The sequence below is a fragment of the Phalangium opilio genome, unplaced genomic scaffold (assembly GCF_054372755.1).
Source record: "Phalangium opilio isolate 3A_F unplaced genomic scaffold, DU_Popi_V2 ptg000362l_1, whole genome shotgun sequence".
NCBI lineage: Eukaryota > Metazoa > Arthropoda > Arachnida > Opiliones > Phalangiidae > Phalangium > Phalangium opilio.
Window position 1 is genome coordinate 775,671 of NW_028324231.1, and position 71,419 is coordinate 847,089.

At 38.3% G+C, this 71,419-nt stretch overlaps 3 protein-coding genes and 3 long non-coding RNA genes across 15 annotated transcripts; 2 read left to right on the top strand and 4 right to left on the bottom strand.

Moving 5' to 3' along the window:
• Positions 1–17,502: 17,502 nt before the first annotated feature.
• Positions 17,503–19,094, top strand: LOC149597349 (uncharacterized). Of its 3 annotated transcripts, none has more exons than XR_016379227.1 (4): positions 17,503–17,984; positions 18,041–18,469; positions 18,523–18,612; positions 18,693–19,094. It is a non-coding gene; the product is annotated as an uncharacterized LOC149597349 (long non-coding RNA). The 3 variants fall into 3 exon arrangements; XR_016379226.1 differs by having other exon boundaries at positions 17,503–17,859; positions 17,924–17,984; positions 18,041–18,612; XR_016379225.1 differs by having other exon boundaries at positions 18,041–18,612.
• Positions 19,095–20,947: 1,853 nt separating this feature from the next.
• LOC149597350 (RNA-binding protein fxr1-B-like) lies at positions 20,948–35,194 on the bottom strand. 4 transcript variants are annotated; one of them, XM_089861045.1, is made up of 9 exons: positions 35,055–35,194; positions 33,198–33,250; positions 32,949–33,048; positions 32,704–32,858; positions 32,565–32,630; positions 32,405–32,498; positions 32,205–32,315; positions 21,203–21,382; positions 20,948–21,055 (listed from the first exon to the last, which is right to left on the bottom strand). In XM_089861045.1, exons 1-9 carry the CDS (start codon positions 35,103–35,105, stop codon positions 20,999–21,001), a joined length of 867 nt encoding a protein of 288 aa, XP_089717171.1. In that variant the 5' UTR covers positions 35,106–35,194; the 3' UTR covers positions 20,948–20,998. The 4 variants fall into 4 exon arrangements, with proteins under 4 accessions (XP_089717171.1, XP_089717168.1, XP_089717169.1 ...); XM_089861042.1 differs by having other exon boundaries at positions 20,948–21,382; XM_089861043.1 differs by lacking the exons at positions 32,205–32,315; positions 32,405–32,498; positions 32,565–32,630; ... (2 more) ...; positions 33,198–33,250; positions 35,055–35,194 and adding exons at positions 22,189–22,296; positions 22,387–22,480; positions 22,548–22,613; ... (2 more) ...; positions 23,179–23,231; positions 25,036–25,918 and having other exon boundaries at positions 20,948–21,382.
• Positions 27,132–28,145, bottom strand: LOC149597351 (uncharacterized). The gene is made up of 2 exons (XM_089861046.1): positions 27,942–28,145; positions 27,132–27,746 (listed from the first exon to the last, which is right to left on the bottom strand). Exons 1-2 carry the CDS (start codon positions 28,047–28,049, stop codon positions 27,318–27,320), a joined length of 537 nt encoding a protein of 178 aa, XP_089717172.1. The 5' UTR covers positions 28,050–28,145; the 3' UTR covers positions 27,132–27,317.
• A 5-nt stretch (positions 35,195–35,199) lies between the features above and the next one.
• LOC149597352 (uncharacterized) lies at positions 35,200–40,535 on the top strand. Of its 4 annotated transcripts, none has more exons than XR_016379257.1 (3): positions 35,200–35,333; positions 39,761–39,845; positions 39,939–40,535. It is a non-coding gene; the product is annotated as an uncharacterized LOC149597352 (long non-coding RNA). The 4 variants fall into 4 exon arrangements; XR_016379258.1 differs by having other exon boundaries at positions 39,942–40,535; XR_016379260.1 differs by lacking the exon at positions 35,200–35,333 and adding an exon at positions 38,819–39,405 and having other exon boundaries at positions 39,942–40,535.
• Positions 40,536–47,775: 7,240 nt separating this feature from the next.
• LOC149597353 (uncharacterized) lies at positions 47,776–49,732 on the bottom strand. The gene is made up of 2 exons (XR_016379236.1): positions 49,219–49,732; positions 47,776–49,145 (listed from the first exon to the last, which is right to left on the bottom strand). It is a non-coding gene; the product is annotated as an uncharacterized LOC149597353 (long non-coding RNA).
• An 8,716-nt stretch (positions 49,733–58,448) lies between these two features.
• LOC149597354 (uncharacterized) lies at positions 58,449–61,725 on the bottom strand. Of its 2 annotated transcripts, none has more exons than XM_089861065.1 (10): positions 61,633–61,725; positions 61,374–61,502; positions 61,210–61,299; positions 61,025–61,138; positions 59,966–60,486; positions 59,788–59,902; positions 59,615–59,700; positions 59,356–59,530; positions 59,207–59,292; positions 58,449–59,129 (listed from the first exon to the last, which is right to left on the bottom strand). In XM_089861065.1, exons 2-10 carry the CDS (start codon positions 61,428–61,430, stop codon positions 58,607–58,609), a joined length of 1,767 nt encoding a protein of 588 aa, XP_089717191.1. In that variant the 5' UTR covers positions 61,431–61,502; positions 61,633–61,725; the 3' UTR covers positions 58,449–58,606. The 2 variants fall into 2 exon arrangements, with proteins under 2 accessions (XP_089717191.1, XP_089717190.1); XM_089861064.1 differs by having other exon boundaries at positions 59,207–59,295.
• Positions 61,726–71,419: the final 9,694 nt, after the last annotated feature.

The window sequence follows — 71,419 nt, forward strand, 5'->3', positions numbered from 1 at the left end:
TAGAGGGGCTATTCACTCATTAGGGTAAGGTATAGAGGGGCTATTCACTCATTAGGGTAAGGTATAGAGGGGCTATTCACTCATTAGGGTAAGGTATAGAGGGGCTATTCACTCATTAGGGCAAGCTATAGAGGGGCTATTCACTCATTAGGGCAAGCTATAGAGGGGATACTCACTAATTAGGGTAAGGTATAGAGGGGCTATTCACTCATTAGGGTAAGGTATAGAGGGGCTATTCACTCATTAGGGCAAGCTATATAGGGGCTATTCACTCATTAGGGTAAGCTATAGAGGGGATATTCACTAATTAGGGTAAGGTATAGAGGGGCTATTCACTCATTAGGGTAAGGTATAGAGGGGCTATTCACTCATTAGGGTAGGGTATAGAGGGGCTATTCACTCATTAGGGTAAGGTATAGAGGGGCTATTCACTCATTAGGGCAAGCTATAGAGGGGCTATTCACTCATTAGGGCAAGCTATAGAGGGGATACTCACTAATTAGGGTAAGGTATAGAGGGGCTATTCACTCATTAGGGCAAGCTATAGAGGGGCTATTCACTCATTAGGGCAAGCTATAGAGGGGATACTCACTCATTAGGGTAAGGTATAGAGGGGCTATTCACTCATTAGGGTAAGGTATAGAGGGGCTATTCACTCATTAGGGTAAGGTATAGAGGGGCTATTCACTCATTAGGGTAAGGTATAGAGGGGCTATTCACTCATTAGGGCAAGCTATAGAGGGGATACTCACTAATTAGGGTAAGGTATAGAGGGGCTATTCACTCATTAGGGCAAGCTATAGAGGGGCTATTCACTCATTAGGGCAAGCTATAGAGGGGCTATTCACTCATTAGGGTAAGGTATAGAGGGGCTATTCACTCATTAGGGTAAGGTATAGAGGGGCTATTCACTCATTAGGGTAAGGTATAGAGGGGCTATTCACTCATTAGGGCAAGCTATAGAGGGGCTATTCACTCATTAGGGCAAGCTATAGAGGGGCTATTCACTCATTAGGGTAAGGTATAGAGGGGCTATTCACTCATTAGGGCAAGCTATAGAGGGGCTATTCACTCATTAGGGTAAGGTATAGAGGGGCTATTCACTCATTAGGGTAAGGTATAGAGGGGCTATTCACTCATTAGGGTAAGGTATAGAGGGGCTATTCACTCATTAGGGCAAGCTATAGAGGGGCTATTCACTCATTAGGGCAAGCTATAGAGGGGCTATTCACTCATTAGGGTAAGGTATAGAGGGGATACTCACTCATTAGGGTAAGCTATAGAGGGGATATTCACTAATTAGGGTAAGGTATAGAGGGGCTATTCACTCATTAGGGCAAGCTATAGAGGGGCTATTCACTCATTAGGGTAAGGTATAGAGGGGCTATTCACTCATTAGGGTAAGGTATAGAGGGGCTATTCACTCATTAGGGTAAGCTATAGAGGGGCTATTCAATCATTAGGATAAGCTATAGAGGGGCTATTCACTCATTAGGGTAAGGTATAGAGGGGCTATTCACTCATTAGGGTAAGGTATAGAGGGGCTATTCACTCATTAGGGTAAGGTATAGAGGGGCTATTCACTCATTAGGGTAAGGTATAGAGGTGCTATTCACTCATTAGGGCAAGCTATAGAGGGGCTATTCACTCATTAGGGTAAGGTATAGAGGGGCTATTCACTCATTAGGGCAAGCTATAGAGGGGCTATTCACTCATTAGGACAAGCTATAGAGGGGATACTCACTCATTAGGGTAAGCTATAGAGGGGATATTCACTAATTAGGGTAAGGTATAGAGGGGATATTCACTCATTAGGGTAAGGTATAGAGGGGCTATTCACTCATTAGGATAAGCTATAGAGGGGCTATTCACTCATTAGGGCAAGCTATAGAGGGGATACTCACTCATTAGGGTAAGCTATAGAGGGGATATTCACTAATTAGGGTAAGGTATAGAGGGGCTATTCACTCATTAGGGTAAGGTATAGAGGGGCTATTCACTCATTAGGGTAAGGTATAGAGGGGCTATTCACTCATTAGGGTAAGGTATAGAGGGGCTATTCACTCATTAGGGTAAGGTATAGAGGGGCTATTCACTCATTAGGGTAAGGTATTGAGGGGCTATTCACTCATTAGGGTAAGGTATAGAGGGGCTATTCACTCATTAGGGTAAGGTATTGAGGGGCTATTCACTCATTAGGGTAAGGTATAGAGGGGCTATTCACTCATTAGGGTAAGGTATAGAGGGGCTATTCACTCATTAGGGCAAGCTATAGAGGGGCTATTCACTCATTAGGGCAAGCTATAGAGGGGCTATTCACTCATTAGGGTAAGGTATAGAGGGGATACTCACTCATTAGGGTAAGCTATAGAGGGGATATTCACTAATTAGGGTAAGGTATAGAGGGGCTATTCACTCATTAGGGCAAGCTATAGAGGGGCTATTCACTCATTAGGGTAAGGTATAGAGGGGCTATTCACTCATTAGGGTAAGGTATAGAGGGGCTATTCACTCATTAGGGTAAGCTATAGAGGGGCTATTCACTCATTAGGATAAGCTATAGAGGGGCTATTCACTCATTAGGGTAAGGTATAGAGGGGCTATTCACTCATTAGGGTAAGGTATAGAGGGGCTATTCACTCATTAGGGTAAGGTATAGAGGGGCTATTCACTCATTAGGGTAAGGTATAGAGGTGCTATTCACTCATTAGGGCAAGCTATAGAGGGGCTATTCACTCATTAGGGTAAGGTATAGAGGGGCTATTCACTCATTAGGGCAAGCTATAGAGGGGCTATTCACTCATTAGGGCAAGCTATAGAGGGGATACTCACTCATTAGGGTAAGCTATAGAGGGGATACTCACTCATTAGGGTAAGCTATAGAGGGGATATTCACTAATTAGGGTAAGGTATAGAGGGGCTATTCACTCATTAGGGTAAGGTATAGAGGGGCTATTCACTCATTAGGATAAGCTATAGAGGGGCTATTCACTCATTAGGGCAAGCTATAGAGGGGATACTCACTCATTAGGGTAAGCTATAGAGGGGATATTCACTAATTAGGGTAAGGTATAGAGGGGCTATTCACTCATTAGGGTAAGGTATAGAGGGGCTATTCACTCATTAGGGTAAGGTATAGAGGGGCTATTCACTCATTAGGGTAAGGTATTGAGGGGCTATTCACTCATTAGGGTAAGGTATAGAGGGGCTATTCACTCATTAGGGTAAGGTATTGAGGGGCTATTCACTCATTAGGGTAAGGTATAGAGGGGCTATTCACTCATTAGGGTAAGGTATAGAGGGGCTATTCACTCATTAGGGCAAGCTATAGAGGGGCTATTCACTCATTAGGGTAAGGTATAGAGGGGCTATTCACTCATTAGGATAAGCTATAGAGGGGCTATTCACTCATTAGGGCAAGCTATAGAGGGGATACTCACTCATTAGGGTAAGCTATAGAGGGGATATTCACTAATTAGGGTAAGGTATAGAGGGGCTATTCACTCATTAGGATAAGCTATAGAGGGGCTATTCACTCATTAGGGTAAGGTATAGAGGGGCTATTCACTCATTAGGGTAGGGTATAGAGGGGCTATTCACTCATTAGGGTAAGGTATAGAGGGGCTATTCACTCATTAGGGTAAGGTATAGAGGGGCTATTCACTCATTAGGGTAAGGTATAGAGGGGCTATTCACTCATTAGGGTAAGGTATAGAGGGGCTATTCACTCATTAGGGCAAGCTATAGAGGGGCTATTCACTCATTAGGGCAAGCTATAGAGGGGATACTCACTAATTAGGGTAAGGTATAGAGGGGCTATTCACTCATTAGGGTAAGGTATAGAGGGGCTATTCACTCATTAGGGCAAGCTATATAGGGGCTATTCACTCATTAGGGTAAGCTATAGAGGGGATATTCACTAATTAGGGTAAGGTATAGAGGGGCTATTCACTCATTAGGGTAAGGTATAGAGGGGCTATTCACTCATTAGGGTAGGGTATAGAGGGGCTATTCACTCATTAGGGTAAGGTATAGAGGGGCTATTCACTCATTAGGGCAAGCTATAGAGGGGCTATTCACTCATTAGGGCAAGCTATAGAGGGGATACTCACTAATTAGGGTAAGGTATAGAGGGGCTATTCACTCATTAGGGCAAGCTATAGAGGGGCTATTCACTCATTAGGGCAAGCTATAGAGGGGATACTCACTCATTAGGGTAAGGTATAGAGGGGCTATTCACTCATTAGGGTAAGGTATAGAGGGGCTATTCACTCATTAGGGTAAGGTATAGAGGGGCTATTCACTCATTAGGGTAAGGTATAGAGGGGCTATTCACTCATTAGGGCAAGCTATAGAGGGGATACTCACTAATTAGGGTAAGGTATAGAGGGGCTATTCACTCATTAGGGCAAGCTATAGAGGGGCTATTCACTCATTAGGGCAAGCTATAGAGGGGCTATTCACTCATTAGGGTAAGGTATAGAGGGGCTATTCACTCATTAGGGTAAGGTATAGAGGGGCTATTCACTCATTAGGGTAAGGTATAGAGGGGCTATTCACTCATTAGGGCAAGCTATAGAGGGGCTATTCACTCATTAGGGCAAGCTATAGAGGGGCTATTCACTCATTAGGGTAAGGTATAGAGGGGCTATTCACTCATTAGGGCAAGCTATAGAGGGGCTATTCACTCATTAGGGTAAGGTATAGAGGGGCTATTCACTCATTAGGGTAAGGTATAGAGGGGCTATTCACTCATTAGGGTAAGGTATAGAGGGGCTATTCACTCATTAGGGCAAGCTATAGAGGGGCTATTCACTCATTAGGGCAAGCTATAGAGGGGCTATTCACTCATTAGGGTAAGGTATAGAGGGGATACTCACTCATTAGGGTAAGCTATAGAGGGGATATTCACTAATTAGGGTAAGGTATAGAGGGGCTATTCACTCATTAGGGCAAGCTATAGAGGGGCTATTCACTCATTAGGGTAAGGTATAGAGGGGCTATTCACTCATTAGGGTAAGGTATAGAGGGGCTATTCACTCATTAGGGTAAGCTATAGAGGGGCTATTCAATCATTAGGATAAGCTATAGAGGGGCTATTCACTCATTAGGGTAAGGTATAGAGGGGCTATTCACTCATTAGGGTAAGGTATAGAGGGGCTATTCACTCATTAGGGTAAGGTATAGAGGGGCTATTCACTCATTAGGGTAAGGTATAGAGGTGCTATTCACTCATTAGGGCAAGCTATAGAGGGGCTATTCACTCATTAGGGTAAGGTATAGAGGGGCTATTCACTCATTAGGGCAAGCTATAGAGGGGCTATTCACTCATTAGGGCAAGCTATAGAGGGGATACTCACTCATTAGGGTAAGCTATAGAGGGGATATTCACTAATTAGGGTAAGGTATAGAGGGGATATTCACTCATTAGGGTAAGGTATAGAGGGGCTATTCACTCATTAGGATAAGCTATAGAGGGGCTATTCACTCATTAGGGCAAGCTATAGAGGGGATACTCACTCATTAGGGTAAGCTATAGAGGGGATATTCACTAATTAGGGTAAGGTATAGAGGGGCTATTCACTCATTAGGGTAAGGTATAGAGGGGCTATTCACTCATTAGGGTAAGGTATAGAGGGGCTATTCACTCATTAGGGTAAGGTATAGAGGGGCTATTCACTCATTAGGGTAAGGTATAGAGGGGCTATTCACTCATTAGGGTAAGGTATTGAGGGGCTATTCACTCATTAGGGTAAGGTATAGAGGGGCTATTCACTCATTAGGGTAAGGTATTGAGGGGCTATTCACTCATTAGGGTAAGGTATAGAGGGGCTATTCACTCATTAGGGTAAGGTATAGAGGGGCTATTCACTCATTAGGGCAAGCTATAGAGGGGCTATTCACTCATTAGGGCAAGCTATAGAGGGGCTATTCACTCATTAGGGTAAGGTATAGAGGGGATACTCACTCATTAGGGTAAGCTATAGAGGGGATATTCACTAATTAGGGTAAGGTATAGAGGGGCTATTCACTCATTAGGGCAAGCTATAGAGGGGCTATTCACTCATTAGGGTAAGGTATAGAGGGGCTATTCACTCATTAGGGTAAGGTATAGAGGGGCTATTCACTCATTAGGGTAAGCTATAGAGGGGCTATTCACTCATTAGGATAAGCTATAGAGGGGCTATTCACTCATTAGGGTAAGGTATAGAGGGGCTATTCACTCATTAGGGTAAGGTATAGAGGGGCTATTCACTCATTAGGGTAAGGTATAGAGGGGCTATTCACTCATTAGGGTAAGGTATAGAGGTGCTATTCACTCATTAGGGCAAGCTATAGAGGGGCTATTCACTCATTAGGGTAAGGTATAGAGGGGCTATTCACTCATTAGGGCAAGCTATAGAGGGGCTATTCACTCATTAGGGCAAGCTATAGAGGGGATACTCACTCATTAGGGTAAGCTATAGAGGGGATACTCACTCATTAGGGTAAGCTATAGAGGGGATATTCACTAATTAGGGTAAGGTATAGAGGGGCTATTCACTCATTAGGGTAAGGTATAGAGGGGCTATTCACTCATTAGGATAAGCTATAGAGGGGCTATTCACTCATTAGGGCAAGCTATAGAGGGGATACTCACTCATTAGGGTAAGCTATAGAGGGGATATTCACTAATTAGGGTAAGGTATAGAGGGGCTATTCACTCATTAGGGTAAGGTATAGAGGGGCTATTCACTCATTAGGGTAAGGTATAGAGGGGCTATTCACTCATTAGGGTAAGGTATTGAGGGGCTATTCACTCATTAGGGTAAGGTATAGAGGGGCTATTCACTCATTAGGGTAAGGTATTGAGGGGCTATTCACTCATTAGGGTAAGGTATAGAGGGGCTATTCACTCATTAGGGTAAGGTATAGAGGGGCTATTCACTCATTAGGGCAAGCTATAGAGGGGCTATTCACTCATTAGGGTAAGGTATAGAGGGGCTATTCACTCATTAGGATAAGCTATAGAGGGGCTATTCACTCATTAGGGCAAGCTATAGAGGGGATACTCACTCATTAGGGTAAGCTATAGAGGGGATATTCACTAATTAGGGTAAGGTATAGAGGGGCTATTCACTCATTAGGATAAGCTATAGAGGGGCTATTCACTCATTAGGGTAAGGTATAGAGGGGCTATTCACTCATTAGGGTAGGGTATAGAGGGGCTATTCACTCATTAGGGTAAGGTATAGAGGGGCTATTCACTCATTAGGGTAAGGTATAGAGGGGCTATTCACTCATTAGGGTAAGGTATAGAGGGGCTATTCACTCATTAGGGTAAGGTATAGAGGGGCTATTCACTCATTAGGGCAAGCTATAGAGGGGCTATTCACTCATTAGGGCAAGCTATAGAGGGGATACTCACTAATTAGGGTAAGGTATAGAGGGGCTATTCACTCATTAGGGTAAGGTATAGAGGGGCTATTCACTCATTAGGGCAAGCTATATAGGGGCTATTCACTCATTAGGGTAAGCTATAGAGGGGATATTCACTAATTAGGGTAAGGTATAGAGGGGCTATTCACTCATTAGGGTAAGGTATAGAGGGGCTATTCACTCATTAGGGTAGGGTATAGAGGGGCTATTCACTCATTAGGGTAAGGTATAGAGGGGCTATTCACTCATTAGGGCAAGCTATAGAGGGGCTATTCACTCATTAGGGCAAGCTATAGAGGGGATACTCACTAATTAAAGTAAGGTATAGAGGGGCTATTCACTCATTAGGGCAAGCTATAGAGGGGCTATTCACTCATTAGGGCAAGCTATAGAGGGGATACTCACTCATTAGGGTAAGGTATAGAGGGGCTATTCACTCATTAGGGTAAGGTATAGAGGGGCTATTCACTCATTAGGGTAAGGTATAGAGGGGCTATTCACTCATTAGGGTAAGGTATAGAGGGGCTATTCACTCATTAGGGCAAGCTATAGAGGGGATACTCACTAATTAGGGTAAGGTATAGAGGGGCTATTCACTCATTAGGGCAAGCTATAGAGGGGCTATTCACTCATTAGGGCAAGCTATAGAGGGGATACTCACTCATTAGGGTAAGGTATAGAGGGGCTATTCACTCATTAGGGTAAGGTATAGAGGGGCTATTCACTCATTAGGGTAAGGTATAGAGGGGCTATTCACTCATTAGGGTAAGGTATAGAGGGGCTATTCACTCATTAGGGCAAGCTATAGAGGGGCTATTCACTCATTAGGGTAAGGTATAGAGGGGCTATTCACTCATTAGGGTAAGGTATAGAGGGGCTATTCACTCATTAGGGCAAGCTATAGAGGGGCTATTCACTCATTAGGGTAAGGTATAGAGGGGCTATTCACTCATTAGGGCAAGCTATAGAGGGGCTATTCACTCATTAGGGTCATCTTTATTCCCAAGCCCGGGAAGGTTTCCTACCTCGAGGCGAAGGCATTTAGGCCCATATGCCTGACCTCCTTCTTCCTCAAAATCCTGGAGAAGCTGGTGGACAGGCACATTAGAGACGAGGTACTTTCGGTAACTCCTCTCTCTTCTTCACAATTTGCTTACCAAAAAGGTAAATCAACTGAGACGGCCCTTCACGGCCTCACGAATTGCCTGGACAGGGCATTCGAGTTTCAGGAAATTTCACTGGCCGTCTTCCTCGATATTGAGGGGGCCTTTGACAAGGTCTCTAGCTCGGTTATTACTGAAGCTGTTAAGAGATTTGGCATCAGCGACACTCTTGGCCGTTGGATCAAGTCCATGCTTACCGACCGCGAGGTGTCGGCGTCCCTCCTTGGGGACTCTCTAGGGGTGACTACCAGCCGGGGCTGCCCTCAGGGTGGAGTGCTCTCCCCCCTGTTGTGGTGCCTGGTGGTGGACGAACTCTTGGAGAGACTCGGGGGTGCTGGGGGCTGTAGCTGCTTCGGGTATGCGGACGATGTAGCAATAGTCTTTACCGGGAAGTTCCCGGATACTGTCACCACACTTATGAGATCTGCTCTCTCTAGCGTGGAGCAATGTTGTCAGGCGGTTAACCTTTCCGTTAATCCTGATAAAACTGTCCTTGTTCCGTTTACGAGGAAGAATACTAAGGATCTGTTCAATGATATCTCCTTCTTTGGCCAGGTCCTGACAAAGTCCTCCGAGGTAAAATACCTGGGGGTGACCTTTGACTGCAGACTCACATGGAAGCCGCATCTTGATCGGTGTATCAAGAAGGCCAAGATGCTTTTCTGGAGGACCAGGAGCTCAGTCGGCCAGACTTGGGGCCTCAACCCCAAGGCTGAACACTGGCTCTATACTGGGATCATCAGACCCATACTATCTTACGGGGCACTTGTCTGGTGGACAAGGGTCCGGCTGAAGACGGTGCAGGCTGCCCTGCGCAAGCTTCAAAGGCTTGCCTGCATTGGTGTTACAGGGGCCATGAGATCGACCCCAACTGCTTTCCTGGAGGTGCTTCTTGACATGCTACCTCTTCATCTTTTCATTGAGGAGGAGGCTGTCATGGGGGCCTACAGGCTCCACATTAATGGCTGTTGGGTTCCAAGACTTTGATATTACAGCCATACGAAGCTCTTTCGGGAGTACGCTGCACTTGAGCCGTCGTTAACGATGTGCTCTGACAAAACCGTTACCAGCTTTGATTTCACTAAGCCATTCAGCATCCACTTTCCCAGTCGGGCCGAGTGGACTAACCTGCTGCCTCTTGGCACTGGGGGTGAAACTATTTGGTTCACCGATGGTTCCAAGACTGATTCCGGCGCTGGCGCCGGCTATTACTGCCAAACTACAAGGGTCGGTTTTTCTGCTTGCCTGGGCACCTTTGCTAGTGTGTTCCAAGCGGAAATTGCCGCGATCTGTTATTGCGCAGACTACTGCATTAACAAAGGGTATAACGGACGGACTGTGAGGATCTATTCCGACAGTCAGGCCGCCCTGAATGCGCTGGACCAGTGTCAGATTACCTCTCAACTGGTGCGTAGCTGCCTTGATCTGCTAGCGCAACTGGCGTCCTGCAACAGGGTTCTGTTGTACTGGGTGCCAGGGCATAGCGGTTATTATGGCAATGAGCAAGCCGATAGATTTGCGAAAAGGGGCGCGGAGGCCAAGCTCTTGGGGCCGGAGCCGGCCGTCCCCATCCCCTACGGGCATGTCAAACGGAGCCTGCATGACAGGATGACTGTCATACAAAACCAGCTCTGGCATGACATGGATGGCCAGAGACAGACAAAACACTTAGTCAATGGTCCCTGCAGGTCTCGTGCTAGAGACCTAATTTCGCTCAGCAGATGGGATATTAGGCTGGCCACCGGTCTTCTGACCGGACACTGTCGGCTAAATAGGCACCTCCATCTGATGGGTCTTGCTGACGACCCCCTCTGCAGGTCGTGCCAGGAGAAGGAAGAAACATCCGCTCACGTACTTTGCGAGTGCGACTTCTTCGCCTCGCTTAGACTAGAACATTTTGATTCACACACTGTGGAGCCCTCGCGGGTCTCCTCTTTTACGGTGGAGCGAATTTTTCGCTACGCTGCGGCTACGGGCCTATTCAAGGCCTGATTATGAGGTTGCACAATATGCCTTTGGCATCGGTGCTAGGGCGTGAGCCCCGCCTCATCAACAATAACAATATATATATAAGGTATAGAGGGGCTATTCACTCATTAGGGTAAGGTATAGAGGGGCTATTCACTCATTAGGGCAAGCTATAGAGGGGCTATTCACTCATTAGGGTAAGGTATAGAGGGCTATTCACTCAGGGTAAGCTATAGAGGGGCTATTCACTCATTAGGGTAAGGTATAGAGGGGCTATTCACTCATTAGGGTAAGGTATAGAGGGGCTATTCACTCATTAGGATAAGCTATAGAGGGGCTATTCACTCATTAGGGTAAGGTATAGAGGGGCTATTCACTCATTAGGGTAAGGTATAGAGGGGCTATTCACTCATTAGGGTAAGGTATAGAGGGGCTATTCACTCATTAGGGCAAGCTATAGAGGGGCTATTCACTCATTAGGGTAAGGTATAGAGGGGCTATTCACTCATTAGGGCAAGCTATAGAGGGGCTATTCACTCATTAGGGCAAGCTATAGAGGGGATACTCACTCATTAGGGTAAGCTATAGAGGGGATATTCACTAATTAGTGTAAGGTATAGAGGGGCTATTCACTCATTAGGGCAAGCTATAGAGGGGCTATTCACTCATTAGGGTAAGGTATAGAGGGGCTATTCACTCATTAGGGTAAGGTATAGAGGGGCTATTCACTCATCAGGGTAAGGTATAGAGGGGCTATTCACTCATTAGGGTAAGGTATAGAGGGGCTATTCACTCATTAGGGCAAGCTATAGAGGGGCTATTCACTCTTTAGGGTAAGGTATAGAGGGGCTATTCACTCATTAGGGCAAGCTATAGAGGGGCTATTCACTCATTAGGGCAAGCTATAGAGGGGATACTCACTCATTAGGGTAAGGTATAGAGGGGATATTCACTCATTAGGGTAAGCTATAGAGGGGATACTCACTCATTAGGGTAAGCTATAGAGGGGATATTCACTAATTAGGGTAAGGTATAGAGGGGCTATTCACTCATTAGGGTAAGGTATAGAGGGGCTATTCACTCATTAGGGTAAGGTATAGAGGGGCTATTCACTCATTAGGGCAAGCTATAGAGGGGCTATTCACTCATTAGGGTAAGGTATAGAGGGGCTATTCACTCATTAGGGCAAGCTATAGAGGGGCTATTCACTCATTAGGGCAAGCTATAGAGGGGCTATTCACTCATTAGGGTAAGGTATAGAGGGGCTATTCACTCATTAGGGTAAGGTATAGAGGGGCTATTCACTCATTAGGGTAAGGTATAGAGGGGCTATACACTCATTAGGGTAAGGTATAGAGGGGCTATTCACTCATTAGGGTAAGGTATAGAGGGGCTATTCACTCATTAGGGCAAGCTATAGAGGGGCTATTCACTCATTAGGGTAAGGTATAGAGGGGCTATTCACTCATTAGGGCAAGCTATAGAGGGGCTATTCACTCATTAGGGCAAGCTATAGAGGGGCTATTCACTCATTAGGGTAAGGTATAGAGGGGCTATACACTCATTAGGGTAAGGTATAGAGGGGCTATTCACTCATTAGGGTAAGGTATAGAGGGGCTATTCACTCATTAGGGCAAGCTATAGAGGGGCTATTCACTCATTAGGGTAAGGTATAGAGGGGCTATTCACTCATTAGGGTAAGGTATAGAGGGGCTATTCACTCATTAGGGTAAGGTATAGAGGGGCTATTCACTCATTAGGGTAAGGTATAGAGGGGCTATTCACTCATTAGGGCAAGCTATAGAGGGGCTATTCACTCATTAGGGTAAGGTATAGAGGGGCTATTCACTCATTAGGGTAAGGTATAGAGGGGCTATTCACTCATTAGGGTAAGGTATAGAGGGGCTATTCACTCATTAGGGTAAGGTATAGAGGGGCTATTCACTCATTAGGGCAAGCTATAGAGGGGCTATTCACTCATTAGGGTAAGCTATAGAGGGGATATTCACTAATTAGGGTAAGGTATAGAGGGGCTATTCACTCATTAGGGTAAGGTATAGAGGGGCTATTCACTCATTAGGGTAAGGTATAGAGGGGCTATACACTCATTAGGGTAAGGTATAGAGGGGCTATTCACTCATTAGGGTAAGGTATAGAGGGGCTATTCACTCATTAGGGCAAGCTATAGAGGGGATACTCACTCATTAGGGTAAGGTATAGAGGGGCTATTCACTCATTAGGGCAAGCTATAGAGGGGCTATTCACTCATTAGGGCAAGCTATAGAGGGGATACTCACTCATTAGGGTAAGCTATAGAGGGGATATTCACTAATTAGGGTAAGGTATAGAGGGGCTATTCACTCATTAGGGTAAGGTATAGAGGGGCTATTCACTCATTAGGGCAAGCTATAGAGGGGCTATTCACTCATTAGGGTAAGGTATAGAGGGGCTATTCACTCATTAGGGTAAGGTATAGAGGGGCTATTCACTCATTAGGGTAAGGTATAGAGGGGCTATTCACTCATTAGGGCAAGCTATAGAGGGGCTATTCACTCATTAGGGTAAGGTATAGAGGGGCTATTCACTCATTAGGGCAAGCTATAGAGGGGCTATTCACTCATTAGGGCAAGCTATAGAGGGGCTATTCACTCATTAGGGCAAGCTATAGAGGGGCTATTCACTCATTAGGGTAAGGTATAGAGGGGCTATACACTCATTAGGGTAAGGTATAGAGGGGCTATTCACTCATTAGGGCAAGCTATAGAGGGGATACTCACTCATTAGGGTAAGGTATAGAGGGGCTATTCACTCATTAGGGTAAGGTATAGAGGGGCTATTCACTCATTAGGGCAAGCTATAGAGGGGCTATTCACTCATTAGGGTAAGGTATAGAGGGGCTATTCACTCATTAGGGTAAGGTATAGAGGGGCTATTCACTCATTAGGGTAAGGTATAGAGGGGCTATTCACTCATTAGGGCAAGCTATAGAGGGGCTATTCACTCATTAGGGTAAGGTATAGAGGGGCTATTCACTCATTAGGGTAAGGTATAGAGGGGCTATTCACTCATTAGGGCAAGCTATAGAGGGGCTATTCACTCATTAGGGCAAGCTATAGAGGGGCTATTCACTCATTAGGGTAAGGTATAGAGGGGCTATTCACTCATTAGGGTAAGGTATAGAGGGGCTATTCACTCATTAGGGCAAGCTATAGAGGGGCTATTCACTCATTAGGGTAAGGTATAGAGGGGCTATTCACTCATTAGGGTAAGGTATAGAGGGGCTATTCACTCATTAGGGCAAGCTATAGAGGGGCTATTCACTCATTAGGGTAAGGTATAGAGGGGCTATTCACTCATTAGGGTAAGGTATAGAGGGGCTATTCACTCATTAGGGTAAGGTATAGAGGGGCTATTCACTCATTAGGGCAAGCTATAGAGGGGCTATTCACTCATTAGGGTAAGGTATAGAGGGGCTATTCACTCATTAGGGCAAGCTATAGAGGGGCTATTCACTCATTAGGGCAAGCTATAGAGGGGATACTCACTCATTAGGGTAAGCTATAGAGGGGATATTCACTAATTAGGGTAAGGTATAGAGGGGCTATTCACTCATTAGGGTAAGGTATAGAGGGGCTATTCACTCATTAGGGTAAGGTATAGAGGGGCTATACACTCATTAGGGTAAGGTATAGAGGGGCTATTCACTCATTAGGGTAAGGTATAGAGGGGCTATTCACTCATTAGGGCAAGCTATAGAGGGGCTATTCACTCATTAGGGTAAGGTATAGAGGGGCTATTCACTCATTAGGGCAAGCTATAGAGGGGCTATTCACTCATTAGGGCAAGCTATAGAGGGGATACTCACTCATTAGGGTAAGCTATAGAGGGGATATTCACTAATTAGGGTAAGGTATAGAGGGGCTATTCACTCATTAGGGTAAGGTATAGAGGGGCTATTCACTCATTAGGATAAGCTATAGAGGGGCTATTCACTCATTAGGGCAAGCTATAGAGGGGATACTCACTCATTAGGGTAAGCTATAGAGGGGATATTCACTAATTAGGGTAAGGTATAGAGGGGCTATTCACTCATTAGGGTAAGGTATAGAGGGGCTATTCACTCATTAGGGTAAGGTATAGAGGGGCTATTCACTCATTAGGGTAAGGTATAGAGGGGCTATTCACTCATTAGGATAAGCTATAGAGGGGCTATTCACTCATTAGGGCAAGCTATAGAGGGGATACTCACTCATTAGGGTAAGCTATAGAGGGGATATTCACTAATTAGGGTAAGGTATAGAGGGGCTATTCACTCATTAGGGTAAGGTATAGAGGGGCTATTCACTCATTAGGGTAAGGTATAGAGGGGCTATACACTCATTAGGGTAAGGTATAGAGGGGCTATTCACTCATTAGGGTAAGGTATAGAGGGGCTATTCACTCATTAGGGCAAGCTATAGAGGGGATACTCACTCATTAGGGTAAGGTATAGAGGGGCTATTCACTCATTAGGGCAAGCTATAGAGGGGATACTCACTCATTAGGGTAAGCTATAGAGGGGCTATTCACTCATTAGGGTAAGGTATAGAGGGGCTATTCACTCATTAGGGTAAGGTATAGAGGGGCTATTCACTCATTAGGGCAAGCTATAGAGGGGCTATTCACTCATTAGGGTAAGGTATAGAGGGGCTATTCACTCATTAGGGTAAGCTATAGAGGGGATATTCACTCATTAGGGCAAGCTATAGAGGGGCTATTCACTCATTAGGGTAAGGTATAGAGGGGCTATTCACTCATTAGGGTAAGGTATAGAGGGGCTATTCACTCATTAGGGCAAGCTATAGAGGGGCTATTCACTCATTAGGGTAAGGTATAGAGGGGCTATTCACTCAGGGTAAGCTATAGAGGGGCTATTCACTCATTAGGGTAAGGTAAAGAGGGGCTATTCAATCATTAGGGTAGCGCATAGAGGGGCCATTCACTCAACTTTTCTGTACGCCTGTTAAGTACGGTACAATCAGGCTACTATTTCGAACTGAGCCCCTGGGTCAAGGGGGGCCCATACGCGCTTTTCGCGCGTCGAGTTTTCGATTTTCCAGACAACCAGCGCGTTGGTTTACAAAGCTAGCACGGAGGGGCTTATAAAATATCTTACGTATGTCTGTCAGCCATCCAGTCTTTTCAGAAACAGCGTTATAGTGCAAATGTTGTACAAATAATTTTTGTGCGAGTATTTTTTAATTATGAATTTTAGTTGATCGGTGTTTATAAGAGTAAAAATAAATATAAATATAGGCACAGTAAATTTCATAAAATCCATTTATTTCACAGACTGTTTAATTACTTTGGAAGTTGGAATAAAGTTTTATTTCAGGTGCCTGCACATGGTACAAAATAACAATAACTATTCTAGTATATTAATTAGTGCAAACTATTGATTATAATAATTATAATTGATTATTATTAATATTATAATTATTCTATCTCGTGAAACATGACAAGCTGAATCGACCGGTGCCCAAGCCGAAACCGAGGCTTACCGGATATTTTAATACCTGACAAATTATAGTCAAAACAAAATCACTGGCCGTTAGCTTCAAAGCCAAAAATAATATTAATGGTAGTCTTAAATAACTATTTAATTTATCTTGAGATTCTCGTGTATATTTACCCGGAACAACTTTTACCGACCAGGGCCGTGAGCCCGTGACTCACTCGCCCGACTCCCGAAGTATGTTGTCGGAGCCTCGGACTCTAGATCTCGCGGAGGATATTTGCCGTTTCGCGCCCAGTATCGGCCAGGAACCGTTAACCGTTTAGCGAAAGATTTCTCTCTCCCCACTTTCATCACACGTGACACTTCGCCCTCTCAATCCTCAAGCGGTACGCGTCGCCTTGTTTCGTATGTTTTGAGATATTTCTACCTCTCGCGCCTAGCTCCGAAAAACCGAGATTTTTTGGGTCTGTACGAGCCAACCTAATAGTGCAATTTTTTGCGCATATACAGACCTTGCCCCTGGGTCGTCTTTTTTAATTCCAGAGGAAATGTACGTTCCAAGGGCGAAAAGGGGAAGGTGTTCAGTAGTTCAAAATTAAGCGACTATTTTTTAAGCTCATAAAACCTTAGACAAATGGTCTACTAAGGAGGATTAGGGCAAGTTAAAATTGCTAACCTACGTTTTCCTTGAAATTCTGTGCAATTTCGTTGACACTGCAAAATTCCCAATGAATATGCACTCGATTTGGCGGGTATTTTCTTAAACCCATAGTACATTGGAAGGCGGAAGTCACCTGATTGAAAACGTCGCCATTTTTCCAATTTTTAATAAAATCTAAAGCATTGGTCCTAAGATAAGAAAACAGGCTAAAATAGTCCATCCCGCGCGGCCATGACTATATTAGCCTATAGAAAATCAAGGCCCGAAAAACAGGCGAAAATAGTCTACAAGTATAGGGTGCCTAATTTGGCCTTGAATTTCTTAAGCCCGAAAAACAGGCCAAAATAGTGCGGGCCGCGCGAACAATGCTATTCCAGCCCGAAAATTCCGACGCCTGAAAAACAGGCCAAAATAGCTTAGGAATAAGATGACGCTAATTTCGCCTGAAAAGTCAGAAGCCCGAAAAACAGGCCAAAATAGCTGGCTCGCGATTGGGCACTATTTTGGCCTGTTTTTCGGGCCTAAATAGCAGCGCCTCATCGGGCCAGCTATTTACGCCTGAAAAACAGGCCAAAATAGTGTCAGGCTATTTCGGCCCGAAAAACAGGCCAAAATAGCAACGGCCCGGACCGGGAGAAATCTTTCTTCTTGTTTTATATTTATATCGGGAATGCATAAAGCTAATTGGAATGATTGTGAGGTCGTTTTGACAACGTATCTAGGCGTATTTTGTAGGAAGGGCTAAATGTATGACGGATTTTTCCTGGCGAATAATCTATCTTACTGCCTGCACTGTAAAAAAAAATTGGATTTTGATGTGGTGTATTTGTACCCTTAAAGGTATTTTCTTAAAAAAACACCTTAAGGTGTTTATTCTAACCCTATAGGGTGTCAAAACAAGCCTCAGGGTTCTCTGTTGGTGTGTTTTTGTACCATTTGTAAATATTTTATGTTGTGGAGGGTGTTTATTTATACCTCAAAAGGAATTTTTTACTTGAAAGTCACGTGCGCACGCGCCATCGTGAAATAAATTCGCGCGCGTCGCGTGCCATATTTTTTTTAACCCTAAAAATTTCAAACTAGGCTTAGCGACACTCATTTAAGCGACTACGTCCATTTGAAAATTAGTTACGCTCACAAGTCCAACCAAGGTAATAATTATGTGTAATACATTAATATAAACTGTGTGAATTTTAAAAATGTTTCCTATTTCAGACTTGTTTGAATCAGGAGCCATAAAAACTAAAGTTCTGACTAACGGATCTCATCCTTTAAAGTAAGGCAAGCCTTTGGCCAGTTAATTTTAATTTATTCTCTATTTTCATTTTTCAGCCATCAGAAGGCAACTTTTCCGTTTACACTTAGCATTACAAAAAATCATTACTGATGGATTAGTTCATGAATCACAACTTAAGTGATGTGAAATTTTGAAACAGCTAAAACCCAGGTTGGTATGAATTTAGGTATTTTCCACGTAAGATGTGAATGAAAAGAATTGTGGTATTTGGTCAAAAATGATAAAGTTTTAGGTAAGTTGTAAGTACATCCATAAGACTTTTGGAGTCCCGTTTTCCCTGACAAATCCAGGTTTTCCCCATTTGCTCTGGCACCACCAAATAACTCCACAGGTTTTTTTTTTGAGTAATAGTTTCAGGATGTATTTTAGAGTGGAGTAATCTTCTAGCCTCACGAAGTTGCTTGAATTTTACTGAAAATTTCCCTCAGTTTTTAGTCAAAAATTTATTTCCCTGACATGTCCAGGTTTGTATGAACCTGATATGTAAAATTTCATGGAATGCTTACAAAAGATACAGTAAATAGCAGTCATAACATCATGCCTTTAAAATGGATTCTTGTTGTGTAATGTTCTAGAGTGTTGTAACAGGAAAGGATTAAATTTAAATGTGAGTTTGAAAATGTCTAAAAACGGCGGTTTGATATTTTAAGATAATTTTAAATCAGTTCTATAATATTTTCATTGCAGGGTTATATTAATCGTGATGACGTCAACTGAATAATCTTTGTTAAGTCAAAAAAGGTCGACCAACTATTCAAGCGCTTTATAATATCTGTTTCTGTGGTGGAAATTTTAGTACAAATGTAACAAAGTCATCTTTCTTTAATCAAATATTTTTTTTCTAAAAATATTGTTAAAAATCTTTGTTTTTGATTTGACTAGAGAAGATTAATTATGGTATAAATTAATTAAATTTTTATATAGGGGTGAGATATCATTAGTTTTTTAATATCTGGTTTCTTAAGAAATAGTTTCTGGTAAGTGTTTAGTTTTTCATAGTACTAAATATTTAGATTATCAGGTTTAAGCTTAATGTTCTAATAATTATATTGTAGTGTGAAATTAATTTATAGGCTTTAAAGTAGCTATTTGTTCAATAAAAAGTTATAATTTAATTTTTATTAATGAAGTATAAATAATTTAAAAATAAATCAAAGTGTTAAAGTATTTTAATCCGAATCTTAATTGACCCCGATAAAGTTAACTATACACTGAAGTTCTTTTAAAGAATTATCACAATAGATACCTCATGGCTATAAAACTATTTCGTCGAAAATAATCACATTTCCTTGCTCAAACTTTTAAACCCCTTTAATTGTAATAAAATGCACCTTAAAATGGAGAAAAATAATATTTTCGGACCCCCGAGTCAAATTTTTAAGGTACGGGAAAATACCTTTAATGGTCTGAAAACGCACCTATAAATGGAGAAAGGGCGCTTTTTGTACCCCTAATTCGAATTTTTGATATCCAAGAAAATACCTTTAATGGTCTGAAAACGCACCCCTAAATGGAGAAAGGGTGCTTTTTCGCACCCCTGAGCCAAATTTTTGATATCCAAGAAAATACCTTTAATGGTCTGAAAACGCACCCCTAAATGGAGAAAGGGCGCTTTTTCGCACCCCTAATTCAAATTGTTGTTGTCCGGAAAAGCACCATATATGGAGTCTATTTATACCCCAATCACTCAAGAAGGGTACATATTTATTCCCTTCTGTTGTTTCAAAGACAAATACTATGTTACTAATATGTACCTATTAAGGCGCGAAAAATTACCCAATGGTATAAAAAAACGCCCCTTATCTAGGGGTTCACATTAATACCCTATATGAAGGGTGCGAATTCATACCTTATATGGTACGTCTGGGGTGGGGGTCGAAAATACCTTTATAGGAGCGTTTCCGCCACATTTTTTTTTACAGTGTGTTGCACCTTGCGCGCGCTTACTCACTCGCCTTGGTATCAACCAATGATATAGAGTAATGGCAGTACTACGTATGCAAACGTCATACCCTTGTATCTCTTAGCTCAGTGTCATCCCCCTACTGGGAGCGTACAGTATCGCCTCTTACAAGAGCACGCCCAGAGGGAGGGATACATAGTCTACACCCCTCTCTACCGCCACTAGTCTATAACAGTTCTAGAATGACGTCTGAGTTACGAGGCGTGAGGGATTGTAAGCTCTCAAGTCCGGCCCACAATACCCGCGTAGAAATTAACGTGGGATGTATTTGAGACTCACAATTATTTATTCCAATTAGCTATATGAATTCCTGTTTATATATATATATATATATATAACAGTCTTTCGTCATAACTGGTCCGGATCATTTGTTACATCCCACTAATTTAGTTCCGGAATTATCTTTAAAATAATTTCAGTTTCAAGCTTTCTTTGGGAATATGTTTTTGACCGATTATGGTCTCATTATGTCATTTCGGGGGATGCATTCTTAAGAAGCTATTGAGATGTTGAATAATTTATATTATTAATCGTTTTATCGTCAACAGAGGTTATACCTCATTTTTGGGGAGGTAATAATTCGAACAAGACTTCGCGGGGAGTTTGATTTTTAATTGAGTTTGAACTATGGGTTGACGGTTTTGGGCTGGGTGGTATTTTTTTTTTTATTATTCGATAAATTTCGTAATTTTTTTAGGTGTGGCTATTTTCGATAATAATTTCGATTATTTCCAATTGTGTCAGTTTTTGGGGGGGGGGACCAACTTAATTGAATTAGTTTAATATTATTGTTATATTAATCTAGGGCCCCAATTTATAAGCCTGAAATTATCATTTGAAAGGTTGATAAACGATATTTTAAAGGGAGTATAGAACCTTTATATTTCAAGTAAAATCGATATAGACAGACATTTAATGAAATGTCATAAGCAGAAAATTTGAGAAGCATGACAATAATACGTGAAATTAGAGTCGAACCTTTCATTTTGATTCTATTTATTTATTATAAGGAAACGAATATCATCATTAATTATATCAGAATTTTTTTTTCATCATCAAAAAGGTCATCATCATTGGAGATGGAAGTCTGTAACAAAAATGTGGCTAAAAGTGAAATAAACGTCAAATAATGGAGATAAAACGCCTTTAAAACAAGTGCAAAAAATCGGACTGTACGGTGCGAAAAAACATAGTGTGCCCAACGAAAAAATAGTAGGCCAAACGTCAAATGTACCTCTCCAGAGATGAAGGAATAGAACGAGCAAGTGGTCTCATCCAAATCAATGCCAGTAATCCCCTCCAAGTCTCTCGCATTTTGAATATTCGTACCATGAGCTCCAATGGCCAAACCCATTAGATCATCTCGGACACTAGATTCTTCCAAATACCCTGAACCAACAGTTGAACTAGTACTCTGCACACGAAACCAGAACAAGAACAAGAAAAACGGAATCCATTGAAATTGAGTTGAAGAATAAAAAATAAATGAAGGCAAAAGAGGCTTACACACAATTAAAGGAGTGAAATAAAAGTATAAAAATAATTCACAGAAAACATCTATGAAGAGTGTATGTCACCAAATGGTTCATATATCATCCGATATCTCAAAAAGACCATTGTGTAAATCTTAATACCTCTTTCACCTTCACCACTACACCTAAACTAAAACCAAGACTGAAACTATAAGCCCCTAAACTTAGAAAGAGGTAAAAAACCACCTATCCTCTAAGCATTACAAAAGGCTGACAGTTTCAGCCTATAGTTAACACGTGCTCGACAATTTGTAAACAATTTTTGTAATTGCAAAAACTAATCCCATAACCATAAGAAACTTTTAGCATAGAACAAATTGTCGAGTGTTAAAATAGAATCTTAACTATATTAAACTGAAAATAGGATAAAAAATTGCGACGATAAGCCAAAACAAAAGCATAGGGATCATTTTTAGAAAGATCAAGTGTAAGTACAATAGGATTTTCACGGGCATTAATTGGTTTTTTCTAATAAATGTTAAGGAGTTTCTGAATATATATCTAAGAAGAGGTTGGATTGCGCCTCATTTCTAATTTAACAATAGGTTTGGGTGGAAAGGGCGGGATATTTTATTTCCTGACAATATGGGAGTGTCAGAGAGAGGTCGGTCTACAACGAAGGATTTTAGAGGATCTTTTGACAGGTACAACGTATGAACTGGGGACCAAGCCGAGGGCTGTGGCGCACCTCCAACTGTCGAGCAGCTTCTAGTAGTAGAACTCCATTCCGAAAGTGCATATCGCTAAGCAACGTTGCCCTTTTATTAACAACCTCAGACCTGGCCTGTGACGAAAACTGTAAAGAGAGATACGTCATAGGTCGTCACGCGTTTCTTTCACAGGACCGCGTGTTGTGGAATGAAAAACAAAAAAAAAACCAACTTACAATTATAATAAGGCAATTTTTTTCAGGATTGAATTTGCAAACTACTGCCGCAATGGCCTTTTTAAACTCCTCGTGCGTCGATTCTACTTTTAAGCTAAATTGAAGAGATTATTCGGTTATGCCAAAACACTTTTCAAATTGATTTTTTTTTGTCATCTTACTATTCTCTAAGATATTCCGGCACTTGCAATTCAAATTTGTGAAATGTATTCTTTGTTAAAGGAGGGCTATAACGCGTTACAAGCATTAACACACCCTACCAATTTATTAGGGTTTTAATTTAATTAACCAATCATACTTTGTATTTTTTGGCCTTAATCGTTTTCCAGGAACATTTTCTGTATACGTTGTTTCTCGTGCCAAATAGTCTACAACATACGACTCCCCATACGTCATTTTAACTAAAGTTCGCCACCAGCCACAAGCTTCTTGTTCATTGGCTCTAGAATACACCTAAAAAGAAGAGGATAAAATAACGTGATCTCCACTCTATTTCTCCGATCACGAATTTCACTAAATTCAACTCCAAAATGAGTGACGTACTTCCACTTCCTGCCCCTCAACAATTTCATTTTTGTCGCCTTCTTTAGGAGTGGGAGGTAGTCTAACTCTTCGGAACGGAAACTTTCTTTCAGGCTGCCAACTTAAAAACAAAATGGTGGTAATTGGACTAATAAAGGTTTAATAAATGTTTAAAGGAGACTGAAATAAAATTAAAATAATTTTTTATAAAATAAAAAACTATTTTAAGCAGTGTCATTTTTCGTGCGGAACAAAAGAAAAAGTTTTTACTCATTCTCAAAGGCCACGGAAACCTCTTCGTCATGTAGGTCCGTTATAAATGCCTAAAGAAAGATATACTTTAGGCATTAAATACTCAAGATTAGGTTTTCAGTTATAGGCTTAAAATGGATCAGTCTTTTTTAACATAGGTCCTTACTCTTCATGAGCACCAAACTTTCCAACGAATGCTTTTATGACCTTTCAACTCAATATTTTAAAGCTCTCTTTTAAACTTATTGTGGCTCAAAACTTAAGGAAGAAGATAATTCACATTTTCGGTGTAAAGATGCAACTTTTACACATTAAAACTTCACTAAATGTTTCATAATGTTCTAACTGACACCATAAGTTTATAAGATACGTTACATAAGTATGTCACTACCCATACTTCGTAATGTTAAAGGTTTAATGAGAGCTATTTCAAGAACGACGTGAGAATTGACTACACTCGGTTTTGCAGTCCATCCTCCTCTTTAGTCTGTACTAAGCCTATGACAGGGCCTCACTAGGCGTCGCTTTACGAGAATCTATGACGTTTCACCTACGTCACTTCATGACAAGCTCTCATTAACGAGTGACACACTTATGGAACATGTCTTATAAACTTACGCTGACACCTATAAGTTTTCTAACATCATACAACACTAAGAAAAATATAAATTTCAAGTAGAATTACGCAACTAAATTCTGAATACTAGTTAGGTATAATTTAAATAAGCAGTTATTAGATAATTTTCAAAACAGGTTTAACGTTGAAACATTGCCAGGTGGTGGTAAAACTAAAACTGCACTAACCATTCTAATGTTATCAAAGCTAGTACTCAAAGCTCTATAAAAGGCTTGAGCTAAAGTTTAGACTTAACTACTCAAGCTACAAATGAATCCAAACTCATTGTACACGATACTTGAAGCTCTACTAACTCATCATAAGCTATTTTCTATCATTTGTTAAACATCATGTAAAAACTATGTAGCTACACATTTCCACATTAAGGGCTTCTGCTTTTACATAATTTTATTTTTCCGCGGCGCTGCCGAATCGAGTCTCGAATTTGCGGGCTATTCCCAATTGCCACCGTGCGACAAGGCCTAAGCCTAATCAAAAGGGTTTCCAGGGCTGACACTAACTCATACGCTCAATTTTAGTTGAATAAGGGTGGAATTCATAAACGTCGGACGCAACGCAATTTAGTACAGGCGAAGGCAGGGCGTCGTGCGCCAAGTCCTGCCTTTGTCTGTACTAAATTGCGTTGCGTCCGACGTACGTTTATGAATTGACCCTTAAGTGACTAATTAATTTAAAAACAGTAAACAAAAAGTGACTAAATAAGGGCAAATTAAGCTATAAAAAGGACCACTTGAAATGAAATGTTTTCAGAGATGACCGATTTAGAAGATATTTTAAAGGTTGGTGTCGTAATTAAGCCCAATCTATGGCCTTGGATATTTCCAGTCAAAGGAAAGGTCACCTCAGAAAAGGTCTTCGGCGAAATTCAATTAGACCATTTTGGAGCACAGCTCAGAACGCAAAGTAAAGACGATTTTCGGGTTTTATCAACTATTTTTGCGCTTAAACCGTCTTACACTCAATTATATTACGTTTAACGTTGTAGTCGAGAAGATAAATAACACCGAAAGACTCAAAAATCCTTAAAAAGTGACAAATAGTAAGCAAGTTTTGGAAAAGTGACTTTTAGTGAAAAAAAGTGACTTAGTGTCAGCCTTAATTGGACCGTTTCCCGCGCGTTAAGCCTGAAAACGATGACGCGCGGGCAAAACCGATATTTTCCTTGGGATATTAGGATTTGACGTAAGGTTTTCTAAACCGGGAATCGTTCAAATCTTAATGAAAAAAATGTATTTTACCTTGTAGTAGGCTCCGTTTTCGCCGCAAACTTCGACAGAAAGATCCTCCATTTTGCTACTGCTCGGGATAATGGGAGAAACTCGTAGGATTGGCTCGCGTTTGTTCCTCTTGTTGATTACCGAACGTATAGATTAAAATTAAAAACTCACGAACTTGCCGACAAACCGAAAATCAGACAAACTAAGAGTAAACTATCGTAACAAAGGCTTTTTATTACGTTCCTGCTTTCGACAAAAAACAATAGTTTATCTTTTGTGTCCAAGAGCGGCCCTAGAATGGCAAGTATTTTTTAATTTTTTTGGGGGGACGATTTTGCACTTTTTTGAATAACGACGAGGAAATATACTCTCAGTATTTAAAAAAGTTAATCTGGTGGAAACCTTGTTTTATTTTTTAACTCACTTCCTTTTTTAAAAAAATGAGTCTCTACTCAGTACCATAAGTTAATTAAGCCTTAATTAAGGCTTAATTAACTTATGTCAGTACGCGTGGCAAAACAAAAAGCCAAAAGGAAAAATGAGCCAATCACCCATCGTTATTTTGTACCCTTTCAGGCTTTCCCTGGAATTTCCAGAGTGGCGCGAAACTTGAGTGGGGGTCCGGGGTAAACGACTAAATGTGGTACTGCTATAATAGTAGCAGTAGAGATACTGCTATAGGAGTAGCAGTTGAGAGGTTAAGCATTTCTTAACGCTTTAACTTTGACCTTTGACACTATAACATCTTCACATGAACAGAAGTATAAATTATCGTGGTAAATAATTTATATTAAATAATATTATATAAAACAATTATAATAAAATAAATAATATTCCATAAATTAATATAAAAAAATAGTCTTATAATTATGTTTAAGATATTTTGTATCTTAGATGGCGCGCTAAGCGTTTCGGAGGGGGGTGAAGAAATGTATGAAATGTTTAGTTAGATCTTTAAAATTGAGATGTTTCGAGATAAAATAGCGTAAACGTTGAAAACGTTCTCGTAGAGGTTACGGCTGTAATGTATTGCCTAAGAACCAGGTTAAAGTGTTTGTTGAGTAATAGGGTCTGTCAAGATCATAGGCCACGATCTAGGCGCTTTCCAATGACACCCTCTCGACTTAATGACCTTTTAAAGGGTTACAATACATTTTGCAGTCCTACCATTTGCGATAACCTAAGAAAAACGTAAAATTATTAATTGGATGCTACATAAATTATTATTTAGCAGGAAGTGTGAGATAAACTTGGAAATCATTGTTTTAGATTCTTGTATGGTAAGGTTATCCATTTTTTGCTCCTATTGAAATTTGAAAAGCGTGACGGGAAAATTGACAGGGAAAACAGTTTTCCCGTCTTTGGCGGTCTAGATAGTGCCGACACCTGCTGGCGTTGGCGTATTCTGCAACAAAACTAATATTTTCTTATTTACTTAAATTAATTTTAATTTGGAGGAAAAAAAAGTGTGTATTTATTTTAGTGTACATTGTTAGAAAATTAATCGTAGTTAACTTTATTTTAACTGTTAAGTTCATCTACGATCATATAACTCCATGCATTTCTTATATTAATTGTATGACAATTTATCATAGTTTGAGCAAACTAATTTTGAAGTTAACTATTTCTCTGTGGTATTTTCGGTTGAGGTAGAAGATGCTTCCGTTGTAGATGTAGTTCCTTCCGTTTCCGCTTTTTCGGTTGTAGTTGTTATTGCAGCCGTAGTTGTAGTTGTAGCAGCGGTTGTAGTTGTAGTTGCAGCGGCGGTTGTAGTTGTTGGTGCCTCAGTAGTCGTAGTGGTTGTGATAGTTGCTTTAGGCGTAACTTCCTCAACGATCCTACTACTTGTCGATGCTGGTACAGTCGGTATTTCAACTACCACGCTTCCTTCCGTAGTCCCTTCCGGTGTTGAAGTGGTCGTTTCGTTGGTCGCAGTTTCATTGCCTACGCGATCAAAAACCAATCAGTTAAACAAGAACCGGTTCTTGTAATATCTTTTAAGTTTACTGGCATCTGCATGGACAAGTGGTGGGATTAATTAAGATATTTATTACCTGATGGAATGTTGTAATAAATAATCTGGTAGATGATTGGTGGAGGAAGAATTCCTTGGTAAGGATTGTATCCAAAGCCGAAAGGGTTTTGATTATGAACTTGTTGGTAGTGACCTTGGGGTCCTCGGACGTTAGGTAGTCACTTGAGGCGTTACTTGCGGAATATGTCGTGGAAATTGATTGAAACCTACAGGACATAAGTATTAGTGACGTGAATATAAATGTTACTTGTCCTTTACTCGATCCAGCTTATTTACCAGTGAAAGGGAAACCAGCTCCATAAAGTTGATTAGGAAAGTTTCGCGGTAAATTTGGGAAACTTTGGAAAGTTGTCTGTGGTACTTGAGGAAGTTGGGGTAATCGTGGTATTACTTGTGGTACGGAGGCGGAGATCGACTTGGCTTGATTATGCCTCAAGGAATTGAATCCGTTGAATAAAAATGGGTTTAATTGTTGACTGGCTTGATGCTGTTCGAAACTGTTGAAGTAAAAGGAGTTGGGCAACTGAGAGGCGGCGATTCCGCTACCTTCTTGTTGAGTTGGCGGGGATGTTGGACCGGTAGTTCCCGGTACTTGAGTTACAGTTTCAACGTTAGCGGGGGCAGATGGTGCCGCGGAAGCCAAATTTACAGAGGGTGGAGTCACCAGTAGAGGATCGAGGTTAGGGTTAAATGGCCTCTGAAAACAAACGTCACGTGTGAAGGTGTATTTAACGATGCCAACTAAAGGCCCTCTCAGACGGTACAACTTTTTGACTCCTTCAGATGAGTCAAATTGATCACTGACCAATTTTTTTGACCCATCTATTTGAGTCAAGGGTTTCATTGTCTGAAACGGTATATTAGTTTGACTACAACATAAAAATCTTCTTACGAAAGTCGGTAATGGAGCCACTTCAGTCCTGTGAATGTTGAAATAACTGTATTGCGCTTGCGAATTTACTAGCACGAGAAACGTCGCTAAAACTATGAAACGCTCCATCCTAAAGTAATTATTTTTATGAAATATATTTAAATTAAAATTTAATTTAAGTGGGCAAATTTTTAATTAACCCCCAAAAGAAAAACCCCAAACCGGCGTCTGCCTAAAATCCCGGCGGGAATTTAACATAAAAAGCGCACACCCTTTCGGTGAAATCATCGAAAAAAAAGTAACCCTCCCTAGCTGGGGTCTTAAAATCAAAATCGACTTGAATGTCACGCGAAAGATTAGAAACTTAAGTTTTGGGATTTACACGGTTACTAGGTCAATTTTTCTTTAATTTTAAATTTTGTAAAAGAAAATTGAAACTCGTTTCTTTTTTCGTGATTTTTACGCCAATTTATAATATTTTTTTTTTTTGGAAAAGACGCAAGGTTTTGACATTTGGTCTCTTCGTGACGAATTTCTGTCCAAACTTTTCATGAAAAAGTTCCATTTCCATCTTTTATCTTTGTAAAACTATCAATTTACACGTTTTTTTATTTTTTAAACACGAATTACAACTATATAGTTTAATTTTTGTTATTATTATTATTTTATATTCAAATCATAATGATGGGGAAACGAGTTTTAATGGTGACTTTATGCCTATAGGCGATTGTAAATCTATTTCCCAGGTTACTTGACACCAAGTAAAAGGCTATGGGACCCTTTAAAGATATATATTAACACTCTCTCAGGTCGACTTTGTACCATTCCATATTGTCGTGAAATCACGTTCGTATGTTATTTTCTTGGTGTTTTTTTCTCGTGAATCATTTCTTATGGGTTTTAAACATTTACCGTTATTATTTTTCCTATATAATTTTTTTAATCCGGATCTATAAATTTATATCACAAACTACGCCATTTTCCTGGTATCTTAGAAATGAATTTTTAAAAACCCAATATTTCAACTTTTCAAGGTCTTAAATATTAATTTCTTTTCTTTTTTTTAAGTTGGCGACGGTAACAGGTGCAGATTTAAGGAAATAATTCATTTAAGGTCTTAATAGAGTTAATTACAATGACGTAGTGTGGGTGTAAATCAATCATAATTATTAACTGGGCCCTATGTGTAAGTATTTACTAAATAATCTTTAATATGGGAACTTGGTTACTAAGGAATCTTTTCCTTCAATTTAATTTTTTCTTTCTTTTAGTTTTGTTTATCATAAGATCACAGAGTTTTAGTTGAGGAGGCTGAATTTAAAATGAACGAAAAACAAATTTGACACCGTTTATGTTATGTTAAATTGAGTATTTATTAGTTTTCTTCGAAAACGCTCCTAGATTAATATAATGTGGCTGAGTCGAGGGGCAGTTCACTCTCGTTTTCCTAGTACATTTAATCAGACTAATTAATAAAATTTAATCAAACAGGAAGGACGCTGTAGACGGTACGAAAATAGTTTTAATTTGATTTAATTTACTAATTGCGTATTTTTAATTTTATTAATGACGAAAGAGTGAGCTGCCCCTCTTATTTGGGTGTTCCTACATTTGAAGAAATATTGAGATTAGAAATTTAGAACTAAGAAAGTTATGATGTCACGAACCGGTTGATTTTATTTTTGAACTCGATTTACTTACCAACTCAAATTAACCCTTTTATACGGTAAAAGAGCAACGGCACGCGTTATATTATGATAAACAAAACCTATATAGTAGCATACCATTAATTTGTAGTTAAATTGTAACTGATCAGGAATACATATAGTTAATTGGAATCATTGTGACCCCCATATACCCGGGTTTGAGAATTTACTATCCGTCACACCTCATAATTCTGATGGAGTCTTTCTAACTGTGATTTCATTGGCTCTTTTCGCAAAATCCGCCTAGATACGTCGAGATAATATATTAATTGGCAATAATGGATCAAGAACAGTTTTTTTTTCTTGCCAAGGGGTATCCGTATTGCGCAATTGCCTAAATTGTATCAAAACTAATCTACACCAAACTAACTTTATAAAAATAGTTACGCAAGTTTGAAGGTTAAAATTTTCACTTCTTTCCTAATATTAAGTAATTATCTCTTAAATAGAGTTAAGTAACTAATCCAATTAATTAGTTCAGACTTTTGGAAAGTGTAGTACTAAATTAAATTACCATCTTATAGAGAGAGCCTACAAAATTAGATCTCAACAAAATCACGATGAATCAATGAATCTTACTCTATTTTTATTAATTTTAACAACGTGCTAAGAAAGTAGCGTTTAAACAGGACTTACATAAGAAAATAATAATAATAATTTAAATTATAATATCCTACTAAATATTAAAGTTTCGCGAAATAAAAATTCCCCATTTAATATTACGTGTAGGCCTAATCATAATTAAAATAATTTAACTGACTTACCTGTGGTGGTGGTAAGAGATTCCGACGGAAACGCTTTAGTTATAGTTGTTCCAACTTCAAATCCTTGGGAGAAAGTGACGCGAAATAAGCCGGAGAATCGGATGATATTACTTTTCCCCCACTATAAAAGGGTTAATTTAAATTTCTTTTTCAACTTAATTCTTGAAAAACAGCGGGGATTATTGAGAAGAGGGAGGGCGGTGGTGGTTAAATGATGGATCCAGATACAATCTAACAGTAACCACTCGCTTTTAAAGAGGGTCTTCGAAAAATGGGGAGTTTCCGACGACGTCTAGCCGAAAAAGAAAATACTATATAATCCTTTTCAAAGATTCGATATACTTTCACTGTTAATCTTTTAGTTTACCAAAGAAATGAAAGAAATAAAAAATAATAGCCCTCGATGGGCGCGGTGCAGTCGCTAACAAATCACGTTTAGCTTGCTTTTTCCATCTGTTTCTAAAGCATGCACCGTTAAGTTTATTAGGTCGGACCGGGAGAAATCTTTCTTCTTGTTTTATATTTATATCGGGAATGCATAAAGCTAATTGGAATGATTGTGAGGTTGTTTTGACAACGTATCTAGGCGTATTTTGTAGGAAGGGCTAAATGTATGACGGATTTTTCCTGGCGAATAATCTATCTTACTGCCTGTTGCACCTTGCGCGCGCTTACTCACTCGCCTTGGTATCAACCAATGATATAGAGTAATGGCAGTACTACGTATGCAAACGTCATACCCTTGTATCTCTTAGCTCAGTGTCATCCCCCTACTGGGAGCGTACAGTATCGCCTCTTACAAGAGCACGCCCAGAGGGAGGGATACATAGTCTACACCCCTCTCTACCGCGCACTAGTCTATAACAGCTCTAGAATGACGTCTGAGTTACGAGGCGTGAGGGATTGTAAGCTCTCAAGTCCGGCCCACAATACCCGCGTAGAAATTAACGTGGGATGTATTTGGGACTCACAATTATTTATTCCAATTAGCTATATGAATTCCTGTTTATATGTAACAGTCTTTCGTCATAACTGGTCCGGATCATTTGTTACATCCCACTAATTTAGTTCGTCTTAACTTTAATTGTTCCGGAATTATCTTTAAAATAATTTCAGTTTCAAGCTTTCTTTGGGAATATGTTTTTGACCGATTATGGTCTCATTATGTCATTTCGGGGGATGCATTCTTAAGAAGCTATTGAGATGTTGAATAATTTATATTATTAATCGTTTTATCGTCAACAGAGGTTATACCTCATTTTTGGGGAGGTAATAATTCGAACAAGACTTCGCGGGGAGTTTGATTTTTAATTGAGTTTGAACTATGGGTTGACGGTTTTGGGCTGGGTGGTATTTTTTTTTTTATTATTCGATAAATTTCGTAATTTTTTTAGGTGTGGCTATTTTCGATAATAATTTCGATTATTTCCAATTGTGTCAGTTTTTGGGGGGGGGGACCAACTTAATTGAATTAGTTTAATATTATTGTTATATTAATCTAGGGCCCCAATTTATAAGCCTGAAATCATCATTTGAAAGGTTGATAAACGATATTTTAAAGGGAGTATAGAACCTTTATATTTCAAGTAAAATCGATATAGACAGACATTTAATGAAATGTCATAAGCAGCAAATTTGAGAAGTATGACAATAATACGTGAAATGAGAGTCGAACCTTTCATTTTGATTCTATTTATTTATTATAAGGAAACGAATATCATCATTAATTATATCAGAATTTTTTATAAGAGTTAGAGGATCTTTTGACAGGTACAACGTATGTACTGGGGACCAAGCCGAGGGTTGTGGCGCACCTCCAACTGTCGAGCAGCTTCTAGTAGTAGAACTGCATTCCGAATGTGCATATCGCTAAGCAACGTTGCCCTTTTTATATTAAGAACCTCACACCTGGCCTGTGACGAAAACTGTAAAGAGAGATACGTCATAGGTCGTCACGCGTTTCTTTCACAGGACCGCGTGTTGTGGAATGAAAAACAAAAAAAAACCAACTTACAATTATAATAAGGCAATTTTTTTCAGGATTGAATTTGCAAACTACTGCCGCAATGGCCTTTTTAAACTCCTCGTGCGTCGATTCTACTTTTAAGCTAAATTGAAGAGATTATTCGGTTATGCCAAAACACTTTTCAAATTGATTTTTTTTGTCATCTTACTATTCTCCAAGATATTCCGGCACTTGCAATTCAAATTTGTGAAATGTATTCTTTGTTAAAGGAGGGCTATAACGCGTTACAAGCATTAACACACACCCTACCAATTTATTAGGGTTTTAATTTAATTAACCAATCATACTTTGTATTTTTTGGCCTTAATCGTTTTCCAGGAAAAATTTCTAAATACGTTGTTTCCCGTCCCAAATACTCAGCAACATACGACTCCCCATACGTCATTTTAACTAAAGCTCGCCACCAGCCACAAGCTTCTTGTTCATTGGCTCTAGAATACACCTAAAAAGAAGAGGATAAAATAACGTGATCTCCACTCTATTTCTCCGATCACGAATTTCACTAAATTCAACTCCAAAATGAGTGACGTACTTCCACTTCCTGCCCCTCAACAATTTCATTTTTGTCGCCTTCTTTAGGAGTGGGAGGTAGTCTAACTCTTCGGAACGGAAACTTTCTTTCAGGCTGCCAACTTAAAAACAAAATGGTGGTAATTGGACTAATAAAGGTTTAATAAATGTTTAAAGGAGACTGAAATAAAATTAAAATAATTTTTTATAAAATAAAAAACTATTTTAAGCAGTGTCATTTTTCGTGCGGAACAAAAGAAAAAGTTTTTACTCATTCTCAAAGGCCACGGAAACCTCTTCGTCATGTAGGTCCGTTATAAATGCCTAAAGAAAGATATACTTTAGGCATTAAATACTCAAGATTAGGTTTTCAGTTATAGGCTTAAAATGGATCAGTCTTTTTTAACATAGGTCCTTACTCTTCATGAGCACCAAACTTTCCAACGAATGCTTTTATGACCTTTCAACTCAATATTTTAAAGCTCTCTTTTAAACTTATTGTGGCTCAAAACTTAAGGAAGAAGATAATTCACATTTTCGGTGTAAAGATGCAACTTTTACACATTAAAACTTCACTAAATGTTTCATAATGTTCTAACTGACACCATAAGTTTATAAGATACGTTACATAAGTATGTCACTACCCATACTTCGTAATGTTAAAGGTTTAATGAGAGCTATTTCAAGAACGACGTGAGAATTGACTACACTCGGTTTTGCAGTCCATCCTCCTCTTTAGTCTGTACTAAGCCTATGACAGGGCCTCACTAGGCGTCGCTTTACGAGAATCTATGACGTTTCACCTACGTCACTTCATGACAAGCTCTCATTAACGAGTGACACACTTATGGAACATGTCTTATAAACTTACGCTGACACCTATAAGTTTTCTAACATCATACAACACTAAGAAAAATATAAATTTCAAGTAGAATTACGCAACTAAATTCTGAATACTAGTTAGGTATAATTTAAATAAGCAGTTATTAGATAATTTTCAAAACAGGTTTAACGTTGAAACATTGCCAGGTGGTGGTAAAACTAAAACTGCACTAACCATTCTAATGTTATCAAAGCTAGTACTCAAAGCTCTATAAAAGGCTTGAGCTAAAGTTTAGACTTAACTACTCAAGCTACAAATGAATCCAAACTCATTGTACACGATACTTGAAGCTCTACTAACTCATCATAAGCTATTTTCTATCATTTGTTAAACATCATGTAAAAACTATGTAGCTACACATTTCCACATTAAGGGCTTCTGCTTTTACATAATTTTATTTTTCCGCGGCGCTGCCGAATCGAGTCTCGAATTTGCGGGCTATTCCCAATTGCCACCGTGCGACAAGGCCTAAGCCTAATCAAAAGGGTTTCCAGGGCTGACACTAACTCATACGCTCAATTTTAGTTGAATAAGGGTGGAATTCATAAACGTCGGACGCAACGCAATTTAGTACAGGCGAAGGCAGGGCGTCGTGCGCCAAGTCCTGCCTTTGTCTGTACTAAATTGCGTTGCGTCCGACGTACGTTTATGAATTGACCCTTAAGTGACTAATTAATTTAAAAACAGTAAACAAAAAGTGACTAAATAAGGGCAAATTAAGCTATAAAAAGGACCACTTGAAATGAAATGTTTTCAGAGATGACCGATTTAGAAGATATTTTAAAGGTTGGTGTCGTAATTAAGCCCAATCTATGGCCTTGGATATTTCCAGTCAAAGGAAAGGTCACCTCAGAAAAGGTCTTCGGCGAAATTCAATTAGACCATTTTGGAGCACAGCTCAGAACGCAAAGTAAAGACGATTTTCGGGTTTTATCAACTATTTTTGCGCTTAAACCGTCTTACACTCAATTATATTACGTTTAACGTTGTAGTCGAGAAGATAAATAACACCGAAAGACTCAAAAATCCTTAAAAAGTGACAAATAGTAAGCAAGTTTTGGAAAAGTGACTTTTAGTGAAAAAAAGTGACTTAGTGTCAGCCTTAATTGGACCGTTTCCCGCGCGTTAAGCCTGAAAACGATGACGCGCGGGCAAAACCGATATTTTCCTTGGGATATTAGGATTTGACGTAAGGTTTTCTAAACCGGGAATCGTTCAAATCTTAATGAAAAAAATGTATTTTACCTTGTAGTAGGCTCCGTTTTCGCCGCAAACTTCGACAGAAAGATCCTCCATTTTGCTACTGCTCGGGATAATGGGAGAAACTCGTAGGATTGGCTCGCGTTTGTTCCTCTTGTTGATTACCGAACGTATAGATTAAAATTAAAAACTCACGAACTTGCCGACAAACCGAAAATCAGACAAACTAAGAGTAAACTATCGTAACAAAGGCTTTTTATTACGTTCCTGCTTTCGACAAAAAACAATAGTTTATCTTTTGTGTCCAAGAGCGGCCCTAGAATGGCAAGTATTTTTTAATTTTTTTGGGGGGACGATTTTGCACTTTTTTGAATAACGACGAGGAAATATACTCTCAGTATTTAAAAAAGTTAATCTGGTGGAAACCTTGTTTTATTTTTTAACTCACTTCCTTTTTTAAAAAAATGAGTCTCTACTCAGTACCATAAGTTAATTAAGCCTTAATTAAGGCTTAATTAACTTATGTCAGTACGCGTGGCAAAACAAAAAGCCAAAAGGAAAAATGAGCCAATCACCCATCGTTATTTTGTACCCTTTCAGGCTTTCCCTGGAATTTCCAGAGTGGCGCGAAACTTGAGTGGGGGTCCGGGGTAAACGACTAAATGTGGTACTGCTATAATAGTAGCAGTAGAGATACTGCTATAGGAGTAGCAGTTGAGAGGTTAAGCATTTCTTAACGCTTTAACTTTGACCATTGACACTATAACATCTTCACATGAACCATAGAGAAAGAAAGGTGTTACCTTTCTTTCTCTATGATAGCCGTTTCCCGTTCCAATGTACAGAGTTGCCAGATGGGCGGTACCGCCCAATTGGGCTTCTTTTCGATCTATGTAGCGGGAAAAAAATGGTTGGGCCATAGCCCACTCGATCACGCGCGTCACGACGCAAGCTGCTCGCGCTATCGAGTGGGCTATGGTTAAACACTGGAAGGAAATGAGGTTTACTTGGGAGGTGACGGAAGGGGTGTGGGGGTCAAGTCACCTCCGGCGGAGTGCGGACACGGGCCAGTCGGCACCTATAGGGTAGGATCGCCGACATGTGTCGTATTCCCTCAAACTTTGCCGCCCAGAAACTTGGCTTACAAGAGTGCGCCACACTCCCGGCCAACTTGAACTTAGTTTTATTATATAACAAGTTTGGGAAAACCAAAATATTACCTCTCCGAGGAGGACTACTTACAAACTTACTAACCCAGATATGGAAATGTTTCTTTTTTTAAGAACAAATACTGAAGTTAAAATTTATCAAATATTAAAGCAGTATACAAAGCATAGCAAATATACTGTAAATCAGACGACATTTTACATCCAATAAGGATATACTTGTACACATTAAATTCATCCGATGGGGGAAAAACGGGAAATGAAGAGCTAAAACTTTGGAGGGATATTACCTTTACGTTTTTGTAAAGTCCCAATTTTCTACTCCTCAACTGTATACCCTCTATGTTCAAAGGCATATTCACAACAGGGTTGCCATGTAAACACTATCCTCTCGTATCACCTCAACGATTTTCTTAGTTTGTCAACATGACTGTTAACGTTACATAACACCAAAGCTTATTTGTGGCTACACACACTGAAAGTAAATGCGTACCATAAAAAGCATGAAAACACGAAGCTATAATTCGATTACGAAACGTTTACCGGTGAGATCTGTCGTCATAGCTTTTCTCCGGTCATCGGTGTTTTAAAAATGACGCTAGCGCAATAAAGCGTGCAAGGTACCAAGGCTTAACAAAAATTGTATGATAACATATTCAAAGAGATAGATAACAACAACTTTTATAATTAAAATTAGAAAGTAACATGTATCTTAAAATTCTCGCGTGATCAACTGGTTTCACGCCAATTAAATAGCTATAGTCCCATCAGAATCAGCAAGACCTATTATTTCCTCCATGTTTTTTCGCCAAGCTGAGAACTACGCGTTTTACGTCACGTTTTCCAAAAACCCGACTATTTTCTTTGAAGACCGCGCTGGCTCAGCGCTGAGCACCGTGACGTCTAAGTCTAAAACAAAATCCCGTCCTGTAGGACACTGCTAACAGCGCTGAGCTCTGCTGAACGCGGCCCAGGTATCCACCATGATTATATAATCTAAGCCTAATTATTTAAAAGTGTATTAACTTTCGGCTCACTCTGAACCGTTAATGTCTCTGCATTACAGAAACGAAAACCAAACCCAAGCGTTTACTTTTAGGTTCACTAGGCCTATTGACAAATAACAAATCAATTGACCAACATCGTTGCGTTCTTCTTGAACTGACTATAGAAAGGATTATGCTATAAACAGATGTAGTATAGCTTAAGTAATATATAAACATCCATTTCAAATAACAATATTAAAAAACATCCTTGGAATATCAAAATGAAATAGAGCTTTAAAGCTACAAAAGTATTAAATGCATCGTAATTACGAAAAAGATTTCCACATATTCACTTTATATTATGGAAAAAGTGAATATTAAGGTTCTGTAGGATTTCTTAACACATCAAAACAAAGCGAACTGCTAACTCGGCGCACTAGTGTGACAACGGACAGACACACACAGACAGAAAAAATAGACTGCTTTTTAACTCTTTCCGTATTAATTTTGAGTTGAGAAACAAGATTATCTTAAATATTAAAATAAATATAATTAATATTAAATATTTTCTTCGTTAGTTGTTCGCCTTATTGAGCGTTACATCGTCTTGATAAAGAACAATTAAACATTCTTGAGAGACTTGACTAATATTGGCGTTTAAAATGAAGCATACGCCGGTTGCTTCACCTTAGTCAAATAGGTAGTATATAAGGATTTCGAATCGCAGCTATGGATAAGAACAGCGCAATTGCGTGAACCTTTGGTGGAAGCCCCGCCATTGGGAGGCCGGACGTTTCTCGTAACCCTGGCCGATCGCCGCGTATGTCTTAACCTTAACGATGATGATGGAGTAGAAGCCAGGTGTACAGACTGGTGACCATGTGGGATGGACAAAAACAAAGACCAGAGGATGGTGGTGTTAGAAGCCAGGTGTGCAGACTGGTGTCCATGTGGGATGGACAAAAACAATGACCAGAAGATGGTGGTGTAGAAGCCAGGTGTACAGACTGGTGTCCATGTGGGTTGGACAAAGCAAAGACCAGAAGATAGTGGTGTTAGAAGCCAGTAAGTACAGACTGGTGTCCATGTGGGAATAATGACCAGAAGATTGTGGTGTTAAAAGTCAGTAAGTACAGACTGGTGTCTATGTGGGATAGACAAAAACAACCCCCAGAAGATGGTGGTTTTAGAAGCCAATGAATACAGATTGGTGTTCATGTGGAATGGACAATTGACTAGTCAGATGAAATAATAGTGACTAGTTGAATTGTGGATAGCCTCAAGTTTTGAATTTTCCGGGAACTGTGATTGCGGTCCGGAAATAGCGAACACATTTGCTTCGATTCGGAAACTGCGAACGCGGTCCCCTGGGGTGTAAGTCAATAACAACAGACAGACACACACACACACACACAGACACGTCGAAATTAGAACCTCTCCGTGACATACGTCACTCGGAGAGGTAAAAACTATTTTCCTCTCGATATAAATTCTTACTAATTTGACAAAGACTTTTTTATAAAAAAAAAACCACATCCCCTCGTTTCATCCGAGTTCCACTCCAGCACCTTAGAGTATATTTTATCTATGCCCTATTCTCATTGGTTAACATATTCGTGTGGCTCGTGCCTCCAGAGAGAATTTAGAAGGGGAGTGGAAGTCTCTATTAAACGTGATGAAGCCCAAACAAGTTGTCGCGTTGAGCTTTTTGGGGTAGGCGAGTTTCCGGTCACATGTTCTAAAATCTCTCTGTTACAAACGCTGGCGATCTTTAAACGGAAGCTAACTACAAAATTCTAGCCCTAGCCTAATCCCGGACCCAGAGCAAAAAAAAAAAAAAAATACCTGAAATCGACCTGCCTTAGACAGGGCCGGAAATAAGAAAAATTTCTTATAGGACATGTGTCCCGTGACCCCCTGTTTGACTTGAAAATTTATAGGACATTGTCCACTGGAGTGTGCAAAAATAGTGTCGCATCTCTATAGTCAAGCTATCAAAACTTGGGAAAATTTATTGGTCAAACTGTCCAGTGACCCCCTTAGTTTTTGAAAAAATTATGGGACATTTTAAAATTTTATTGGACAATGTCCAGTGTCCTGTGCTTATTTCCGGCCCTGCCTGCCTAGCCCTAGATAACGTTTAGCAGACGACGTTGCGCTAGATTCCAAACCACCCCTTCCACTCCCCTTCTAAATTCTCTTTGGTGCCTCCAGATTTTTAGCTATAAAAAGACGTTGTGGACGGTTGGTATTCACAGACTGTGGTTCCGATTCCTTTTTATCGCTTTTATCGCTTTTATTGTTTTTACCGCTTTTATTATTTTAACTTATAAATTTTAAAGTTCATTTTTAATTGCGATGAACGGGGCATGAGGTAAGTAAAGATTAAAGTTAGCGAAAAAGCAAAAAGCTGCGGTTATGGCAGTAAAAACTTGTAATTATTAGCCATATTGTTTAATGTGTTATATTATCCACTTGTCACTCCTCCCACTAGTCCTGGAAATTCTTTCATTAATTAATTAATTGCCTTCAAGCCCTTTGTTAGTTTAAATCTTAAATTAGTTTACGACTATTCCTAAATTTAATTAATTGCCTTCAGCTTCATTTCGAGATGAAAGCCTGTCTCAAAGAGCTCGGTTTATCGCAGAAGGAATTGACCAATTTGAAGCTCCAGAATAATTTAGGTAAGAATCGTGTTTATATTTCGAGCATGGATGGATGTCTCGATGTCTCGGTGTTGTTTTGTAAAATGGTGTGTCCCAATAACCGCGCTAAAGCAGGTCAAGGTGTTAGTCTTCAAGATGAACTGAACGCCGATGCCCAAACCCGAGCCCTCCATCTCGAACTGGAGAAGAACAAACTCAGGATGGAAGTTATTTTTAAATTATTTTTAAATTATTTTTAAATTATTTTTAAATTATTTTTAAATTATTTTTAAATTATTTTTAAATTATTTTTAATTTTTTTAATTATTTTTAAATTATTTTTAAATCTTTTAATTATTTTTAAATGATGACCGTTGTCAATTGGCAATGGATTGTAATGAAAAACCCCCGTCGCTATAATTTTTTAATTAATTTTTAAAATTTTTAAATTAATTACAATTAAATGATAACCTACTTAAGCAGACTTTTTTCCCCTGGACTTGTATACTAAACTAACAAAAAAATTCCAGTTTTGCAAAAACTGTTTAAGAAAATGTACAGTTTCATAATTTTTGTAATTAAACATTTTAATTTTCATGGAACTTTTTTGTAATTTAACATTTTAATTTTCATGGAACTTTTTAGAAATGAAATTGGACTCTTTTAAAAATGTAAAGATAACAAATATTTCATGTTCAAATAAAAATTCACTGATATTGATTTTAGAAATGAGTTTCTATTTATTGAAATAGAAATCGAATTGATTGGTGGGTCTGCCAAATTAATTTGTAGACCAATCGCGGTGATTGGTTGGTCTGCCAAATTAATTTGTAGACCAATCGCGGTGATTGCATGGTTATAGGGTAGAAGGATCGTCTGCTCGATTGCCTAAAGGAGGAGTAAATAAGAGTTTCAAATTAATTTCGCGCTTTAATAATTGACTAGAATACTACTATGAATATGGAGAGTGATTTGCAAATTATCTCAACCCAATAAAAATAAGTCAGACAAAAGATGAGTTGACGACGATATTGAGGTAGCCTCAAGTTTAAAGTATCCTTGCATGGGGAGCAAAGAGTACTATAACATATCCAAAGGAGATCCCCGTATCTCTAATAGAACGAGAGTTATGAGCCTACAAAGTTCAGTGCTAAAATCATAAGTAACATAATAACAATAAGTGAGACGATACCATACGTTGACGAACATTTTGCTTAATATCTCGGCCCCTGTTTGTCGTAGCCCTATGTTCTTAGTATGGTTGGATGGGGGACAAATTGGGCTATAACATACTCAAAGGACATCCCCGTATCTCTAGTAGAAACAGAGTTACGAGCCTGCAAAGTTTATTTTCAAAAATCAAAAGTAACCTCCTAACAATAAGTCAGACAAAAGATGAGTTGACGACGATATTGAGGTAGCCTCAAGTTTAAAGTATCCTTGTATGGGGAGCAAAGAGTACTATAAAATATACAAAGGAGATCCCCGTATCTCTAATAGAACGAGAGTTATGAGCCTACAAAGTTCAGTACTAAAATCATAAGTAACATAGCAAATATAAGTGAGACGATACCATACGTTGACGAACATTTTGCTTAATATCTCGGCCCCTGTTTGTCGTAGCCCTATGTTCTTAGTATGGTTGGATGGGGGACAAATTGGGCTATAACATACTCAAAGGACATCCCCGTATCTCTAGTAGAAACAGAGTTACGAGCCTGCAAAGTAACCTAACTTAATCAAACCCAACCTAACTTAACCTAATCTATAATATTAAGGGTAATATATAGACATAAAACATGGAAAATGTATATTTTAATTAATTTCCGCGACTTAAATGTTGCCCCTAACGTAGGGGATACACAGTTCACTCCCCCTCTCAGCCGAAATTACTCTATTCCCTCTTACAAAAGCGCGCCTAAAGGGAGGGATAAACTGGTTTTTCCCCTCTCAACCGAGATTACTCTATTAGCATATTAAATTAAAAACTCTTTTATAAAGGGAAAGGTCGTTACACCCAAATTTAACAAAGTACCGAGACACGCTTGGTAAAGCGCTTATCAACTTACTCGTGGCTGATTGCGGGTGAATGTTTCCGTCCACCTCTGGCGCAGCTTCGGTGGCGGAGGTGGACGGAGGTGGGGTTGCGATGCTCTCTGGCGCCATATTGGGAGCTGGTTCCCCGCAAAGAATTATACCTTCTTTAATTTCGACTGCGCGCTCGTTGTTTCGGCGGTTGCTTTGCATCCTTCCGCCTCGCACGTCCAATAAGCAATTGGTCCCACTTTAAATCTAGCCCCTCAAAGGTAAACTCGTATCGTCTTTTTAAAGCGACTAAAATTAATATTTAAAAAAACTAAAAAATAAGAAATTAAAGACAATTATTTTTTAGCTCTTTTTCGACTAGTTCATTTTTTAAACATAGTTAGGCCAAGAAGTTATATCTAGTATCTCAGAGAGAAGGTATAAATTCGCCAGATTTCCACCTTTATCTCCAGTCCAAACGTAGCCTGTCCGGAGTTAATCCCCGTCTCTAAATTACAACCAGCATCTCATTGGTTCCAGTGGCGGCGCCAGGATATTCTTTGGTGTAGGCTAAAGGTTTTTCACAAATATGGGCCCCTTTTAATTATTGTTAAGGAAATTTTAGAATTCATTGTTTAAATTGTTTGTGAGTATTTATTATCGTAACTCAAAGCCGGTCTGTGCTTTTTTTGTAAGCTTCAAAACATTTTCCATAAAGCTTAGTTAAAGGGGTACACTTTATAGGTTTCGACATTGATAGACAAATACCTTAGTCTAATCGATCATGATATTCAGATTTCAAAAATGTGCCAAAGAAACGAAACCATTTCAATCCGAAAGGGGATCCGGCTCATCCTAGCTAATGCTAGTGGCGAATAAACAGTTGCATTAGAGAGTTTAAGCTGAAACTACGCGTACTCTATATTTAGCAGTCCTTAAGGCCCGTTTTCCATCGAGCTTTTCAAGGTTTTGCTTCAAAAACTGAAGCATAACACTATAGCGAAATCAGAACCCGTTTTCAAACGCGCTTTTTTGGGCGCTTTTCAATCAGATTCGCGTGAAATAATCGAAAAGCTGGTATCCTACATGGGTAGATATTTGCTTTCCCTTTTATCCTAAAAAGCGCTGACCAGGTAGTCAAGTGGTTACGTTATTTCTCTCGACCAATAGAGTAGTGGCACTCCATGTTAATTTCTCATAGAGTGTAACATAGCCAAGGCATGCAGATGCCATTACTCTATAGATCATCAATATTTTCTAGCATCATATTTATTGCGATTTTTTTTCGACAGCCGCGGGTTTTAATAACAATAATAGTAATAATAACAATAGCTTTATTAACTTTTCTTTTTAATTGAAACTTAAAGGCATGCTTAAGAAAAAACAACGTTCCATTACCGTTTTCCGTTGAAATAACTTATTTTACAGGTAATCAATTTCAAAAATTTACTTATCTCGGGTTTTCGGGCACAATTCCATTCCCCCAAAACATTTTATCATTACATTAATCACTTTTGAGAGAGTACGTGTATGACATTCCCTCATTTGTGCCCGGCATGCTTCGCAGTGGATACGTTTTAAAACAATGGCGGAAAATTAAGTAGGGACAGTTAGATTTTTACTCGTGGTTATGAAAAATGATGTAACGTCTAGTGTACTTCAGTCAACAGTCATACTGTTCATTCTCATAGCTCAGGACATGATTAATGCTGCTCACTATTTCTCTCTCTAGTTTCAAACAATGGTTAGAGACCATTCAGTGCCGCGGGTCGCACATGAATATATTTCAACTACAGTTTACATCAATTCTCCGTGGTCGTACTATTAGCGGGTTAAGCACTAATTTGTTCAGAACATGTCTCGAAAGTGTGCTTGTTGTAAGTTTTTAAAGCAGTGTTGCCAATGTGTGGGTAATTTCCCACATCGTGGGAGATTTAGGTTTGGTTTTAGGCTCTGTGGGGAAAAAGTAATATTTTTCCGAAATCAATGAAATGTCGGAATTTTCCTGTTCAAGGGTTAATAGTGCGAAATTTTCAAAATTTTATCCGGTTTAATAATTTCAAGCGACATTTTGAAATAAATTCGGTGATTTTAAGTTTGGCACTGAAAAAAAAGAAAGCATATTTTGAGAATTTTAAAGCTTTATAGCATTTGTACATATTGTCAAAGCCATGCGGAGTGATATTCCATATTAAACTTAGTATGATAAAATAGTCCAGATAAATATGACTGTAAAAAAGGGGGTGTGGGAAATGCGGCAAATTTTTAAAATGGAAGTGGGAAAATCCACTTTCTAACATTAGCAACACTGATTTGAAGGTTTTGGTCATGGCTAAACAGACCGCTCATTCAGTTTTCTATTGTTTTAAAGCTTATTTTGACACGTTATCTCTCAAAAGTGATTAATGTAATGATAAAATGTTTTGGGGGAATGGAATTGTGCCCGAAAACCCGAGATAAGTAAATTTTGAAATTGATTACCTGTAAAATAAGTTATTTCAACGGAAAACGGTAATGGAACGTTGTTTTTTCTTAAGCATGCCTTTAAGTTTCAATTAAAAAGAAAAGTTAATATCTGATCCTTCAGTCAAGTGATAACCTCAGTCTTATCGATACTTTTTAGGACTTGATTCTAATCAAGACATTTTTGATTAATATCTGCTCCTTCAGTCTTCATTTTAATTAAGATTGTTAAGAAACTGTTTTACATTTTCAAAATCTACACTAAGCAGAAACATATAAAAAGGGGACCGTAACTTTAGCTCAATCAGTCATTTATTTATAATGATACTCCAAAAAATAAAAACGTAACTCATTGAAAGTTTGTATTCTTATTGTAATTAACATAATACAATTTTTTACAACCCTTTATTGAAACGCGAGGCGCTCCCCTAAAAATTCCACAAATAGGACCAAATTGACAGTTTTACACAATTTTTTAAAACGCTGATTTAGCCTATGTTTGTTTAACCTTTAGCTCAAACTTTTCATAAGCCCAATATGAAATTCGGATGTCCTTAAAACTTCTCAACGACGATCCGAGATTTTCAATTTCGAACTTTTTTGTAGCATTAACTAACGTCTGTTTGATATTAAGCTTATAAACCTTAAACACAATATAGTCAGGGCAATGCCGACTCAATTTTTAAGGGCTACCCTAAAAGTCCACAAAGGTGATCCAAGATTGTTAATAAATACGCCTAAAAAGTGCCCTCTTCAAAATATGTAGCCGGGGAAAAGAGAGCGTGATCGAGTGGGCTATGCTAGTGGGTATTTTGGTAGTAAGTAACGGGGGGTACGTTCAGTAACGAAAATCTCAAGGAAATCGCTGTTTTCTTGATGTGTGGTTGATGGGCTCGAGACGTCACAGTGACGTAAAAGGCTGTTGAACGGAAAAGTGACATTTTGAAGTTAGCGCTGTTTTAGAAAATGGAGTCGGGGAAAGGTCTTACTGGCCCTCAAAACGTTACGAAGCGCAAATGGCTCTTTTTATTTATAAACGAGCTCCCAAATAATGAAATTGTTTAAGAAAATTATGCCTATTTGAATGGTAGAAGTAGTTTTGTAAAGAAAACTAATACAATTACTGAAGGAATAACATTATTGGAATTTTATTTTTAAATCCCGCGTTTGTCAAGTGTTCATCAGTCAAGCGCTACGTCACGCCATCAAAAAAACCATATTGATTAGATGATTTTTTTGATGCGCAAGCGCTGAGCATCATGACGTCAAAACCGGAAACGCGAAAAAGCGTACAGTAGGAAAAATCTCACATCGCTTAGTAAGCGCTGCCATCAAAGAGTGTTACTGAACGTACCCGGGGGTTGGGACTCCAGGCATAGCCCGCTCCATCACGCACTCGACAACGCAAAGCAGCTCGTGCCAGCGTGGGAAATAAGGCGGTAACACAGGGCAAATGACGAGTTTAAAAATCGCCTGGACCAGTTCAAAAATTAAATCGGAGGGGGGGGGGGTCAGTGGTCCACGAGACTACTAAAAAATTCAAGGGTAACCAGAGTCCACACATTAAAATTCTAATATTTTAATTATCCACTTCCTTAGCTTAGCAGACGACGTGCTCTGGCCAATGGTCACGGACCAGTTTATTTATTCCAAGTCAGGAGGGTCTCTGGTCTAATGTCCAGTTTAAAAAAATCCTTATTTCCCACCCTGACTCGCGCTATAGGGCAAGCAGCTTGCGACGTGTTGCGCGTGATCGAGTAGGCTATGGTCCGGTCAAAAGAAATCTTCAGTTCAGCCAAGAAGTTATATCAGTATCTCAGAGAGAAGGTTTAAGATGCCTTAGTATTCGCCGGGCGCCATAGTCCCAGTCCCCCTTTCAAAATACAAGGGGGGACGTAAAAGGAGGCGCCGGGCTATTTCGCTCTAGTCAGTCGGAAATTTTCCTCACTCGCGTCGTCGCGCTGACGTGAGTTTTCAAGAACCAATGAGATGCTGGTTGTAATTTAGAGACGGGGATTGACTGCGGACCTACGTTAGGACTGGAAATAAAGCTGGAAATCTGGCGAATTTATATCTTCTCTCTGAGATACTGATATAACTTCTTGGTTCAGCGTTGTAAATAAGGCGGTGGCACAGGGAAAATGACCAGTTTAAAAATTAAATCGGAGGGGGAGCAGTGGACCACAGGACCACTAAGGAAATTCTAGGGTAACCAGGATCCAGACATTATCTCAACTATTTTAATTACCCACTTCTTTAGTTTAGCAGACGCCGCGCCCTGGTCAATGGTCATGGACCAGTTCATTTATTCCTGGGCAGGGGGTCGCTGGCCCAATGTCTAGTTTTAAAAAAATCCCTATTTCCCACCCTGCTTCAGTTGGGAGTCTGACTCCTGGAGCTCCTAAAGTCCAGAGATGCATATGACAAGGATTCATTTCTCATAAGCGAGAATGGCCAACTCTGTTGTGTTAGAGACAGCCTGGCAGCCTGGTATTTTTTTACTTCTAAACAGGCTGGGAAATAAGGATATTTTTTAAACTAGTCCTTTGGACCAGTGACCCCCTAGTGTCTGAAATTGGGTACGTTCAGTAACCCTCTTTGATGGCAGCGCTTACTAAGCGATGTGTGATTTTTCCTACTGTACGCTTTTTTGCGTTTCCGGTTTTGACGTCATGATGCTCAGCGCTTGCCCATCAATAAAACCATCTAATCGATATGGTTTTTTTGATGGCGTGACGTAGCGCTTGACTGTTGAACACTTGGCAGACGAAAAGTTGGCGCGGGATTTAAAAATTAAATTCCAACAACGTTATTCCTACAGTAATTGTATTAGTAATTTAGTTTTCTTTACAAAACTACTTCTACCATTCAAATAGGCATAATTTTCTTAAACAATTTCATTATTTGCGAGCTCGTTTATAATTAAAAGGAGCCATTTGTGCTTCGTAACGTTTTGAGGGCCAGCAAGACGTTTCCCCAACTCCTATTTCTAAAACAGCGCTAACTTCAAAATGTCACTTTTCCGTTCAACAGCCTTTTACGTCACTGTGACGTCTCGAGCCCATCAACCACACATCAAGAAAACAGCGATTTCCTTGAGATTTTCGTTACTGAACGTACCCATTATTTACTGGTCTCCGGACTGGTCCCAGCCTTTGCTCTCCAATAGATTTGCAATTAATAAACTGGTCCCGAGGACCAGTAACCCCCACTTCTTGAATTAAAAAACTAGTCCAAGCAATTAATAAACTGGTTTTGGACCAGAGGAAGTGTGCTATTTCCCAGCCTGCTTCTAAAGTTCTAAGTCAGCTGGGTTTTCACCTTTAAAAGTTAATACATCCCTTTAAAAATGTTATGAAATGAATAAATCTATACGGTTGCAGTTGTGTCGAAATGAGAGCAATTAAATATGTGCCTTTGATATTTAGCTCCGATAATTTCAGAAACTTAATAAAAAGTAGTGTTATGTATTTAACCAGAATTTATTTTATTGAAATTTATTAATAATTATTTAATTAAAAAAATTGTAATACTATTTTATGTTTTAAATTTCACAAATAAAATTCAAAACAGTAAACATAGGGCAAAGGTTATATTGTATTATAAATAGCCAGTGGGATTGATTTTAGCTATATCGCAATTAGAGCTCGACATTTTCTATCCATTATCTACAAATTAGTAATTAATTTGAATGAAAATAGGTGGATATCTTTTATTAATTGGGAAATAATGCACACACTTTACATTTAAATTTTAGAAGTTGAATTTATTATTTACTTTTTGTATGTAATATTCAGCATTAATTTGACTAAGGCAATTAACTAATTACCTACGAGGAATTAACTAGTATATATGTTTAAAATTATAATTTAATCTTTTCAAAACTAATATGGTTTTGAACCGGTTTTAATAATTTAGTTATTAAAATTTGTGATTATCGATTGGTCAATATTGAAAATCAAACAATGGTGGAACTAATTTTTTTTAAACTCAATGAAACTGAAATATCAATGAATAATCTACTGAAAGAGGTATCAACCTATTATTTTTTTTCAAAAGAAGGTAAATAAGGATTAGATGGCCGCTTGCTGCTTCAAACAAGATTTTTAACCATGAATAGAATATTTTGTTAATTTTAGTCAAATTTAGATATTCGGTAATAGAGTTGATATTTATAAAGCCGTTTTTGCTCATGTCTATTTTAAACTTTAATCACAGATTTCGCTATCCATTTCACAAGCATAATAAACACTACTGAAGGGCGCAAATCTATCTGTGATCGGTAATGGTGACCAATATAGCAATTTGCCCAATTAATCAGTTAGAACTTCATTTGCACATTTCTACTCGTTAATTAGAAATGTTGCGAGAAATTTGAATGGAATATAAGTAGATATCTCTTTTAGTAGATAATTTTTGATGATTCATTGAGTTAAAAAATTGGTATCAGTATTTCAATTAAGCTTTGATATCAACAGCGGTTAATTTACGATATGGGCTTATGATAATAGTCTGTTTATAAGATAAAATCGTTACATCAAGTGTCACAAGACAGTATCTACCTCCAAAATCGAGTGTTAGTAACTTTAAAACCATCTCCTCGTCACAGGATATCCGAGGGTAAATTTATTATATCATTGATAGTCTAGATAGACAAGATAATCTGACAAGGCGCAATAGCTCAGTCAAGTTTTGGCAAGGCCTAATACCGTTTTGCTTGACTGCATGGCGCGGTCAGACTGCATGGCGCGGTCAAATTCCTTTTAAAGCATAGATCATGTAGTATCCACCCTTGATTTTCATTTCGCAACACACGTTGGATTCGTAAACCTCGACGCGCACCACGATTTTCTAGAAGCATTAAAATGTGCAACAACACACTGAGCGCATACATTTTTAATAAATAACATTTCTAAATTCTCACTACAGCTGTTTTCGGGCTGAAGCGACCGAAAGACGGCGATAAATAAAAATTCTTCGGGGGGTAGTTTCGAGGGAACGAAATTCAAATGCAAGGCGCGTCCCATCAACAAACAAAATTGAATTCGTTTTATGCAATTATAATATTGAAATTTTATACAATTAAGTAATATTTAAGAAAACAAAGCACTACTTTCAAAGTCTAAACTTTAATTAAAAGTACGACGATACGAGAAGGCGAAGTAGTAAAGGGCAACGAGAGGTAAACATTTTTTTAAACGGCAAAAATGAACGTTAAGCCAAGGCTTAGCGCAATTTCACCGCCTTTAAAAAAGTGCCTAGTTTAGAAATAGATTGTGGGACAATCAAAAGGTGGAAAATTATGAAATTAGGCTTATATTAAAGCTTGAAACCTACTTTAAATTATATTTAAAATCCATCCATGAGCAAATCCTCAAAAAATATGAAAATGGCAACGAAAAAGGACCCACTCTCAAATTTTTTTCCCCTTAAAAAAATGGCGGCCACAAACGGGGTAATTTGTCACGGGCTCACGGCGGCAATATTAAAGCAGTCTTATCTCACTATCGATAGGCCATTTCAACCAAAAGGCATTAAGAAAAAACAATCGGATTATTAAGACGCAACTATACGTAAAAAAAGGCCAATATTGGTCTCGCTGATATTTACCAATAAAACAGCGTATCTATGCTAAAATATCGCAGATTGGGGTAGTTTTTAAAATTTAAAATTAAACATACTTAAAATTAATTTTTCTCAAAAACCTTAAAAATGGTCCTAGAAAAAGGTTTAAATTTTGATATAAAACCGTTCCCAAACGTAACAAACGAATATTTCATTTCAAAAGGGTTGCGACAAAATGGCTAAATTTGAAAAAAACTCCATGTTATTTCTATGGGAAAATTTAACTTTTTCACCAAAAGGGCTGAATCATTTTATGCAAATGAAAACCACCCTTAGCAACTTTATTTTTTATAAAATAAACTAATGAGTGGATCTTTTTGAAATTTTAACCACATATTGAGGGCCCGAATTGTAGTTCTGTGGAATTTTTTCAAAGCAGTTAATACGATACAAAAAAAGTTATAACCAATCAAAAAACCATCCTTATACATTAAAGTCGGTATGAGGTCTTATCTAAGAGAGCTATCGCTCTCCTAGAATTTCATGGATATTCCTATCAGTTTACAACTGGTTTACTTAGGAGTCCGGTTTAAGTTAAATATGTTAGTTAAAATTAAACAATATCTTTGACATATTCCAGGATCTTTGTTTTAAAAACAGATATTGAATTAATTCTTTTTATGTCGTGTGGGATAGAGTTCCATAATTTTATTCCCCTGCTTTTTACGGAATAGAAGAATTTGGATTTTGAAACATAGTCTTTATGTACTCGGGATACCAGAAGGGGATAATAGTAGAAGGATGACACTCTGTATCCTCTTAATGCTTTAGTTATGTAACGTCATTCTTCCCAGGCTCACCCTTTTAGTTTGCTTTCCCGCTCATCAAACTTCAGATGGGCATCGCACTGTAAAGTGAATTATATAGTTTTTTGCACTAAATCCCCAGCAATCATACCACAAACCTCGTCTTGACGTGGGACAAAATTCACAAGCGCGTTTTGCCAAATATTTAAACGCTAATAGAGAAATGATGAGGGAACTATTTATCGTGTATGTGATTCGGTTTAGTAACCTTGCTCTAAATGTTCCGATGTTGGGACGAGTGACGTTACACTTACCGCGCTTTGTGGTACACTTCTCTCGAAGAGAAGTATTATATACTTCTGGGGATACTTATTGTTAAAAACCTTTAGCATAAAAATAGCTAAATGCAATGTATGGAGTTGGTTAAGTGTTAATCTCACTCGCATTAAATTACATTCAACTACACAACAGTCCTAACTTCGTATCAAAATTAATGTTAAATCTGACACCACCCCCCATTTGTCACGGACCGTCACAAATTTCGAAACCCCCTCCCTCAATAAGAATGTGACGTAGTTTATTTACGATCCCTTAGACATGTTTATTTTTACGTGAAATTTTTCACATCCTTTTTGTCAGTAGAAACAATGGGCTTTAATAATTTCCCTTCTCAACGAAAGTGGGGCCAAAATATACTACATTAAAATTCAGGGCGTCGCTGGGCCCCTAACGGCGTTTATGGGCCCCCAAATTGAAACGAAAAGTAGGCTGTAGCCTGTGTCGCCTACCCCTGGCGCCGCCACTGATTGGTTCTTGAAAACTCACGTCAGCGCGACGACGCGAGTGACGAAAATTACGTATTTTCCGACTGAGGAGAGGCTGCGAAATAGCCCGGCGCCTCCTTTTACGCCCCCCCCCTTGTATTTTGAAAGGGGGACTGGGACTATGGCGCCCTGCGAATACAAAGGCATCTTATACCTTCTCTCTGAGATACTGATATAACTTCTTGGTTAGACAGAAACTTATTTTTTATGAATTCTCTTCAGGGCGCTCCGTGACGGGTTTTAGCAAAGAGGGTAGAAAGAGGGGGAGTAGAAGGCTTGGCTGGAGTGTTCTCGCTTTGAAAGTTTACCTCTAAGCTTCCGGTGTGCGCGCGCATCTTTCTCTGCCCTCTTATTGATTGAAACAGAGAGAATTTAGAAGGGGAGTGGAAGGGGTGGTTTGGAATGTAGCGCAACGTCGTCTGCTAAACGTTATCTAGGCAGGTCGATTTCCGGTAGATAGATTTTAGAACACGTGACCGGAAACTCGCCTACCCCAAAAAGCTCAACGCGACATCTTGTTTGGGCGTCATCACGTTTAATAGAGTCAAAGGGGGGGGGCCTTCCACTCCCCTTCTAAATTCTCTCTGGTTGAAATACGGTGAACCGGATATTAGGAGGAAAATATAACAAATAAATAAAAAAGAAAAGCGAGAAGAGCCAAAATGCCTTGCCAAAGCCGCTAGCTTCAACTCCCCCTCTTTCTACCCGAAAGTAATAACCGAAAAGTAAACTTAAATTGATTAGTACAACACTAGAAACTTGCCGGGAGTGTGGCGCACTCCTGTAAGCCAAGCTACTGGGCGGCATGGTTTGAGGGAATAAGACACATGTCGGCGATCCTACCCTATAGGTGCCGACTGCCCCGTGTCCGCCGGAGTTGACTTGACCCCCAAACCCCCTCCGTCAACTCCCAAGTAAACCTCAATTCCTGGGATTGCAAAGCCCTCTGGCGCCATAATGGTAGCTGGTTCCCCGCGAAGAATTACACCTTCTTTACTTTCGACTGCGCCAAGACGCTTTTCGTACACCCTGAACTCGGGTACGTTGTTCGTGGCTTTGGCGGTTGCTTCGCATCCTTGCGACTTGCACGTGGCTTTGGCGGTTGCTTTGCATAAATCCGACTTGCAATTGCAGGTCCCACTTTTTTCTTGACGTTGAATATGTGGTTGAGGATCATCAACCACATGACGAGTTTTGGCGAGCTGATATTCCATATCTAAAATGAAAGCCTTGTAACAAGGATTAAGTTACCTTCATTTGCCTCGGGTCAGTGGGTCAGTCGTGTTAGAATTTTGTAAGGAAATTCAGCGATTTATAATGGTCATTTAGCAGCCATCAAAAATGGTATCAAATTTGAAATCACAGGATAATTAGGGAGGGAGAGGGGTCTTTGGGACCGTCCATAAACTACGTCACGCAAAAAAATGACATTTTCTGACCCCCCGTCCCCCCTGATCACACTTGGTCACGTTTTCTAAGACCCCTCCCCTGAAAACCACGTCACATTTATTTAACCCCCCCCCAACGGACTATTATTTGTCTTAATTTACCAATTTAATTTAATTTAAAAAGAGATTCTTTCTTCTTTTCCACTTGGAAATTCTTTGCTCGACTCTAAAGTCAAAGTTCATTTCCGTTTTTAGCTTTTATCAGAAGTATATAATACTTCTCTTCGAGAGAAGTGTACCACAAAGCGGGGTATGTGTAACGTCATTCTTCCCAACATCGGAACATTTAGAGCAAGGTTACTAAACCGAATCACATACGCGATAAATAGTTCCCTCATCATTTCTCTATTAGCGCTTAAATATTTGGCAAAACGCGTTTGCGGATTTTTGTCCTTCGTCAAGACAAGGTTTGTGGGTTGATTGCTGGGTATTTAACGTCAAAAAATTATAGAATTCATCTTACGGTGCGATGCCCATTTGTAGTTTGATGAGCGGGAAAGCAAACTTAAAGGGTGAACCTGGGAAGAATGACGTTACATAACTGAAGTATTAAGAGGATACAGAGTGTCATCCTTCTTCTATTATCCCCTTCTGCTTTTATGAATATCGTTTGCCACTGATTGAGCTTTAGAACTATGTGCTTTTTTATAACCATCCAAAATATTTCCAAAAAGCTTAGTTAAAGGGAGGGTGAAGAAGAAAATCAAGTCATTTTTTATCGATTCTTCTACTAATTATAAGAGCAGTCTGCAATGGTCAAACATTCAGGAAATACCAGCTCCGAATGATTTTAAAATTCAAATTAGGTTCAGGTTTTAAGGATAATTTGAAACAAGGACTTCCGACCAATCGCGCAACGCCCTGCCTTTTTGTTAACAAAATTCTCGTGGCACGCTCCATGTCTCGCGCCACGATTGTCACGTCGCGCGCCTAATTTCATTAAATCTCGTGATAAATTTCAATCGACACGGAGCATGCGTGCCACGAGAATTTTGTTAACAAGAAGGCAGGGCGTTACGCGATTGGTCGGCAGTCTTTGTTTAAAATTATCCTTAAAACCTGAACCTTATTTGAATTTTAAAATCATCCGGAGCTGGTATCTCCTGGATGTTTCACTAGGCAGGCTGACCCACTGACCCGAGGCAAATGAAGGTAACTTAATCCTTGTTACAAGGCTTTCATTTTAGATATGGAATATCAGCTCGCTAAAACCCGTCATGTGGTTGATGATCCTCAACCACATATTCCACGTGACGAAAAAGGTGGAACCTGCAATTGCTTATTGGTCGTGCAAGTCGCAAGGATGCGAAGCAACCGCCAAAGCCACGAACGCCGTACCCGAGTTCAGGGTGTACGAAAAGCGTCTTGGCGCAGTCGAAAGTAAAGAAGGTGTAATACTTTGCGGGGAACCAGCTACCATTATGGCGCCAGAGGGCTTTGCAATCTCAGGAATTGAGGTTTACTTGGGAGTTGACGGAGGGGGTGTGGGGGTCAAGTCAACTCCGGCGGACACGGGGCAGTCGGCACCTATAGGGTAGGATCGCCGACATGTGTCTTATTCCCTCAAACCATGCCGCCCAGTAGCTTGGCTTACAGGAGTGCGCCACACTCCCGGCAAGTTTCTAGTGTTGTACTAATCAATTTAAGTTTACTTTTCGGTTATTTTTTTTTACTTAAGCGACAGCGCAAGAGGTGGCACTAAAAACGTATCTCCAGTAGAAGCAGAGTTACGAGCCTGCAAAGTAAAGTCTAACTCATTTCCTATGGAGGGGTTTGTTTCTTTACGTTTTGCTGAAGTACTCGGCCCCTGTTTGTCGTAGCCCAAAGTGTTTAGTACGGTTAGATGGGGGAAAAATTTGACTATAACATATCCTAAGGACATCCCCGTATCTCTAGTAGAAACAGAGTTACGAGCCTGCAAAGTTTATATTCAAAAATCAAAAGTAACCTTCTCAGAATAAGTAAGACAATAAATAAGTTGACGATGATATTGAGGTAGCCTCAAGTTTAAAGTATCCTTGCATGGGGAGCAAAGAGTACTATAACATATCCAAAGGAGATCCCCGTATCTCTAGTAGAACGAGAGTTATGAGCCTCCAAAGTTCAGTGTTAAAATCATAAGTACTACCATGAAGTAGCAGCACTTATTTTAAAATCAATTCTCATAAGTACTATAATAACAATAAGTGAGACGATACCATACGTTGACGAACATTTTGCTTAATATCTCGGCCCCTGTTTGTCGTAGCCCTATGTTCTTAGTATGGTTGGATGGGGGACAAATTGGACTATAACATACTCAAAGGACATCCCCCTTTGTCTAGTAGAACCTGAGTTAAGAGCCTCTAAAGTTGGGTGTGACGCTATTTTTATGGCATGTTTTTGAATATTTCGCTTAATTTCTCGGCCCCTATATGACGCAACCCCAAACCTTTGGTATAGTAGGATGGGGGACAAATTGGACTATAACATACTCAAAGGACATCCCCGTATCTCCAGTAGAAACAGAGTTACGAGCCTGCAAAGTATAGTCTAATGCATTTCCTATGGAGGAGTTTGTTTCTTTACGGTTTGCTTAAGTACCTGGCCCCTGTTTGTCGTAGCCCAAAGTTTTTAGTATGGTTAGATGGGGGGCAAATTGGGCTATAACATACTCAAAGGACATCCCCGTATCTCTAGTAGAAACAGAGTTACGAGGCTGCAAAGTTGGGTCTAAAATGCAATTCCTATGGAGGGGTTGTTTGTTTACGTTTTGCTTAATTACTCGGCCCCTGTTTGTCGCAGCCCAAAGTCTTTAGTATAGTTAGATGGGGGACAAATTGGGCTATAACATACTCAAAGGACATCCCCGTATCTCCAGTAGAAACAGAGTTACGAGCCTGCAAAGTATAGTCTAAAGCATTTCCTATGGAGGAGTTTGTTTCTTTACGTTTTGCTTAATTACTTGGCCCCTGTTTGTCGTAGCCCAAAGTTTTTAGTATGGTTAGATGGGGGGCAAATTGGGCTATAACATACTCAAAGGACATCCCCGTATCTCTAGTAGAAACAGAGTTACGAGGCTGCAAAGTTGGGTCTAAAATGCAATTCCTATGGAGGGGTTGTTTGTTTACGTTTTGCTTAATTACTCGGCCCCTGTTTGTCGCAGCCCAAAGTCTTTAGTATAGTTAGATGGGGGACAAATTGGGCTATAACATACTCAAAGGACATCCCCGTATCTCCAGTAGAAACAGAGTTACGAGCCTGCAAAGTATAGTCTAAGGCATTTCCTATAGAGGGGTTTGTTTGTTCACGTTTTGCTTAATTACTTGGCCCTGTATTTTCGATCAAATATAAGACAATAACTGTAGTGTAGTGGTTATCACTTCCGCCTCACTCCCGGAAGGCCACAGGTTCGAGACCGCGAAGTTTTTTTTTATCCTGGAATAAATAAACTGGTTCATGACCACTGACCAGGCCGCGTCGTCTGCTAAATTGAAGATGTGGATAATTACAATATATTACCTAATGTCTGGACTCTGGAAACCCTTGAATTTTCTTAGTGGTCCTGTGGACCACTGACCCCCCTCCGATTTAATTTTTAAACTGGTCCAGGCAATTTTTAAACTGGTCATTTGCCCTGTGCCACCGCCTTATTTCCCAGGCTGGTTTGTTGTGTCCCCGTCAATTTCAAAACCTTTCGAGAAGCGGGGTTACTTGGGCGTGATTTTGAAAACCGATTTCATTGTGTAAATAATGGATTAGTGGTTCGCTATTAAAATAATTACTAGGCCTAATTAATTAATTATTTTCCGCTAAATAGTGAAATTCAAGTTAGACTCGTTGGTAATCGAAGATGACGAATCTACACTGATTGTATGGGTGCAGGTTTATCAAAAGCAAATAGAGTTAAACATGCCATAGAAATAGCGTCACACCCAACTTTAGAGCCTCGTAACTCTGGTTCTACTAGAGATACGGGGATGTCCTTTGAGTATGTTATAGTCCAATTTGTCCCCAATCCAACCACACTAAAAACGTAGGGCTACGACAAACAGGGGCCGAGTACTTAAGCAAAATGTTCGTCAACGTATGGTATCGTCTCACTTATTGTTATTATGTTACTTATGATTTTAACACTGAACTTTGAAGGCCCATAACTCTCGTTCTATTAGAGATACGGGGATCTCCTTTGGATATGTTATAGTCCTCTTTGCTCCCCATACAAGGATACTTTAAACTTGAGGCTACCTCAATATCGTCGTCAACTTATTTTTTGTCTCACTTATTGTTAGGAGGTTACTTTTGATTTTTGAAAATAAACTTTGCAGGCTCGTAACTCTTTTTCTAGTAGAGATACGCGGATGTCCTTTGAGTATGTTATAGCCCAATTTGTCCCCCATCTAACCATACTAAAAACTTTGGGCTACGACAAACTGGGGCCGAGTACTTAAGCAAAACGTAAAGAAACAAACCCCTCCATAGGAAATGCATTAAACTAAATTTTGGAGGCTCGGAACTCTGGTTCTACCAGAGATACGGGGATGTAAATAATGTGACCTTGACACAAATGTTCGGATAATTATAAAGGCCCCGATACCCGACAATGACTTTTCCAACAATTCGAAACTACTCGGGTAGTAAAAAATACTCCCCCCATTACCCGTGTCAAGCCGAAACAGGTTGTCGGGTTATTCGCGGGTAGAAAAATAGGAATCAGAGGTCCAGTTTAAAAATAATCGGATTGACGAAATGCCCAGAAACACTGTTTGAAGGTGAAATATGGTTCACATAAGGTGATAGTTTCTTTCCGAGAAAGACTAGAATCACCGCACACAGCGCGACACACCTATATCATCCCCTTGCCAGTATTCTGTGTTGAAATAGGGACTTGGCATTACTACGTCATGAAACGTCGGGCTACCTTAACATAAACATACCAGGAGGAGGGGGCTTATATAGCTTTCATTGTGTAAAAAAACATACCATAATGGCGTTGGGGGCGGAGTTAAGCCCCAATTGCCAAGTCCCTATAACACCTAGAATTGACTTCAATTCAGATATAACTGTAAAAATATTGTACTGAAGGGAATTTTTGAAGGAAGTATCTATTTATTTAACCCTAATTATCCGAAAAACATTTGGGTACCCACCCCGATAACTATTAGTCTTAACTTTTAATACCTGACTATTACCCGACAACCATTTTTCGGCTTAGCCTAATTACCCGAATACCCGACAAAAATTCGGGTACCCGCCCCGATACCCGAAAACAATATTTTTGATTACCCGAACCCGATTCGAAATTGAAAAATCACTACCCGCACACCTCTAATTTTAAGGTGTTTACCAGAGCCCCCCTTCGTGGTTTGATGTACCAAATGAAATCGCTGACCTATCACAGACTTTTTAGGAAAAAACTTTTAAATCCCTGACTTATTCCAATATTTTCCAAATCCCTGACTTATCCGGGATCCATACGAACAGAACACTGTAAGCATAGAATAAAGAAGAGCATGATATAAATGATGTGACTTTATTACGCATTAGACTCTTTTATTTCAAATTGAACACATTTGACATTTCTTGGTCAAACAAAATAAAACATTTATAGAATATATGACCTTCACTTTCATACCCATAACAATTAAAAGAAAAGAAAAGAAATATATTCCCCCTGAATTTTGTTTTTCTCACGGATGTTTATTTAGTGGGCTGAAGAAACCTTGTGGAAAAGCCACATTGTTATTGAACAATGTTTCGCTTTGAAACGGAGGAGCCCCGTCTTGCTGATAAAGGTACTGTTGCATATACTGCATATTGGGGAAGATCATATTTGGTTGGCTCAACGAGTTAGGATAGAAAATATAAGGATTTGTCACGTTAGCGGATAAAGGAATGCCCGTAAAATTGTTATTGGTAGCTGCCGAGATCATATTTCTCACTTGAGTAGAACTTACGGGAGTTTGGAAGGCAGAAATTGGAGCTGCAGCTTCAACAGACCTTACATTCCTATGACGTTCATTCGAAATATTACTATAAGCTTCATTTTTCAGGGAAAGTTCTTCAATTGATTTAAGGAGTTTTTCACTTTGCGCAGTTTCAATTGTTTGACACAATTCATGGTAATACCGAAACTTTTCAGTGACTGATTGGTATTCCAAATGTGTTTCAAGACTGTAGTCTTCTTCGAAAAGCCGTTTAGCAATTACCTTTCTAAAAATAATTAAAATTCCTCTCAAGATTAATGAAAGTTTGCAAAAATGAGTTAGCATAAACCATGAAAAATATACCTTTCTGCGCTAAGTTTTAGAAATTGCTCTTGAATGAATTCTGGCGTTTCAATTTCATTCTGTTCCTTTGAAGTGTCATTTTTGGTCTGCTGATGGTTTAAAATTAACATTAATTTCGGGGAAAGTTAATTTTTTTACCTTAACCTTACCATCCAGCATGGATCTAACGGGTCGAAATTATCTAAAGCATCTTGTAAGGCTAGCTTTGGTTCTTCACGGTTAGTGTGTACTTTTTCCAGCGCTTTAATACAGCTTTCAAGCGGGACTAACGTTACCACGCAACAATATTGCGTCGACGTATCTTCAAAGCCACGGACTTTATATCTAAATAAAAATAGATTAGAATTTCATTCAAATATTATAGTGAAAATTGAGTAAATAAATAGTAGATAAATGTTTAAGCCATACTGTGCAAGTTCATCAAACAAAGCTGGGCACTCATTTCTCGTGATTCTTATCATTTCAAGATCTTGAAACTTGATCAGTCGGTGAACCTAAGACAATGAAACTTGGATTTAAATTTCAACTAATCATGCAGGGTTTCTATAATTCCGTAACTATAATTTAGGCAAGGCTTTTACCATTTTCAACAATACATTAGATCCATAGATAAAGTGAGAAATGTCGCCAGATGTCAAAAATAATTTAGAATTGTAATTTATGAAATGGCCGTTACAATTCATCGGAAGTTTGACTCTGCAATGCAAATTTATTTTGAGAAGGAAATACTGAATAACGCGATTTAACATTACAACATACTTTTTGACGTATCTTCTTGAGGTAACGCAAGACGACGCTTCTTGAGAATCTCCGTTTATGGCATTCATAGTGGGATTGGTCAAATTTTGTTGCGCTGTTGTCTTGTGGGACGCCTCGGGTTCTACTATTTGAGTTATTGGTTCATTAGGAGTTGCGTGACCAATATTTGGTTGAACATTGGCAGTTGGTTGCGAAGATAACGACGGATGTTGAAAAGCAACTCTCGCTACAAACGGGATTTCAGCCTCTTCCGTTTCAGGTTCAGGGGAAGGAGTTCTACAGTCTAAGAAATCCGACGCTTGCTTCTCCCTTAAAACCTTTTCCGACAATTTTTCAAGTATACTTTTATCAAAACCAGGAGTGTATTTTGATATTCTATTTGATTGAGTTTCCTCCTCCAATGTAGAATAGTGGTTGATAATAGGCTGTTGAACAAATGGAACATTCTCCGCAGTTGGATTTTCATAACTTTCAACTTGATATTCACTGTTTTCGCTGTTGTAGAGAGAACGTAGCTCTTCCTGCGTAGACAAATTCACAAAATTAAGTTTTGAGACATCATTAATTGCTAATGGAAGTGGCTAGTATCAGAAGTATATAATACTTCTCTTCGAGAGAAGTGTACCATAAAGCGGGGTAAGTGTAACGTCATTCTTCCCAACATCATTTTACATTTGGGGAAAGGTTACTAAACCAAATCACATACGCGATAAATAATTCCCTCATCATTACTCTATTAGCGCTTAAGTATTTGCCAAGGCGCATGCATGCACTTGTGCATTTTTATCCGACGACAAGACAATCAAGGTTTGTCGGTTGATTTCTGAGCATTTAGTAGCAAACGGTTATAGAATTCACCCTAGCACGTTGCCATGCCCATCTGAAGTTTTATGAGCAGGAGAGCAAACCAAAAGGGTGCATGAGCCTGGGAAGAATCAGGTTACATAACTAAAGTATTAAGAGGATACAGAGGGTCATCCTTCTTTTCTATTATCCCCTTCTGCTAGTATTAATATGAACACAGTTATACTAACAATGTAAGTTAACTTAACAACTTACTAATTCATTGTCGTTTGGTTCCGCGAAACCTTCATCGACTAAAACGTCATTGACACAAAGGTCATAACCATTATCATCATTAACGTGTAATTCAAGGGATATTCCTTTCTCATACTAGAAATATAATAAAATGCTAAGTATTTTTGGGAAAAAGACGTTTTTCAGGACTTTGTTTTTAAAATTACATCGTAAGTTATTGCTTTGCATTGCAATTTCCTCTCTTTAGTTAATTCCAGAAGACGATAACCAGAATCAAGATTCCATAAATCAAGTGACTAATAAAATAAAAAAATAAATTGCGGGAAAGGTTAAGAACTTGGGATAAAAATTTAATTTTGAAAAAACTTACATCGACAGGTTTCAAGCCAGCTAGTCTGGCTCTAATTGCTTGAGAATTGAAATGCATGAATGTTTTCTTGATCAATCGTATTTGTTCTCTTTTCACGCAACATTTTGTGCCATAATCAACGTAGAATACCTTTAAAACAGAAAGCATAATCAAAACGCGTCTTGGATTTAACCAAGACCTAAAAAGTATCGATAAGAAGAGAGTTAAGCAAGTCACTGAAGGCCCAGATATAAAAAGTTTTTTTTAAATTAAGACTTACATGCTTAAGATGCTGTTCGGACAGTGGGACAAAGGACGATCTTTCTCGTAGAGCTTAACATGGCGGGTGGGTAAAAAAGGAGAGGGCGTCGGCCGTCGGACAGGGGCCACACTTTTTTACAGAATTACAGAAAGTGCCTACAAGTGCCCTCAGTAGGAAAACTACTATAGCAGTAGTTTTATAGAAAAAGACTTATATTTAAGTTAATTACCGGTGAAACTGGTTCAAAATTGCATATATATAATAAGTAAACTATGATCTATATTATAAACCATTTTAAAACTTAATTCCGAACTAATTTACTTAAATTTAAGGGTGACTACAACTTACTATTTTACAGAAAATGCTTATATTTAAGTTAATTACGGGTCAAATTAATTCAAATTTACTATACATAATCAGAAACGTGTTTGGTTTAATATACACTACTTAAATAGTTAATAACTAGCTATTTTCTCACTTAAATTCAGGGTGCCTACAACACACTATTTTACAGAAAATGCTTATATTTAAATTAATTACGGGTCAAATTAATTCAAATTTACTATACATAATCAGAAACGTGTTTGGTTTAATATACACTACTTAAATAGTTAATAACTAGCTATTATCTCACTTAAATTCGGGGTGTCTACAACACACTATTTTACAGAAAATGCTTATATTTAAGTTAATTACGGGTCAAATTAATTCAAATTTACTATACATAATCAGAAACGTGTTTGGTTTAATATACACTACTTAAATAGTTAATAACTAGCTATTTTCTCACTTAAATTCAGGGTGTCTACAACACACTATTTTACAGAAAATGCTTATATTTAAGTTAATTACGGGTCAAATTAATTCAAATTTACTATACATAATCAGAAACGTGTTTGGTTTAATATACACTACTTAAATAGTTAATAACTAGCTATTTTCTCACTTAAATTCAGGGTGTCTACAACACACTATTTTACAGAAAATGCGATTATTTAAGTTAATTACGGGTCAAATTAATTCAAATTTACTATACATAATCAGAAACGTGTTTGGTTTAATATACACTACTTAAATAGTTAATAACTAGCTATTTTCTCACTTAAATTCAGGGTGTCTACAACACACTATTTTACAGAAAATGCGATTATTTAAGTTAATTACGGGTCAAATTAATTCAAATTTACTATACATAATCAGAAACGTGTTTGGTTTAATATACACTACTTAAATAGTTAATAACTAGCTATTTTCTCACTTAAATTCAGGGTGCCTACAACACATTATTTTACAGATTCATGGGTGCCTCCAAATGTACTATTTTACAGAAAGTGCGATTATTTAAGTTAATTACGAGTAGTAATCATACTTAAACTGAGGAAGGCAACAAGACTTTCGTAATCTTGTCTACTGGGGTAAGAATTTTACCAAAATGTGAATATTTAAGTTAATTAAGTATGAAATTAAATCTAACTTGGATTATAATGCTATTTGAGTGTGATGTTCAAATTAAACACTATAAAAAGTAAATTGTGCCAATTAAACTTACGGTAAGGGTGCCTTCAAAATATTGCTAAAGGAAAACCACGGCCACAGCGGTTTGAACTGTCCAAAATGCGATTATTTAACATAACTATTAAAGTAATGAAATTTAATTTGTTAATGTGTCATATGAATGTGGTGCTCAATTTAAACGCAATTTAATGTTAATTGCGAGCAATTATTCTTAAATATAAGTTGCCTACAACTTACATAATACAATTTTACATAACCTGGGTGCCTACAAGACACTATTTTATCAGAACGCTTTCATTTAACTTAATTTTGGATGGAATTCAATCTAAGTTGGTACATATATATTTGAGATTGCGACGATTAATTTAAAGGCAACACAGTTTCTCGATGCAACTACCCTTTTTGAAACACTCTGTATAAATTAACGGAATAATTTTTGTAAGTTTTGTTAATGGTTTTGATGTTATTTTATCAATTTAAAACAACAGCACTCCTCCGTTTTGAACCATTAAATTATTAAATAACAAAAGAATTAACACAACAGTTATCCAGGAAAAAATTGGTGTGATGGGTTATATTGGAGAAATTTGATCACATTAAAATTTATTAATTATGACGCAAAACAATAGGACTAGGGCGCTTACTAGACCCAAAAGCTATCATCTGTGTGGGCTAATTATTTTTGGATTCCCTAGTGGAAAAAATGATTGGAAACCAATCGGTGACAAATTCGATCCTATTGGTGTTTGAAGATTTCTATTGGCGACCTATAGGAAATGATCTGCCAATAGAAGTCCATTTCATTCCGATAACCATCCGATTGGAAATTCTATTGGGAATGAATTGGGGTTTCTTGCCATTTCAAGACCATTACATATCCAATAGGTTTCCAATAGGGAACTCTATTGGACATGTATTGGTCATTTTTGCAAATTAAGGTCCTTTTAATTCCCAATAGGTTTCCAATAGGGAACTCTATTGGACATGTATTGGTCATGTTTTCAAATTAAGTTCCTTTTAATTCCCAATAGGTTTCCAATAGGGAACTCTATTGGACATGTATTGGTCATGTTTTCAAATTAAGTTCCTTTTAATTCCCAATAGGTTTCCAATAGGGAACTCTATTGGACATGTATTGGTCATGTTTTCAAATTAAGTTCCTTTTAATTCCCAATAGGTTTCCAATAGGGAACTCTATTGGACATGTATTGGTCATGTTTTCAAATTAAGTTCCTTTTAATTCCCAATAGGTTTCCAATAGGGAACTCTATTGGACATGTATTGGTCATGTTTTCAAATTAAGTTCCTTTTAATTCCCAATAGGTTTCCAATAGGGAACTCTATTGGACATGTATTGGTCATGTTTTCAAATTAAGTTCCTTTTAATTCCCAATAGGGAACTCTATTGGACATGTATTGGTCATGTTTTCAAATTAAGTTCCTTTTAATTCCCAATAGGTTTCCAATAGGGAACTCTATTGGACATGTATTGGTCATGTTTTCAAATTAAGTTCCTTTTAATTCCCAATAGGTTTCCAATAGGGAACTCTATTGGACATGTATTGGTCATGTTTTCAAATTAAAGTCCTTTTCATTTCCAATTGGTTTCCAACAGGGAACTCTATTGGACTCTATAGGAGAGGCCAACTAGTAGGCGCGCGAGAAGCCAAAAAGGGTCACGGTGGCGCCGCCAGACGGCGAGTAAAGTAACTAAAGTTCAAACAAATTATGGCTCTATAACGTGTGAAAAAACAGGTATTTTTGGGAAATCGGAAAAAAGACAAATCTCTAGCATTTCCTTTTTTATTTTTGGAGTTAGGAGCGATGCAATCAATTATTAACCACATGTTTCGATTTGTTGTTCTTGACATGGTTTTGAATTTTTATTAAAACTTTAGTTACTTTACTCGCCGTCTGGCGGCGCCACCGTGACCCTTTTTGGCTTCTCGCGCGCCTATTAGTTGGCCCCTCCAGGCTCTCCTATAGAGCCCATAGCTCGTATCCTTCCTCCATGGCCATGCTCGTTTCTCTGGTCAAGGTTTAGCCCGCTACAACGCTCGATAAACTCAACTCGACTCAATTTCAGCGTTATTATTGGAATTAATTCATGAAATCCGATTAAATCTTGCTCCAAATAGGTTTCTAAAGGATATTCAGCAATTTTCTAATGGTAAGAACAACTTTATCACGTTTTTGAAGCTTCTAAAGTACTCGCTAAGCCTTGGCCCTTGTTTTCAGAGTTTGAATTTTTAGAATCTCTAAAACGACATAAAAGTAGTTTTTACCTTTAGAAAAGTGGTGGATATCCTTTAGAAACGTATTCATTATAAATGATTATAAATGAACGAGACATTTTTGATAAGTTATATTGACGATGATTAGTGATGAACGTAAAACGATGATTAGTGATAATGAACCTCAAGAGATAGTCAAAGGCATAAGAGATCATGAGCCCCAAGGGATGATGAGAGATGGTGGCAAGGCTCCCAGAGTACCTATAATACCTATAAATACCTATAATTCTGAGATGGTCCTATAAAAACCTATAATTCGTAAATTTATCCTATAATACCTATATTTTGGCGAGATTATGTTTGACCAGACACAAAAATCGCGGAGCTCGCTCCGAGAGGTTTTAAGTTATATATTCAAGAAGGCGATTTAAATGCTCTACGGCGATTTAAACGCTCTAGTTTAGTTATTTTAGAATAATGACAGTTGATGGGCCTAAACATGTCAGGGAAAATCGTAATAAAAGTCCGACAAAACCTGAAAAAGTTAGGGAATTTGAATCTGAAAATTTCGTGGTAACCCTGAATTAGTCCAAAGTAATGCATGGTAAATAGTTTAGTTGCTACACTATTAACTACTAGTCGCAAGTAAATTAAATAATGATCATATTTTTATAAATATGTTTAAAAGTAGTCTACTCTCGAATATATAATATACTTCCTGTAAAACTCCAATAATTCGTAATTTTAAACGTATAAAATTTACATAACATAAGTTTGAACCTATAAATTGATGATTTTTGGACCTATATATATCCTATAATTTTAGCCTTTTAGACCTATAATACCTATTATTTTTTGTGCACTAAGCGCTGGGAGCCCTGTGGTGGGTTAGTGAGAGTAAATTACGGTAAGTTTCTTCTAACACACAAGAGTAGACTTCCCTATATAGTCTCAATTTCTAATAAATTAACTCTTAAATTGTTACCAGATGATATGTCTAGTGATGACGAGGAGATGCGCAGTAAAAGTATGATATTTTTTCTCTTAAATTCTTAAAAGCGAATAGGTCTTTGGAAAAATTATGAGTTCCACATCATAATTATCATGGATCTGTTTAGATCAAATTACTTGTTTTTTAAATCCATATACAAGTCAAAAATAGTAAGCTTCTCTCTGAATTTTATCTTCCATCAAAATGCAAGAGAGAAGCTTATTAAAGGCTCCACCCCTACATAACGCGCTTACCCTCCCTTTAACATATAGTTTTTCAAAAACTCTGTAGATTAAAAAAGTGGATTGAAACCATTTTGCTTGTGCCATATTTTTAATGTTAATGTTTCAAGTGTGGGTGTGGGTGTGTGTGTGCTTTTTTTGGGAGGCTTTTGTGTCATTCTCAGTTTCTCACAAATTCATATTGAAATGTCAGAATGTACAAAGTGTTATAAGGTGTAAATGAATTGAACTCTTTTGCACAATCCTAAGTGTTCCAAATAAATCTAACGGGGAGTTTCATTATAGAAGCTTGACAGGAACATCGTCAAATAGGTTCAAAAAAAACTAAGGCGTTAGAAGCGAGGCCATCTCTTACTCCACAAAAGGTTTCGGCTATTAAGAGTAAGTTTAAAAAAATGAAAGCTTAAAAATTTGTATCAATCATACAATAGTAACTGTTATTATTGCAGGTAGTGTTCGCTACTACGCCAAGAAAAAGGGGAAAGATCAGTCTGCCCAGGAGATGGCGGCTAAGGCAGTGAACCACGCCCTGACCCAAAAAAATTTCCGATTTGCGAAAAAAAATTATTGCCGCGCCAAATTGAAAAAACCAAAAAAAAAAAAAAAATTCCTTTTTAAAATAAAATATTTCAATTGTGAAGGTTTTATTAGTATTGTGGAGCCTGTGGTAATTAGTTTGTTCGCCATATTATTAATTAATTTTCATATGTTCTTTGTGAGCCTATGGGTCGGTAATTGGTCAGTCTTATGGGTCGGTAATTGGTCAGTCTTATGGGTCGGTAATTGGTCAGTCTTATGGGTCGGTAATTGGTCAGTCTTATGGGTCGGTAATTGGTCAGTCTTATGGGTCGGTAATTGGTCATTCTAATGGGTCGGTAATTGGTCAGTCTTATGGGTCGGTAATTGGTCAGTCTTATTGGTCGGTAATTGGTCATTCTAATGGGTCGGTAATTGGTCATTCTAATGGGTCGGTAATTGGTCAATCTTATCGGTCGGTAATTGGTCAATCTTATCGGTCGGTAATTGGTCAATCTTATCGGTCGGTAATTGGTCAATCTTATCGGTCGGTAATTGGTCAATCTTATCGGTCGGTAATTGGTCAATCTTATCGGTCGGTAATTGGTCAATCTTATCGGTCGGTAATTGGTCAATCTTATCGGTCGGTAATTGGTCAATCTTATCGGTCAGTAATTGGTATATCCTATCGGAAATGTGACGAAAACACTATTGGTTTCCTATTGGTTCCCAATTGGTTTCTGAACTGCGTTTTCCCAATTGGTTTCCAATCATTTTTTCCACTAGGGTTACATGATATGGGGTATACAAGTTACTAGTACCCCTAGCACGTGACGTGATTTATTAAAGGCCCCTCGACAACTATGCGTTTTACAAAGCGCGATAGACAATACACCCTTTCGACGGGAAAAGGGGGTAGGCAACCCTAAGTATCCGGAGATACAAGAGAGTTGCTCTAGTGCTGTGTTTGTGCACTCTCAGATCCAAAACACCCACAGCGGTGGGGCTAAAAAGCGAGATGGAAGGCAGAGTTTTACCCCGCGCCTTTCCCTCTTAGACTCGTAACTTGTAAAACGCATAGTTGTCGAGGGGCCATTAATAAATCAGGTCACGTGCTAGGGGTACTAGTAACTTGTATACCCCATATCATGTAATCCAAAAATAATTAGCCCACACAGATGATAGCTTTTGGGTCTAGTAAGCGCCCTAGTCCTATTGCTTTGCGTCATATTTAATAAATTTTAATGTGATCAAATTTCTCCAATATAACCCATCACACTAATTTTTTCCTGGATAACTGTTGTGTTAATTCTTTTGTTATTTAATAATTTAATAGTTCAAAACGGAAGAGTGCTGTTGTTTTAAATTGCTAAAATAACATCAAAACCATTAACAAAACTTACAAAAATTATTACGTTAATTTATACAGTGTTTCAAAAAGGGTAGTTGCATCGAGAAACTGTGTTGCCTTTAAATTAATCGTCGCAATCTCAAATATATATGTACCAACTTAGATTGAATTCCATCCAAAATTAAGTTAAATGAAAGCGTTCTGATAAAATAGTGTCTTGTAGGCACCCAGGTTATGTAAAATTAAAAAGTTGTAGACACCCAGGTTATGTAAAATTCAAAAGTTGTAGGCCACTTATATTTGAGAATAATTGCTCAGAATTAATTTCAAGTCGCGTTTAAATTAATCAGCGCAATCTCAAATGTATATGTACCAACTTAGATCGAATTCCATCCAAAATTAAGTTAAATGAAAGCGTTTTGGTAAAATTGTGTCTCGTAGGCACCCAGGTTATGTAAAATTGTATTATGTAAGTTGTAGCCAACTTATATTTGAGAATAATTGCTCGCAATTAACATTAAATTGCGTTTAAATTGAGCACCACATTCATATGACACATTAACAAATTAAATTTCATTACTTTAATAGCTATGTTAAATAATCGCATTTTGGACAGTTCAAACCGCTGTGGCCGTGGTTTTCCTTTAGCAATATTTTGAAGGCACAATTACCGTAAGTTTAATTGGCACAATTTACTTTTTATAGTGTTTAATTTGAACATCACACTCAAATAGCATTATAATCCAAGTTAGATTTAATTTCATACTTAATTAACTTAAATATTCACATTTTGGTAAAATTCTTACCCCAGTAGACAAGATTACGAAAGTCTTGTTGCCTTCCTCAGTTTAAGTATGATTACTACTCGTAATTAACTTAAATAATCGCACTTTCTGTAAAATAGTACATTTGGAGGCACCCATGAATCTGTAAAATAATGTGTTGTAGGCACCCTGAATTTAAGTGAGAAAATAGCTAGTTATTAACTATTTAAGTAGTGTATATTAAACCAAACACGTTTCTGATTATGTATAGTAAATTTGAATTAATTTGACCCGTAATTAACTTAAATAATCGCATTTTCTGTAAAATAGTGTGTTGTAGACACCCTGAATTTAAGTGAGAAAATAGCTAGTTATTAACTATTTAAGTAGTGTATATTAAACCAAACACGTTTCTGATTATGTATAGTAAATTTGAATTAATTTGACCCGTAATTAACTTAAATAATCGCATTTTCTGTAAAATAGTGTGTTGTAGACACCCTGAATTTAAGTGAGAAAATAGCTAGTTATTAACTATTTAAGTAGTGTATATTAAACCAAACACGTTTCTGATTATGTATAGTAAATTTGAATTAATTTGACCCGTAATTAACTTAAATATAAGCATTTTCTGTAAAATAGTGTGTTGTAGACACCCCGAATTTAAGTGAGATAATAGCTAGTTATTAACTATTTAAGTAGTGTATATTAAACCAAACACGTTTCTGATTATGTATTGTAAATTTGAATTAATTTGACCCGTAATTAATTTAAATATAAGCATTTTCTGTAAAATAGTGTGTTGTAGGCACCCTGAATTTAAGTGAGAAAATAGCTAGTTATTAACTATTTAAGTAGTGTATATTAAACCAAACACGTTTCTGATTATGTATAGTAAATTTGAATTAATTTGACCCGTAATTAATTTAAATATAAGCATTTTCTGTAAAATAGTGCCTCCTGTAAGTCATCTTTTCCCGAGTAAAAATCTGTATGCACCCTTAAATTTAAGTATATTTGATAGAAATTAATTTTTAAACGCGTTTATATTATAGAGCGTAATATTCTTAGTAGATGTAGGTAATTTGAATTAATTTGATCGGTAATTATATTTGGAGGCACCCATGAATCTGTAAAATAGTGTGTTGTAGACACCCTGAATTTAAGTGAGATAATAGCTAGTTATTAACTATTTAAGTAGTGTATATTAAACCAAACACGTTTCTGATTATGTATAGTAAATTTGAATTAATTTGACCCGTAATTAACTTAAATATAAGCATTTTCTGTAAAATAGTGCCTCCTGTAAGTCATCTTTTCCCGAGTACAAAATCTGTATGCACCCTTAAATTTAGGTATATTTGATAGAAATTAATTTTTAAACGCGTTTATATTATAGAGCGTAATATTCTTAGTAGATGTAGGTAATTTGAATTAATTTGACCCGTAATTAACTTAAATATAAGCATTTTCTGTAAAATAGTGCCTCCTGTAAGTCATCTTTTCCCGAGTACAAAATCTGTATGCACCCTTAAATTTAGGTATATTTGATAGAAATTAATTTTTAAACGCGTTTATATTATAGAGCGTAATATTCTTAGTAGATGTAGGTAATTTGAATTAATTTGACCCGTAATTAACTTAAATATAAGCATTTTCTGTAAAATAGTGCCTCCTGTAAGTCATCTTTTCCCGAGTACAAAATCTGTATGCACCCTTAAATTTAGGTATATTTGATAGAAATTAATTTTTAAACGCGTTTATATTATAGAGCGTAATATTCTTAGTAGATGTAGGTAATTTGAATTAATTTGACCCGTAATTAACTTAAATATAAGCATTTTCTGTAAAATAGTGCCTCCTGTAAGTCATCTTTTCCCGAGTACAAAATCTGTATGCACCCTTAAATTTAAGTATATTTGATAGAAATTAATTTTTAAACGCGTTTATATTATAGAGCGTAATATTCTTAGTAGATGTAGGTAATTTGAATTAATTTGATCGGTAATTAACTTAAATATAAGCATTTTCTGTAAAATAGTATATTTGGAGGCACCCATGAATCTGTAAAATAGTGTGTTGTAGACACCCCGAATTTAAGTGAGAAAATAGCTAGTTATTAACTATTTAAGTAGTGTATATTAAACCAAACACGTTTCTGATTATGTATAGTAAATTTGAATTAATTTGAC

Coding starts and splice junctions, on each gene's coding strand:
- LOC149597350 (XM_089861042.1), bottom strand. CDS start 35,105: ATGGAGGATCTTTCTGTCGAAGTTTGCGGCGAAAACGGAGCCTACTAC. Junction 32,316..32,404: donor AAAATTGCCTTATTATAATT/GTAAGTTGGTTT, acceptor CTCTCTTTACAG/TTTTCGTCACAGGCCAGGTG. Junction 21,383..32,204: donor AAGCTGCTCGACAGTTGGAG/GTGCGCCACAAC, acceptor TTTCGTGTGCAG/AGTACTAGTTCAACTGTTGG.
- LOC149597351 (XM_089861046.1), bottom strand. CDS start 28,049: ATGGAGCGTTTCATAGTTTTAGCGACGTTTCTCGTGCTAGTAAATTCG. Junction 27,747..27,941: donor TGGCTCCATTACCGACTTTC/GTAAGAAGATTT, acceptor GTTTGTTTTCAG/AGGCCATTTAACCCTAACCT.
- LOC149597354 (XM_089861064.1), bottom strand. CDS start 61,430: ATGCATTTCAATTCTCAAGCAATTAGAGCCAGACTAGCTGGCTTGAAA. Junction 59,903..59,965: donor TCAAGAAGATACGTCAAAAA/GTATGTTGTAAT, acceptor TTTGCATTGCAG/AGTCAAACTTCCGATGAATT. Junction 59,296..59,355: donor CGTTAGATCCATGCTGGATG/GTAAGGTTAAGG, acceptor TTAAACCATCAG/CAGACCAAAAATGACACTTC.